At 38.4% G+C, this 71048-nt stretch overlaps 7 protein-coding genes across 8 annotated transcripts; 2 read left to right on the top strand and 5 right to left on the bottom strand.

The window, feature by feature from the left end:
- Positions 1-3916: 3916 nt before the first annotated feature.
- On the bottom strand, positions 3917-5946 carry LOC121747048 (NAC domain-containing protein 87-like). The gene is made up of 3 exons (XM_042141030.1): positions 5495-5946; positions 4863-5143; positions 3917-4709 (listed from the first exon to the last, which is right to left on the bottom strand). The coding sequence occupies exons 1-3, from the start codon at positions 5709-5711 to the stop codon at positions 4230-4232; spliced, it is 978 nt and encodes a 325-aa protein (XP_041996964.1). The 5' UTR covers positions 5712-5946; the 3' UTR covers positions 3917-4229.
- Positions 5947-34157: 28211 nt separating this feature from the next.
- Positions 34158-37884, top strand: LOC121749555 (homeobox protein knotted-1-like LET12). Its single transcript, XM_042144122.1, has 6 exons — positions 34158-34733; positions 35548-35668; positions 36751-36944; positions 37072-37203; positions 37295-37431; positions 37505-37884. Exons 1-6 carry the CDS (start codon positions 34314-34316, stop codon positions 37542-37544), a joined length of 1044 nt encoding a protein of 347 aa, XP_042000056.1. The 5' UTR covers positions 34158-34313; the 3' UTR covers positions 37545-37884.
- Positions 37885-38169: 285 nt separating this feature from the next.
- LOC121747155 lies at positions 38170-40197 on the top strand. The gene is made up of 5 exons (XM_042141149.1): positions 38170-38638; positions 38848-39579; positions 39655-39719; positions 39792-39872; positions 39948-40197. The coding sequence occupies exons 1-5, from the start codon at positions 38306-38308 to the stop codon at positions 40081-40083; spliced, it is 1347 nt and encodes a 448-aa protein (XP_041997083.1). The 5' UTR covers positions 38170-38305; the 3' UTR covers positions 40084-40197.
- A 111-nt stretch (positions 40198-40308) lies between these two features.
- Positions 40309-44496, bottom strand: LOC121748280. Of its 2 annotated transcripts, none has more exons than XM_042142524.1 (6): positions 44281-44496; positions 42620-43591; positions 42201-42374; positions 41600-41748; positions 40820-40930; positions 40309-40702 (listed from the first exon to the last, which is right to left on the bottom strand). In XM_042142524.1, exons 1-6 carry the CDS (start codon positions 44494-44496, stop codon positions 40651-40653), a joined length of 1674 nt encoding a protein of 557 aa, XP_041998458.1. In that variant the 3' UTR covers positions 40309-40650. The 2 variants fall into 2 exon arrangements, with proteins under 2 accessions (XP_041998458.1, XP_041998459.1); XM_042142525.1 differs by having other exon boundaries at positions 42620-43643; positions 44281-44459.
- A 13791-nt stretch (positions 44497-58287) lies between these two features.
- Positions 58288-58707, bottom strand: LOC121749135. Its single transcript, XM_042143733.1, has one exon. The coding sequence runs from the start codon at positions 58705-58707 to the stop codon at positions 58288-58290; it is 420 nt and encodes a 139-aa protein (XP_041999667.1).
- Positions 58708-60255: 1548 nt separating this feature from the next.
- Positions 60256-61474, bottom strand: LOC121747511. The gene is made up of 5 exons (XM_042141564.1): positions 61311-61474; positions 61164-61222; positions 61001-61067; positions 60789-60847; positions 60256-60652 (listed from the first exon to the last, which is right to left on the bottom strand). Exons 1-5 carry the CDS (start codon positions 61366-61368, stop codon positions 60494-60496), a joined length of 402 nt encoding a protein of 133 aa, XP_041997498.1. The 5' UTR covers positions 61369-61474; the 3' UTR covers positions 60256-60493.
- A 6994-nt stretch (positions 61475-68468) lies between these two features.
- On the bottom strand, positions 68469-70586 carry LOC121747669 (receptor-like protein kinase THESEUS 1). The gene is made up of 7 exons (XM_042141750.1): positions 70298-70586; positions 70018-70221; positions 69884-69952; positions 69733-69801; positions 69587-69649; positions 69191-69516; positions 68469-68867 (listed from the first exon to the last, which is right to left on the bottom strand). Exons 1-7 carry the CDS (start codon positions 70488-70490, stop codon positions 68469-68471), a joined length of 1323 nt encoding a protein of 440 aa, XP_041997684.1. The 5' UTR covers positions 70491-70586.
- Positions 70587-71048: the final 462 nt, after the last annotated feature.

Here is a 71048-nt window from a genome sequence, read left to right as displayed (position 1 = left end):
GAGTAGGAGTTTATTTTATTGGATAGAATTTGTTCTAAATTAAGAAATAATGGATTTGGTAAAATTGTAAATGAACAAAGGAAATGTGAACATAAAAGAAGGATTGTGATTTAGGCAGAACTAATTCCTAATACCGAACCATAGAAATAAAATATAGTAGTTCATTATTAGACAACACATAATTCAATTTAAGATCATTTTAGTTCGGTCTTTCTGCAATGAAGTAAAACGATGATTTTATAAATTACGCAAATCAGATGAAATATCATAAATAGTTCGAAAGTCAACTGCTACAGAAAAGTAGTTGGTTTGAATTTGTAGATTAACGTTTCAATTTAGTGGTTTTATTTTTTAATATAAAATGGGTAATTGGAATTATGGGTTTTCCATAGAGTGTAGATGGGTTCTCAAACTTTAATTATTTTCAGTGCCAACATGTACTAGTAATTAAATGTTAAACGAATTCTAAAATATTAGGTATAGTAGTACTAAAAAGTGAAATACTCGATGAATATTCATGAAGTCGCCGTCAACATCTAACTTTAGACCATCATAAATGTGAACTTTGTGCATCATTTTGATTATACTGGTATAATTTTATGGTAGCAATCTAGCATTAGTAACTGCAAGTTCACCGAAATCCGATTCCAATTTTGGTGGAATTTTAATTTTGGAAAATTATGAAAAGAATTAAAATTTATAAGTTAAATCAAATTGGACTGTAGCATACGAGTTTAAAGCCAATCAACTAGTCCATATAAAAAAATTAATGTACTTTCTTGAAACTTCTCAATAGTAATAAAAAATATTTTTATTGGGATGATTTAATGGTAACGTGGATATTTTAGAAGTAAAAAAATCGACGAATATTTATAATTACATCATCTGGTTTAAAGTTTAAACTAGTGATTCTATTACGTACTATAGTGTTTTGTGCAATCTAACTTAATACAAAAAATATTTATTTATCACATAAAAATATTTTTGTGATGAGAGAGGATAGAGCGTCATGCATTGGGCATTTTAGGCAAATAAAGGGGTAGAGTAGGAGTTACTTCATTAAACCTCCATATTTCCATGCAAAAAACTGGGAATCTTGATTAGGATATGCCATTTACAAAGATAATGTTTTTGGTTGAATGAAGCATCAATTTCCAAGTAATAGTTACCATACGTGCAAGCATGAACCATAGGCTACCTAAGCTTTCAATACTCAACAAGCAAGCTCTTATGTCACATTAATTAATTAATTAATAACCATTTTTATATACTCATATACACATATACAATCTCTCTCTCTTGAATTAACTTGAAGAAGGTTATACAAAATTTAATAAAGTCTTAGTAAGAGCACTGGTCCAACTGTGGTGGCGTACATGCATACAAATATACAATGTAGATGATAACTAATTAAGTTGCAGATTCATAAAGGAAACTGGGAATATTCCAACAGCTAAACTTTTCCCCTCTCACACTTTTGTGTTTAAGCTTGGCTAATTTAATTTCTTAGATTATGTTGTAATTTTGAAAGTCTAGTGTGTGTGTGTGCTAGAAGAGACCAATAATTGTGAAATGTTTGATGATAAAGTTATGGCATGTTACTGATAGCCTGGATTATTGAGAGTGTAACACTAATAACACCCTTGATTTGTGATGGACAGATAAATTTGATTAGACTCTAAGCAAGAATCTAATCAGTTGAAATCTCTTGAGGCATGTTTGAGCATTAATTGATTGCCTATATTATCCATTTCAAATGCATCTATCTAATCAACTAGAGATACTTCTTGATTACTCGATCGCTTGTTGATTTTCTTGATTCTTTCTATGAATTTACATGTGATTTTTTTTCGACATTTATAGATTTTGGTTCTCATCTTTGAGAAATTGTGGTATTGTTTTTGTTTTAATGTTGGTAGATTGTGTTTGTTGAATGAACTAATGCTATTATGCTATTACATGTTTTTGAATTCGCATAAGGATTCGCCGGTTTGATGGGGTAATTGAGTACAAAGTTTTAGGTTTGAATCCTAACAATGGCAATGTGGGAATTTTATCCATTATGATGGTGTTCGGTTTCCAAGATAAAATAATACTCCCCAAGATACAATTTAGGATTGAGTTGTGAGATTATTTCAGTCATAGGTGGTTAGCTATGACTAATTATCCAATTATTATTCATCTAGGATTGAGTTGTGGGGTTGAATCCTATGAACTAAACACACTACAAATTTAATCCTGGATACAATCTTGCAAACATGACTTTTTTACCCCTTCACTATTCTATCTAGTCGGGGTGTGAGGACCATAGAGACAGAGAGATTCATTTTTTTAGTAAAAAAGTGGAGTAATAACTAAACATGACATCCAATGTGATGGCCTTGATTTCGAACTCTAATTTGCATCTATGCTTTGTTTCAAGTCGCAACCAATGAGTTACTATCTTAAAAATCTAATTTCATATATAAAAATTAGTTGAATTTTACACTTCATATTTTAAAGTATTTTATGTTCCAAATACTAATATAATGCGCTCAACAAAAATATCATTAAAAATTATGGAAAAACGTTTTGTCAAGCCAGGAATTTAACGCTTGCGAAAATTTAATTAGGTTCTACAAAGTGTAGTATACTAGCACCATTTGTGTACATTTTATGCTAACAAGAAGTAAACAGAGGCAACTAATAGTGTTGTGCTTAAGAACTAAGAATAGGTATATTTTAAATACTATAAAGAAATTCAAAAAGTTGTGAAATTTTTACTCTGGAATTGTGACTTGTGAGGATGTTGGAAATAAATTACTACTACTAGGAATTAGGATGCATAGAAAAATCTATATATACTTGAATGGGGAACTGCCCCCACCCACCACTACACTCTATCAGATTGACTTATTAATTTTACGACATTAATAGGATAGAAACGAAATATCTCGACGTATAAATATATTTATAGAACCATAATTTTTTTTTATCATATCTCAGTATCTCATTAATCAATTTTCTAATTCAGTACAAATAAAATAGAAAAAAACTTTTGCGGGCATCTTTATAACTATATAGAAGATCGATGTGACGTCGCCCACCTTAAATCCATTTGATTTTGTAACAATATTAGAAAGTCCAGAGTTGGAAATTAATGTCTAACCACTTCCTTGAATACTATGGCAGCTGTTTACGATTAACAATATTGTTGACCAATACATATATTGCAAAACTCGATCCCCATTTAATTAATAAAAGTTTCAAACTTGGTTCACTACCTTCTTCACTAGCTTGAAACAATATACAATTAAAAAAACTGTGTAGGGGAGTGGAGGTGGCGAGGGCATGGACGGGGGCTAAGACACGTATATTTAGTTCAAACAAATTGCCAAACAAGTCACCAAATATTGTTGTCAATTGAAACTATACATCTCAAATCGATACCCATAGAGAACTGAAATCACTATATAAGTCTTATAGCTTATTCTTCTATCACCAGTTGATTTTAGGATGTAATTCATTCATTTTTATCGAATATATATGAGTAAAATTTTGGTCAGTTTACATTTTTCAAAAAAGTTGAAAATGAAATTATAAAAGATGAAAATTTCACAATTATCTACTAGTATCACCAAAAAACTAAGTTAATATAGTAATTACACTTCTACATGTTTAAAACTGGTTTCATTATTATTGCCTATTTTTCCATAGATGAGGCGGATTCACCTATCGTGATTTAATTTTTCAAATTTCAAAAGATGTAAGATTGACTAATTAAAATTTGACCATCGTGATTTATTGGCAATTTGTTTTAAGGTTCTAGTAAATGCTAATAGTAGTAGTTATTTGGGACTATAATGTTTCCAAAAGCAATCAAAATTCAAACGTGAAAAGAACCCAACCACACATGTATGACTGAAGACACACAAAATTAAGTCGAAACAAAGTGTTAAAATTCATTACTGAAAATGAAAGAATGATGATCAGGACAAATATAAATATTGTACATGGCTCACAATCTGTGTTAGCAATAGTAGCAAGGAGTAATCAGCAGAGCTACCTCTCTCTCTCTATATATATATAGATATCATTTCCTAAAATGAAAATGAACAAATCTAACGTTACAATAACAACATAATCAATAATTAAAACTAGAAGAAGTATGTACACGATGAAGCACCTTCTTGCATGACTAAAACACCGGCGTTAAGGGTCGGGTTGGGTTGGGTTGGGTCGGGTCGGGTCTAGTATCTCCAAAAGTTCTCCATATCTGATATATCTGGGCTAAAAGCAAGAGCATCCAGCCCTTGTTCATCATCCTCATTAAACGCTGCTGCATTCTTCGACGTTATCTCGTGATTCGCTGCGTTTTCGGTGCTAAGCCCAGTATCCTGTGAACGACTCATCACAGAAGCGTCGAAATGCTCCATTTTGGGGTGATTTCCATAGCCAGGCATAGATGGTGGCTTTGGAAGGGCATTTTGGGGAGCGTAAAACTGCGGCGCAGTTGAAAACTGATCATATTGCTGCTGAAACTTGTGATTTTCCCAAAATGCCCTTTGATCAGCCTGCTCATTGTATTCCGTGAGCGGCGGAAGCAGCCCCGTGGGGCTCTCCGCCGCCAGTAGATGATCCACCAACGAGTCCACCCTCGTTAGCTCCACACCGGGGCTCCTTCTGATCCCGCTGTTCTTGTGGAACACGCGGCACACCACAAACTCCTCCTACCAAATCACATAAGCAAATCATGACAAGGCAAAACATGATAAGAACCGTATATAGTACTCCATTTGAAGTCATTTTAGTTAGATAACTCCAAGAGATTGGACTTATCCACCTTATCAAACAGACCCTTACATAGATAGATAAATAGATACCTTAGCGGCTCTAGAGAAGTTGTAGGTGGAGAAGTTGCCCTCGAGGCGAAACTCGTGCATCACCCAATTAGTTTTCTCTCCTCTGGGAGCTCTACCTTTGTAGAAAACAAGAGTTTTCTTCATTCCCACCAGGCAGTTTCTGCCTCTGTGAATCTCCTTGTCTTTACCGGTCGCCTTCCAGTAACCGGACTCAGTCGCCCGGTTCGTTCTCATTCCGGTTGGATACTTCCGGTCTCGCTGGCAGAAGAAGAACCATTCCTTTTCTCCCATTTTAGCCTTTTCTGCAATCATCGTTAAACCACTAATTAATTTTAATTAAAACAAACGTGACTTAGATGTCTTGGATCTATTAAATGGAGTATTAACATCGGAATGTTCCTTGTCACGATAGAATACAAGAATATTACACGAAATACAAATTCCGTGATGTTTAAAATCATCTCTTTCTTACAAGCTACGTGTCTCAGTTATTACACTGAAATAGATGATCGATTACATCTTAGCTTAATTTCTTGATCTGATTAATACTCCTATAAACCCACCCATATATTTTATCAGAATATAATTAAGAGGTAATTAATTAACATTAAATATCTATGCATGAAATAATTATAGAGAGAAAAAAGAATTACTTGGTAAATCCCATGGTTCACACTTGTTAAGATCGGCTTCTCCGATGGCCTTGGCGACGAAGCGGCGGTCGACGACCTTGAGCAAGAGGTAGTGCATGATGATCTCTTCATCAGTGGGGTGGAATCTGAAGCCGGGAGGCAGCTCAACTAACTCCTCATCTTCTTCCTTACTGCTCTTCACCATTGATGGACCTGCTCCACCTAACCCTAGTTCCATTTTTGCCTCTCTCTATTTTTAAAAAAAGTAATATTATATTAGTAGCTAGAAGTTAACTAGTACAACAAACTATGTGTTCTAATGGGAAGGAGGCGAAAATGATGAGTAGCAAATGAGAAAGAGGAGAAATGGATAGAGGCTGCTTGTTTTATAGAGGAAGATTTCAAGGGGAGGTGTTGAAGTTTCTTGGGGAGAAAGGAAGGTGAGAGAGAAAGAGTGGTGGGAATGGAATTATATTGCTAATAATCGACGAAACCAGTTTATACTTTTTCATGTGTCCAAAATATAGAGGGAATCTGCTATAAGTTTATTTGCATTTAAGATTACTAAATAACCAACTCTTGAATGTTTCAAATTACTATCTAAGTTAATTTAATAGTGTTTTTTTAATTAATTTTGTAGTTCAAGTAGAGGTAAATGGTGATGCTGACGATGACGTCATGCTGATGGTGACGAGATAAGGGCTGGGGTGTGTGGGAGACGATACACGTTTCGCCAACGCGGAAAATGCCTGGATTTGTTGATGGTGAATATAAATAAATGAATGGATGTGATTTTAAGTGATAACGGTCAACATTAATTTGTAATTAAGTAGCTAATTGCATTTACTAATTCATACTATTACTACTTATTTTATTTTTCTAGAATTCATGTAAACTCAGCAATCATTATATTTGATGCGCACTATATAAATTCTTATTTCTATGAGGAGATTATTTCTACATTGGCCGTAATAATGATTTGGTAATTGTATGTGCACTTGGAATTTTTATTTTTCATGAATGTGTCTTGGTCAATAAATACGTTGATTAAATTAATCGGAAATTTGATGGAATAATGAATCATTCACATGTACAACGGTATTCAAAATTTTGCTATGCGTTTAATAATAGTGACTTTTTATTGTTAGGATAAAACCATTGAAGTTATTACATTCGCAATGAATTCATTAATTGCATTTCAAAAAAATGAATTAACTGCGTTATATTTATTTGACATACCATTTCCTCGAAATGACTATGTAATTTACAATGTTAACTAGTACTACTATTCTTAGTAATTAATGTTCAAATTATGAATTTTCCTCGCCTCCTTTAGAATTAAATAATACGGAGTACTATAACTTTTCAGTCCTTCAGAGTATTCGGATTAGAACGGAGTTATGATTTATCCATGGTATAATAATTTTAAAAATAGGGTAGTCAAATTCAAGATACGGAAATATAGGGATTCCGATAATTGAACAAATTAAATAGATCTGACAAAGAATTAATCAACTAATACTCATGTATATATTATTCCAACTCTGAATAAAATTAGTATTTAGATGATATATATAAATCAACAACTTCGATGGAAAGAACAAATTCCATTTTCTCATTGACTTTTAAAGTCTTGATGGAAGGGGAAGAACCATAACCAAACAAAATCGTTAGTTGACAAAGATCTAATTACACAGAAAAATGTTTGGACGGTGAAGGAATGAATGCAGTTCTGAAAAATGTTAGTGTATATATAAACGACGAATTGTATGATACAAAATCGTAATTAGTTGACAAATGTTATTATATATCAAAATAATAATACTCCCTCCGTCCCGCACTACTCGCACTTATTTCATTTTTGGGCGTCCCAAGTTACTTGCACTCTTTCCATTTTTAGTAAAAAAATTTCACATACAGCCGTCATTTTTGACTTTCCTATACACTCATTCCTTAATCTCCGAGCCGAAAAGGAAATGAGCGAGTAGCCCGGGACGGAGGGAGTACTTTGTAATGAATATAAAAATTGATTAAAAATATTAAATCAAATCAATGAGTTGAGGTTTTGAGTTTAGGAAGTTGTAAAAGCATAGCAAATTGAGGATTAAGCTTCAATCATCGTTTTCCTAGAACTCAACCGGGACACGCATGACGTCATCAACCCAGCTGTAAGTTTTATATTCAGAAATTGATTATTAAAACTTTAATGTATCAAGTTTTATTTCAAAATGATTTTTATAGCTTGTCTTAAAAGTTTTAGATGGGCTACGTAGAACAAGGAACTAGTCAGAACCATCGGCACTGCCAGAAAAGAGTTAGTTCTACAATAATTCAATTTACGAATTTTCAATTTTTTACAAATTACATTTCAATGTTTCTGTTGGTTTCTGATGCATAGGTTTTGGTTGAAAATTTTTCCCAGCAAGGAATTAGAAACCATGCTTGTTTTCGTATATAATAAAATTTTCTAGCTCCTACATATCGAGGATTTCTGTTTGATTCATTTGATATGCTAATTAAGACCAAACAATGTAAACCAAAGTTGTGTTTTATGTATTTATTGCATATATGGACTAAACAATGTAGCTCGATATTTGTGGGCCGACTCAAATAGCCCGTTGAAATTAAAGGGTTAGAGGTGAAAATCTCTAACGCAATAAAAATTACAACTTGATTAGCATCCACTTGATTAATCGGCAATTTGAATATGATTGATCCGAAACTGATGGGCTAACCATAAGTTATACTTCATCCGTCCCACAATAAGAGTCTTATTTTTCCATTTCTGCATGTCTCACAGTAAGAATTCTATTTCATTTTTACATAAATAATAAGTAGGCATCACATTGCACCAACTTATTCCACTAATATTTTATTATAAAACTAATATATATAAGTGAGACCACATCCACTAATTTATTCAAGCGATTTTTCTTCACATTTCTTAAAACTCATGTCCAAATCAAATATAACTCCTATTATGTGACGGAGAGAACACCGTTGTCTGTTATCCCACCTTATTTGGCAACTGATTTAATACATTCAACAATGATTCTGATCGATCACATAATAAAATAAACTCTGATATAGTAGTATATACGATAATGATTAATGAATAATTAAATCCTATTGCATACAATAAACTACTACTACTATCTTCGATTATAACTATATTATTTCATTTTTTTATTTGAATATATCCAAAAAAGAATCTATTTTAATGTTAATAATTTATATCTTACTTTATTAATTTTATATTAAAATTAATATTATCCATTATTATTACTATTGATTTCTATGATATTACCGAGAGAAAGTACTAGTACTATTGTGCTTGTGTTGGAAGGTCTGTGTTCTCACTTTGCATTCTACTTTGCGGCTATGGTCGTTAATTCTATCTTATTACTCTTTTTTTATATCCCCCAACTATTAGTACTACTTTTTTTTACTACTACTATAGTTCTTTTTCAAGTTCAAAGTGTTATATGTTGATTTAGTTTTATAATTATTAATTAGTTTGTTATATCCAATATTACAATACATGCTTAATTTTACAGCACTCAATTACTACTACTAGTTTCAATTTTTAATCCCTAATAATGAGTTTCCGGTCATTATATTTACAATTCGAATTATAGTTAAGATAATTTAATATAACTAACCCCAGATTTTTTTGTGTAGACTCTTATATTAATGAAGTATTACTAGTTTGGAAATGGCAACATGACGAAGAGTCATTAATGTGAAAATTCTTGGAAATTACTACTGCAAAGAGTCAAATTTATTGACTTCATACAATTATCAAATTTTTTTACTACCAAATTCCTTACTGGCTATAACTGCTCTCCAACTCTTTAACCGCCAAATTAAATATAATTACTTTTACCACCTTTTTATCAACATGTAAACCTTTTTAAAACTGGATATTCCTTGTGATCTATCATTATCATTGAATTTCTTTACTCCCTTGGTGAATTATTTTATTAGTTTATTTTCTTAGACCTTCTAGAATAACGTTATTTTTTAAGTTATGTTTATTCTCTTCATGGTATTGATAACGGCTCGTTACTAACTCTCAACTACTAATATATACATATATATTGAATTCTCGGCTACTATTATTTTTAACAATAATGTTAGACATATTTCCACCTATAATTTGTAAAAATATTAAATAAAATTATTTTATTATTTTTAATCCAATTATTTCTTCCACCGTCCATAAAAAAATATTCTTTTTTCCTTTTCAATCTATCCACAAAATATTTATTAAAACTCATGTCATTCACAAGTAGGCAAATTTTTCGTAGATAGAGAAATCACTTTATGTTTATGCAAATATTTTCTATTACTCAAAAGGATGGAGTATTAAATATAAAAAATATTGAATAAGATACAAGGTGATTAGGTGAAAGTGAAGGCATATTAAATCTCCAATATGAACAACACACATATTTGGGCTTGTTTCCTCTAATATAGAGAAATTTATGATGTAAGCCCAATAACATTTGATCCATTCAATTCCAGCATAAAAATAAATTTCATTTTATTTTTTTACAACATCCATATAGGATAGGAGTATTTATTACTAGTAAATTTTATTTAATAAAAACAGATTAGCCTACATGGTTTAATGAATGATTAATTCTAGGAATATGGTGAAAATAGTTTATTAGGTTGGAGAAAACGTATTGATTATAATATCATTTGTCATAATTGTAGAACGTTTTAAGAAAATGACTATCATATCATATGATATAATGCAGCACATTCCATTTAAAGGAGTTGTCTGCTTTACGAAGTTTTATATTCCAAAATATCGTAATCTCAAGATGTATTAATTCACATAACATGTACTCCATACAGAAGTTATTTTTAAGATCTTTTTCTTTATTTATTTCAGATTTCAACAATATTAATAATGAACTTTTAAATTTTGATACAAATCAGTGCACAACCCCCTAATTTCGAATACTTTAAATTTAAACTAATATTGCTATAAAATAGATAGGCCTGATTTGCTACAAATTCAAAAGTGGGTTTTAGTTGCAACAGTTCAAAATTTGGGGCAAATTTGCAATAACTCCCAAGATTATAATTTTAAAAGTACTGTTTGAAAGTGTGTTATTTTAGTATGAAAATATGACGTCCTAACTAACTAGGAATTGTGTTGGACCATTGTAGCTAGGAATTGTTTTAAGATGGGCCAATTAATAATTAATGTTATATAAGGCATAAGTACGTAGAGCTGCAACATAATTTAAAGATTATTAACATTTAATGGTTTATACAATCATAATAATTATTTAATCAGGTCACAAAATAAATAAAGATTGTACCATAGAGTTGAAGCCTTTTCAATATGGGGAAGTTTATTATTAAAGCGATACATTTAATAAAATGGTAAGCTATACAAGTCCTACTTACTAAACACGGTTTGTGTAACTTAAGCTAGTAAAAATGTGAAAGCTATAAATATTTTTTGAATTATCCATCAATGTACCTAATATTCGTTTACTCATAAGTAATCAATTTACTACTAATATATTCGTTCATATTCACATCTTAAAAAATTAAATGCACTCTAATAATTTTAGTACTACAATTACAGTACAGCAAAATTCAAACAAAATGAAGTTAATTTAATTTAACAATGAATTGCAATTTTATGTTAAGGAAACTATATTATTTGTTAAATGAAATTATTAACACCAATAAAAAATTGTATTTAAAAATGCTACATATGGATATTTCTAAAAATCCCAATGGGGCCCAATCCCATTCATGGTCGGACCAAAGGGATGTTTCATGAAATTGTGACAGATATAAAAATTCATTAGTGACACAGCTAATATTAACAAATTTGAAATATACTACATATTAATATAAACTCATCTTAACATGCATGTTGCATACTTCTTTTGTTGTAGTGGAAATGGTGAAAAGGGATTAGCTAGTTGGAGAAAAATAAATGCTAATAAATGTTAATAAAGGGATAGATAGGTAGGAATAAATCCATTGCACCAAAAAAATGGTCCCCCACATGAATTTTTACCAAACTTGTTTTCATTGCACACATCTCTACTCCCAACAAAAACAAGAGAAAATTAAATAAAAGCTCTCTTGTCACAGACAGGACCACTGATATCATGTAGTATTATTTGAAGAGATTCCATCATCTTTATTTTCATTTTTCTTTATCCTTTGAGGGTTGCTATCTTGAACACTCAAATTGCCAAATCATTACTTACAAGTAATTGATAAGTTTGAATTTTGGTCTGTCCAGATGCTGATAATTTGCTAATTGAATTGAAGCGAAGTTCAATTTATTGGGATGACGAGATTTCTTTTAATTATCATGTGTAGTTTTGTAAGTTTTATATTTTTATGCTTTAGATTTTAGGGAAGGAGTAATAGAATTTGAACACGCAACGAAACACAACTTTTTATTATAGTATATCTAAATGGGGATAAAGGTATTGAACTTACATAAATCATGATCTTGTATTCCTTTCTTGGCCTCTTATTCAGTTTCACTTTCAACATATCTATGCGTTAGTGTTACTAAACGAATTATAAGGACATGGAGTATATTTCTAGATTTAGTCAGAACTATGGCTAGCGATTTCAAAACAAAAATAAAATAAACATGTAAATCCCCTTACTCAGATTAATTAAAAACGTAATAAGTATCATGTTTTGATGTGTTCACCCAACTTATGGACATGTTTGATACGTGACACCACTTATTCGGTTTTAAATTGATCGAATAGGGCTTGTTACAATATTGATATACATCGAGTCAACTCAATATTGATTTTTGGATAGTTGTTAACTAGGCCAACCCGACCTATATCCCAACACGGCTCATGTCCATTCCATCAGTGACACAAATCAAGCTTGGATTGAACTCATTGGTTGAATCGAGCTCCAGTTGGACCATTTTAAAATCCAAGCTTAGCTTAGACCAAAGTCTATCAGAAGCCATGTCCAAATAGACCTATAGGCCGATCTAAACATAAGCCCAACCCAACTTAGACCCAGACATAGACTGGACTAGCCAAATTTATAGAAAGAGACTAGGGTCCACTCCCACCCGCTTCAGTTTCAGGTCTAGACTGAGGCGAGCATGTCCAACCCGTTTGACGACTACTATGTTATTGAATTATGGTTTGAGACGATATTATTTTATTGGTGGAAAATCAATACTCCCTCCGTCCTAAAAGAATATGCACTTTGGGTTCAGCATGAGTTTAAATGCAAAATTGGTAAAGTAAGAGAGAGGTAGAGAGAAAAAGTAATTGAAGTATTATTAGTAGAGAATGAGTCTAATCTCATAAAAGATAAAAGAGTTTCCAGAATTAGAAAGTGTATATTCTTATTGGACGGACTAAAAAGGAAAGAGTACATATTCTGAGGGAGTAGTACATAACCAAAACGATAAAATGTGTAAGATATACTCCCTCCGTCCCACTCAAGATGGTCATATTCTTAAGTGGCACGGGATTTTAGGAAGTATTGTTAGGTGGAATAAAGTAGAGAGGAAAAAAATAGTTGAATATTTTAATGTGGAGATGGGAGATAGGAGGTTACTTCCAACATTAAAAAGTAATCATCTTGATTGGGGCAAACAAAAAAGGAAATGTGGTCATCTTGAATGGGAATGAGGGAGTAGTATAATTTATAAACGTATGGCTTTTTCTAGTTATTTTAGGGCAAATATGTGAAGTATCATTTGACATTTTCATAAATTAAGTTACAAAAATCTTTTTTTTTTTGTATTTTTGATCTAACACATACTCTTACTTTTCAAAGGTTTTTGCATTTGTACTTTTCTTTTCCGGCTGAACTGGCCTCCGTCTCCACTTCAATCCCGCAATAGAGTCATGTCTAGGTCAGCCATCCAGATTGGATCTATCGTGAATGCTCTAACCTATATGTGTTATTCAAGTTGGCCTTTTGGTTTTAGGTTTTATTGACGTCTCTATACAATGGAGTTAGTTGAATGATTTGTTCTAAAGAGCTAGGCCTAAGAGCACCCACAACCGTGCTCTTACCAGCGAGCACGGTTGTGGGCTCGGCCCCACTTTTTCTGCCTACTCTTAGGCAATAGCGCAAGAGCACAACACCCACAGCTATACTCTTCCGCAAGGACGAACACAATTCAATTTAAATAAAAACATTTCCATAATATTAAAATTCATTAAAAAAACTGAAATAATATTATAAATTACAAATAAAATAAAAAAGACATAATTAAAATCCTAAAAATAAAAAATTACATAATTAAAATCCTAAAAATTAAAAAATACATAATTAAATATGTAAAATAAAAAAAACCCACTACGCGTTGCCGAATTTCGCCCACATGTGTTTGATTAGGTCTTCTTGTAGCTCAGCGTGGGTTCGGGTATCACGTATTGTGTGCCTTGTTTCGATCCTCTCACCCACCGTCGTATGCACACCTCGGCGTGGGGGAGACCTCGCGCGTGAGCTTCCGGTTTTGAGTGAGAGATGAATGTGTAGATAAGTTGTATGAAAAATATGAATGGGAGTTGAATGAGAGATGATTTGATGTGAAAAATGGATGATGAATGTGTGTATTTACAGATGATTTTGGGGAAAAAATAAAAAAAATAGAAAAACGGGCAAAAAAACGGCCATTTTTTTGGGATTGGGAAAATATATATTATTTTGGTATTATTTTCGATTAAAAAAAAATCCAACGGATATGCCGTTGGCCAATCATACGCTGCCACGTCGCCTGCTCGCTGGCACGGACGTGCTCGATGCATCGAGTAGCGGCGTGCCAGCGGCGGACGACGTCTTCCGTGCCGCTGGCACGAACGGACGGACGTGCGTCCACCGTTGCAGATGCTCTAAGATTCTATAAAACCCCACAAATTGTTATACTCCAAATTAAGAGATGTGACAATACTATATATTGTCACATCTCTTAATTTGGATATATATATATATTACACTATAATGATGCATTATTAGTCGTTGTGCATTATTCAACTGAAAATCTGCATTATTAAATGACACGTGACATCAATTTAACCGTTGGATGACAAAATCGTGGGGGTGAGATTAAAAAGAACAATAGAACAAAAGATACAAAAATAAAATGAATACATCTATATATATATATATATATATAAATAAATAACATTTCTAAACATGCTCAATGTTGGACACTCTGCTCTTGTATTTGCAACTGCAATGTGTTGTTGGTTGGTAATGGTTGGTAATGGACTATTCATGTTGTTGTATATAGGAGTACTTTTTTGTAACTATTACAATAATTTATACCCAGTTTAAAAGGTGAGCCACGTAAATGTTTAGTCCAAAGGTTCCATAATACGTGGAACATAGGGCATCACTACAAAAACAAATACTAGTACTACACTTGTTTTTTTGAAATTAATTCTAATTATTAATTAATTAGCTATATATGAATCCATGATTGTGCTACCATTTAGTACTATTGGATACTGTGGTATAGTGATTCCATAGACGTTATTGATGAACATTTCTAATTTTTTTAGAGGCAACATCTTTTTAGGTCCATGAACTTTGCCGAAGTATCATTTTAAGTCCGTGAACTTTGAAAATATCATTTTAGGTCCGTCAACTATAAGTTAATATTATTTGAGGTATTTTGAACTTTTTCTGGACGAAAATGCCCTTAAGGCCTTCAAAGGGCAATTTGGACAATTCTTTCGCCACTCATCTTGCGCCAGAGACCTATAATCCAACAATTTTTAACGGCAAATTTTTATATTTAAATTTAATTTGGATGGTAATTGATCTCATTCTGAAATTCATATAAATAATACTCCGAATGACAATCCAAATTAATAGCTATCAAATTTCAAAATAAATAAACTAAATATAATTCACAAATCACCTATAGTAAGTTCTTAAAATGCAGTTTAGATTAAAAAATAAAATAAAGTATCTAACTCCCAATTCACTATCCCTATATAATTGGTCATCTAATAATTGAAAAATGTTCTATTTTTTACGACAACTTTTAATTATATTTAAATTCAATTTGGATGGTAATTGAATTAAACAGTAGGAAAAAAAATTGTTGGACTCTAGGTGTTTGACGCAAAATGAGTGGCGAAAGAATTGTTCAAATTGCCCTTTGAAGGCCTTAAGGGCATTTTCATCCGAAAAAAGTTCAAAATACCTCAAATGATATGAACTTATAGTTGACGGACCTAAAATGATATTTTCAAAGTTGACGGACCTAAAATAATATTTCGGCAAAGTTCGTGGACCTAAAAAGATGTTCCCTCTTTTTCTTATAAGAATAGAAAGCAAGAGGAATAGTGGGAGGCCGAGGGAGAATATATCACTCAATTACAATATAGTCAAAACGTTGCCTAATACTACTACTACTATTACTATTACTATTACTATTACTATTGTATGAGTGACAAAATTCGTCACACAAATAAAATTTAAATGATATACTCCAGTATATACTACTGTAATTTTCATTTTTGTCATAAGACCACAAAAATTTATGGTGAAGATATCACCTTGATGAATAAATGCAGATCATGAGTTTGAATTCGAGAGGTGGCAAAAGTTTCATAGTACAGTTGTTTTTTGGTGCAATTAAAATTAATGGCAAATGTAGTAATTCTATATATTTAGTATAATGTTCTTATATTTGGTTAACAAAAAAGTTGTATTGTTTTTGTTATTGAAATTATTGATTAAGAAACGTTATTGAAAATATTGATTAGGATTTTTCTTCTTGTTCTTATTGTTAAAAACATGTATTTAAGAGTATATACTAAAATCAACAAATATGAGTATAAATTATGAGCAAAATGGATGATTCATATCGCCAACTAGGGCTGGCAAATCGTGCGGATTGGGTCGTTATCGGGTCAACCTGATAATGACCCAACCCAATAAGGCCTAACCTGAACCCAACCTGTTAAGGAAACTGTAAATCCGAACACGAACCCGACCTGCTACCTTCAAATCCGAACACGACCCGCACCCGACACGAACCCGTTATCGACACGATATAATATGGGTTGACACGACACGATAACAACCCGAACCTGATATTACACGATTAAAACCTAATATTACACGATTAAACTTAATTTTAAACCTTATTTACACAATTAAAATTCGTTTTATACTATTTAAACTTAATTTATAAGAAATAAAAAAATTAAGGTAATATATATTTTTTTAAATAATAATAAAAATAATAATATTATTTCTTAATGGGTTACCCGTATCCGACCCGCATCCGACCCGAACCCAACCCGAAATTATCGGGTTCTTAATGGGTCAACCCGATAAGGACACGGATCCAATAAGACTTGACCCCAACCCAATAATTTCGTGCGGATTCGTGTCAGATTATCGTGTCGTGTCGAAAATTGCCTGCCCTATCGCCAACAACTAGATTAAGAATTTAATGGACAAATATTTCTCGTTTGTTTGCGGGGTTAAAGTCAAATGACAGGTAATTAACATATTAAAATATCCTAATCATGGCCACACCTAACATTAATTAATTTTTCATAAAAAATTAAAGAATTGTAAAGATCTTCATATACTATACAGATTGTATGTAAAAATATTATATTCGTGATTAGAAATCCGTGTTGGTGGCTTGAACCTATTGGCCAAGTGATAAAGATGACAAATGTAATCAATTTTTTGACTAAAAAACCTTATCTCCAAACACAATTAATTTATTTGTAGACCTAAATATCTCCAGCTTTCATATGATGTCTCAACATTAGTAATAAAAACTACTTTAATATAAGAGTGCACAATCAGCTCTCTGTCAGAACCTTAGAATTATTGTCACCTTTATGATCTTTGTGATTAAAGTAATGTTTGTTTAGTGAAAAATATGTTTTAGAGTTACACTAATAATGATTTGGCACCAAAAACATAGGACGGGGGACAATGTTGTCACTTGGTTGTCTGATTCCAAACACATCATATACCCTTTTTTAAATTATTATTAGGGTTAATTAATATCAGATTATCCCTTTTGTATTCTTTCGTGTATATTACCTTTGGGATGCTAAATCGTCTAACTTTATTCATTAGTATTAATTGTTATTTAGTAGTACTATTTTGTTTAAAAAAGATCGTGGTTCATAGTGTAATTCAAATCAATTAACTAATATATTCAATCAACGAATCTAATTCCGACATAATTAGATTTCTAATTATTTACAAAATTTACTGTGTTCTGTTTATTTTTCGTACATTCAGCTATAAAAATTACTGTTTATCACAAACAATATCCTATCCAAGAAACATGATAGTATTGCTAGCTCCCATGGCACATCCATCAATTTCCATTTAAATATATTACAAAATCCAAAATCACATACAGATAAAACATTTAGAACTGAATTTTGAAATGAAGGAATATATATAGTCATTGAAATGGAACTTCGTCAGCATGTTTCATGGAAAATAACACACTGCCACCAAACTCATGGCTATTTTCACCCTTTGCAACTATTATTTACCTCTAAAATTTGCAAGTTGATGCACACCTTGAAATTTTTAACTTTTTATTCTACCCAATATACGCGCTTTATTTTTCATTTTTTTAATCAGCAATCCACAATAAAATGTTAACGTTTAAACAATGTAAATCCTAAAAATTACTAAAGTATTATAAATACATACAAGCAAGAAATCTAAGTTGTAGGTAACATTAGATTTATTAGACAATACTCCTTCCATCCACAATTAAACTCACTTTCACTCGCCACAGAATTTTAAAAAAAATATTTGACTATGTAAAAAAAGGTGGATGAGAAAACATAATAGAAGTGTGAATCATTTTTATACATAATTTCTCCGTTCCCTCATAGTTTAGTCATTTCCATATATAGTAACTTTTTTCTATCTCTTACTTTCCTTCCTCTTACTTTATTCTCTCTACTTTTATCTCTCTTACTTTTTTATCTATTTATTTAACACTCAACGTCTCTTTCTTAAACTCCGTGCCGAAAATTTTCTCTCAACTATGAGGGAACGGAGGGAGTACTAATTTATAATAAAAGATGGCAAAAATGATTTAGTGGACTGAGGAGTCTACCTACTAAAAAAAATAAAAAAAAAATAGTAAATGTGTAATTTAATTGTGAACACCGAAAATGAGAAAACGAGTCATTTAATGGTGGACAACGTGAGTATATTAATAAGATTTTATATATTTAAATTAATAATAAGAATGATGAGATAGATAATGGCGAGTACAATATAATCTTGCTCATTGTGTAAACGGAGCATGATATGGAGTATTAGAGCATCTCCAATAAGAATAGCCCAGCCATAGCCTAGCCATAAACTCCTCCTGCCACATCATCAGCACTAAAAACTCCTCTTGCTACATCATCAGGACAAGCAACTGGACAAGTAATAGGCCAGCCATAACCTAGCCACAATAAACAAAATTATAAAAAATAAATAATTAACAATCACACAAAATACGGAATTAAATTTACGACACAGATACGGGAAAATTCAATAATAATATTAAAAATTAAAAAAAGTACATTAATTAAAAAAAATTACATTAATTTAAAAAAAATCTAACGACGTGCAGTCCTCTGCGTCCACAACTATTCAATTAAATCCTTTTGGAGTCGAATATGAGCATTCACTTGGCGCATGTCGGCATGTGCCTTGAGGCGCCCGACTTCATCGTGAGGTACCCCCTTCGTACGTTAGGGGCGGCCACACCGTGGCTTGGGCCGGCTTCATTAGCATCGTCATTGGCCCAACTAGTCAATTGTACACCTTCATCTTCGACAATCATGTTGTGCAGGCGTACATTAAAACAAGTGGTGCGAATGAAAATGACGTGCAAAATGTTGGATATTTTAGTGTAATTGGATTAACTTGATTGATCAATATGATCATAATGAGACATCAAATAAGTTGGAAGTGCGGAGTGTACACTTATTTGAATTCGTTATGATTAGACGTGGGTTTGGGGGCAGCGCCCCCGAGTAGCGGGGTCCAAGGGGCGGCAGCCCCTGGGTGGGGTTGAAAATTTTAATTTCCATTAAAGTTGATGTACAGAAAATTCATCCGAAAACGTAATTTCCGAAAGTTGAAGGACTAATTTGCAATAATTTGAAAATGAAGGGACGCGACTCTTCGTCTTCAGCATGTTCTTATGATCGATTTCTGGTTCAAAGTTGAGATCGAAATATAGACATACAGATCGCGTATATATAGTGTTTTGAAAAATTAAAAAAAAATTGAACTGGCCGATTGCTTGCCGATCGGCGAGCGCATCGGCCAGCTCCCGAAAATCGGCGTGCGCTCGCCGATTTGCCGCTCGCCGCTTGCAATGGTTCGACGAACGGACCTGCCAGAGCCGGGAAACAGCTAGCCGGTTCGCTAGCCGCCATTGTGGAGGCTCTTATAAAAAATGAAATTGTGACTAGATGAAATTAATACTAGAATGTGAGAGATGTGGGGCCCCACCGAAACATATCATCGTCGATAATTGCGCTAAATAGACATTGGTTTTTGAGTGGTGGGAGTCTGCTACTGTTACGTTCTCCTTGGGGCGAAAATTGGAAAAAGCTGGGAAAATTCGCAGGAGGGGACCAACCAACTACTTCCTAACTCACACTGGGCCCCACCCACTCTGGCCTTGCACATCTCTTGGGCCCCACCGTTTATCAACCCCCTGTCCGCCGCCGGCGCTGCTACGACATGTTTAATCCATGGCAACAATCACCGCTCCTATTCAGAGAATTTTGCCAGAAACAATTCTCTATTAATTTCATTTGTAATTATACTTCATTAATTTAAATTTGAATACATACACGACGCGTGGCCGTTGCTCTGCCGGCTTCTGCCAACACTAAAAATTGCACATGTCCCAAAAAATAAATCCCCAAAGCCATTTACAATTTTAAAATTGATAGTCACAAAGTTCATAATTTATACTCCCTCCGTCCCGCACTACTCGCACCTTTCCTTTTGGGCACAGAGATTAAGGAATAAGTGATAGACAAAGTCAATAATTACAGCTGTAGGTATAAATTGTTACCAAAAATGGAAAGAGTGCAAATAACTTGGGACGTTTAGAAAGGAAATAAGTGCAAGTAGTGCGGGACGGAGGGAACATTAAATTACGTTCTCGTTATAACAGGTTTTCTGTAGCAAATTAAAATCCTTTCCATAAAAATCCATGTAAAATTTCCTACTCTTCAAAATTATTTTCGCAATTTGCAATAATAAATCTATTGTGATGCCTTTTGCATTTTTCCAACATTTTTTGGTAAAAAATGCCGTTTAATTTTCAAAGGCTATTTTAGTCAAACTCCTTTAAGTTTTATCATTCCTAACCTCTCTTGCCTATTTTTTTTACTTAAAAAAATAATGGGTAGGGACATTTATGAAATATTAATTCGTAGTAGTATAATTTATTTTTACTAAAAGAGTTCCACTTCATATTTTGGCTAGATGAATCAGTTTTTCGTCGATGTTTGGATTTTGGCCGCATAATTTTTTGCATGTCTATAGATCTCGTGAAAGGGGAGCCTCATGCAAAACGATTTGAGGGTTCAAAATCTTCAAACAAGCTATGGCAACATCTCAAATTTATAAATATAGTATATGACTTTCCACAATTATTTTTTATTTTTTGTGCTTTGGATAAACGGTGACATAATTCAATGCCAGTTTTCTAGACTGAATTATAGGGGGAAAATAGTACTGTGACAGTGGTTGTAGATAAAAAACAAAGGTAAATCTAGACTTTTAGCTATTAATAAAAAAATAAAAATAATACATGTTGTATTAAGTAGTATAGTACTGCAGTAAAATTAAGGAGGAGTAATAGAAATTGACTATAACTTGACATGGGGGAGTAGGAGTACTATTCTTTTTAAACAATTTTATTTCAAATGTTTTTTAGGCCATGTTCGAAATGTTTATAAAAGTCCATGTGGTGCATCACAACTGAATAACTAGTGAATTATTTATTTTTATTATAGAAAATTAACAAAATCAACGGGCCTTAACGAGCCATTTGAAATTAAATTAGTCATAGATTATCATGCTAATCGTATGTTGTCTTCTTCTAATTGTTGTTATCTATTGTTTTGTTTGAATCATTAATTCAATTTGGAGCACAAAAAGCAACACTCTAAAGAAATAGTATATTGTAGGTGACTATAGCAGCACAGCATTACCTACCTAAAAAATCGCAGGATGTCGGAGCTAAGAAATGTGGTAGGTTTCGACACAAGAGTAATTGGGATATGATTTAAGTAGTTATTCATGTTTGAATTTGAAGGCCAATGGGGCCAAAATTAACACTACCATATTTATTGCCAGATGTGAAAGTCAATCAATTAAGATCAACTTAACAATGCGAATTACTACTCTTTAGGATGCGAAATCATATAATCATCCGAATTCTGTAAATTAAACCATAACTTTACTATATAATTCACAATTAGATCATGAATGAGATCGACGGAGTTGGTAGTGGAGCCGAAGTTAGTTTTTTCTGACATGGACAAAAAGCTAGTTCTTCACAACATTATACTTAAACCTGAACCCACATTAATTTCATTATTTAATCAATTTTAGGATTTTGTTTTTTCATCATGTCTAAATTTCAAGGCTTTGCTATTTGGGGTTTACAAAACTAGTTTTAATTCATGACTCCAGTTAGCAACTCACCGTTGTGTCGAAGTCGGATTGGGTTTGCAACTCCAGAACTAGGCTTAGCGTTTGGACTTTCCCTTAGGATAACTGCGAATTGTGATGTAGTATAGTTTTAAGATAATATGCAAGCAGACAGATATATTTATATAACCACACATTAATTTTACAAATATATTATTACATACTTATAACAGTGCCTTCATGGATATCCTAACGAAGAAAATGTTTTACAAACATAAAAATTATAAGTTTTTTTCATGTACAAAAGTAAATGAAAGAAAAAACAATCAAGATAACACGATGTGCTCATATGCCTTATATGACATTTAATGACACAATTGATGGGGTACGGACTAAACAAGCCCAACAGCAGTGACGGCCCATCGGCCCAAAGCCAAGAGTATCAGTTCGGCATTACCAAAGAGTTCGGCCCCAGCCTACAGCTCGGTAAAAGCCGACCAGTCAAGCTCTACTCTCAGATCGGCTAAAGCTGCTCGGCAATAGTTCAGCAGTTCGGTCTCAGTATTCGACCGAACTGGAAGATAGTCAACTCATGCAGGATAGTGGACCAAGTACAGAGATAGTGGACTCATGCAGGATCTCATGCAAGATAGTGGACCCATGCAGGATCTCCATGACCTCCACGACATCCACAACCATCATTAGTGGTGATGCAAGCCACGATCTTAGTTCAATGTATAAATAGAACTTAGATCAGATAGAAAAGGGTTAAGTTCTAAAGAAGTTCTCTAGAGATCAAATATCAAATAGCAAGTCTGTATTGTAAGCTGTAGAAAACAGATCAAGCAATACAACTCTGCCCTCTTTTCTTCCCGTGGACGTAGATTTACCTCAGTAAATCGAACCACGTAAATCTCTGTGTCGTGATCTGTATTTTCCAGCATTCATCACCATCAAAAATTCGCCCAACCATCACTGGCGCCGTCTGTGGGAAACAGAGAATCAAATTTGTGATAAAGCGAATTTTTGACCCTTTTTCCACCCAAAAAAAAAAAAAATGCATACCAGATCACATAACACCCATAATACCGTTCGTGATAACCGTGAGGAAGCTAGTCCAGCTCGCAGGTCTGAAAAACGGCCTCGGGAGACATCTACCTCCGGTTCTCACGAAGAAGGAACAAGCCACTCCAGGAGAGATCGCACCGAGTCTTCCCAGCAGCCCGATTTAAATGAAGCTGTCAAGCTGTTCTTGGCCGAGAAGCAGGAGGAGTTCTTAACCTTCCTGCAGAAGAGCCAACAGCCGGAGAAGACAACGGCGGATTCTCCCTCCTCATCCAGACATGAAAGTCACTACCGCAGTAGTGACGTGTCTTCCAGGAGAAAGAATCCTCAACCCCGACATATTCCTGTTCCTCCTCGGTACCGGAACCACAGGAGAACTCCATCTCCTCCGTACCGAAGAGATGTCGGGTTCGCCATGTACGGAGCATTAAAGACTCCGTTCTCGGACGATATCACCCGAACTCCTTTGCCGCGGAACTACCGGACACCGTCAATGACTTATGACGGGCTAGTGGATCCTCATGACTTCTTGGGATGCTATCAATATAATATGGCGAACCAGGGTCTCAATGAGGTCCATATGTGCAAGCTGTTCCCCGAGCTGCTCATCGGGAACGCCAGAAGGTGGTTCGACAGCCTTCCTCAAGGCAGCATTAGATCCTACCGAGATCTAATGGATGCTTTCCACAGGAGGTTCTTTCAGAAAGCGGAAGCCCGAATTACTTCGGCTCAGCTGCTTTCTATACGTCAAGGTCGCGACGAAAAGATCAGCGACTTCCTGACGAGATTCCATAAGGAATGCCTACAAGTAGATAATCTCAATGATCTACTTGTCATTTCGGCATTCCAAAATGGAATCCTGCCCGGAGCTCTCTACAGAAAGCTCGTGGAGTGCGGTCCGCAAACAGCTCAAGAAATGTGGGACATTGCGGACCAGTTTTCCCGTGCGGATGAGGCAGACCGTCGAAAACGGTCTTTAGACAGCTCATCCCGAGAAGAGAAAAAGAAGCCCGATCAAAGCGGCCAGGTGCTTCCTCGCCGAACTCCTTTTGAAAGAATTCAAAGGGCACCGGTACAAGGCAGATTGGGGCCACGTCTCAATCCTGAGAAGCCGCCCGCTCAGTTCGTACCATTAAACAAGTCAAGAGCGGAAATTTTCGAACTACATTCCGATATGTTCGAAAAACCAAAGCGGATGACGAAATCAGCCGCGCGGCGACCTCAGGATCAATATTGCTCCTTCCATCAAGCCCACGGTCACGATACCGAGGAGTGCCGAAATTTGGCTGCAGGTATTGATGTTCTTGTGAAAACAGGAACGTTAAAAAAATACCAAAGCAAGCAGCCGAAAAAGAACAAAAGGCAGAGAGGTGCGAACTGCAATCCTCAGGATCCGAAAAGGCATGAGGATCCCGAAGACGACGACGAGCCGCAATATGATGGAGTAATCCAGACTATTGATGCTCTCCCTGCCGGGAAGACTAAGTCGTCCCTAAAAGCAGAACGCAGAGGTTCCAATCAAGAGGAGCCAACACATAAAAGGCTGAAGAAAGACGAAGTGATTACATTTTCAGATGCCGATCCCGTCCCAGCCATCTCTCCTCACCAAGACGCTATTGTCATTCAAGCCGGAGTGGCAAACAAACTGATCCACAGAGTATTTGTGGATACAGGAGCGTCAGTCAGCATTCTTTTTAAAGAATGTTTCGATAAAATGGAAGTGGATCCAGCTCGGCTCAGTCCGGCTCCACTTCCTCTGAAAAGTTTCGCCCAGGAGGACACCCGCCCTGAAGGTATTATCAGCCTTCCGATCACGGTGGGAAAAGCGCCTACAAGCTCCAATACGATGATCGAGTTCTTTGTGGTGAAAGCTCGGTCCCCGTACAACATCATCCTGGGGAGAGACTGGCTCAACACAGTTCGGGCCGTTTGCTCTACTTATCACCTCACCATCAAGATCCCCACTAAAGGTGGGATAGCGGTCATCCGAGGTGATCAAAAGAGAGCAAAAGAATGTCTACAGATTGCGCTTAAAAGTGCCGAGCAATCAGTTCGGCACCATCAAGCATAGCAATCACAGCAACCGGAGTCAGAGGCAAGCGAGATGACCGAAGTCACTTCAGAGCCGAACTCAATGACCGTTCAGTTATACGAAGATGATCCATCCAGAACGGTCAAGATCGGCTTCGCAGGAACGCCTCTACTCCGGGAAAAGACCATTCAGCTCCTCAAGGAGTACAAAGATGTCTTTGCATGGTCTCCGTTGGACATGACCGGAGTGCCCCCCGAGGTAATCACTCATCGGTTAAATATTGATCCTTCAATCCGGCCAGTAAAACAGAAGCAAAGACTCTTTGCGGCAGAAAGAAGCCAAGTCATCCATGACGAAGTCCGCCAATTACTAAAAGCGGATGTACTATTCGAGGTGAAATATCCTTCTTGGGTGGCCAATCCTGTGATGATCAAGAAAAAAGAAGGACGATGGCGGATGTGCATAGATTTTACCGATCTAAACAAGCACTGTCCTAAAGATTGCTATCCCCTTCCGAATATAGATAAAAAAGTAGAAGCTTTGATCGGCTTCGAAATTTTCTGTTTTCTTGATTTATACAAAGGATATCACCAAGTGTTGATGGATGAGAGTGACGCTCCGAAAACAGCTTTCATTACCGATTTCGGCATTTTCGCTTATAAAAAGATGCCATTCGGTTTAAAGAATGCCGGAGCCACTTATCAAAGGATGGTAGACAAGCTTTTTCGGCACCTAATCGGAAAACATGTTGAAGTGTATGTCGACGACATAGTTGTCAAAAGCAAAAGCACTTCGGAGTACGAAGACAACCTCAAATCCACTCTCGACGTGCTCCGAAAAGCCAACCTCAAACTCAACCCCCAAAAATGTACCTTTTTGGTAGATTCGGGAAAATTTCTGGGTTGTTGGGTTTCAAAGGACGGACTCAAGGCAAATCCCTCAAAAGTTCAAGTTATTCAGAACATGGCGATGCCGAAGTCCATACACGATGTGCAAAGACTAACTGGATGTCTAGCCGCATTGAATAGATTCCTTTCCCAAGCAGCCGAAAAGCAACTGCCGTTCTTCAAAGTGTTAAAAAAGGCACCAAAGTTTGAGTGGGGAGCCGAGCAGAAAAAGGCTTTTGACGAGCTCAAAAGTTATTTAGCCGAGCTTCCAATTCTCTCTGCTCCAACAGATGCCGAAGTGATTTTCTTATACTTAGCGGCATCCGATCAAACCATTAGCGCGGTGCTTGTACGAGAAGAAGGCCTAAAGCAGTTTCCCATCTACTTTACAAGCCGAGCATTAAGAGGTCCAGAAACAAGGTATCAACCTCTGGAAAAAATTGCTCTGGCGTTAGTAAATGCAGCAAGGAGACTGCGGCCATACTTCTATGCTCACAAGGTATGCGTCTTAACCGATCTGCCTCTTCGGCAAGTTTTGACCAAGCCAGAAGCATCAGGCAGAATCGCCAAATGGGCCATAGAGCTGGGAGAACACTCAATCGAGTACCTACCTCGAAAAGCCATCAAGGGACAAGCCTTGGCAGATTTTCTTGCAGAGGCCAAGTTCGATCAAGCAATCCCTGTCATTGCCGAACAGAAAAATTCTGCCAATGCCGAACTAGCACAGCCCTTGGAATCCGAAGAAGAGCCGCCGGACTGCTGGAGCGGATTCGTAGATGGAGCTTCGAATAAAACGGGAAGTGGAGCTGGTATTCTGCTTATCGCTCCCGATGGACACGAGGTAACCTATTCACTTCGGTTCTCATTCCCAACCACTAATAACGAAGCCGAATACGAAGCCCTCCTTGCCGGACTCCAGCTAGCGCAAAGTCTATGTATCAAGTCTCTCAAAATCCATTGTGATTCACAAGTCATAGTGAATCACATGTTGGGTACAAGTGAAGCCCGTGATGAGAGGATGAGGAAATATTTAGACAAAGCGCAAAGCATTAGCCGAAGTTTCTCTTATTTTCGGATAATCCGCATTCCCAGAGCAGAAAACAGCCGAGCAGATGCTTTAAGTAAGTTAGCCGCATGTCCAAGCTCAAAGGTGGAGGAATTGATGCATCGAAGCATTGATGAAGCTGAGGTACATTCAGTAACCAGCTCGCCGAACTGGATGACGCCGATCTTACAGTATCTAGGTCAAGGACAACTGCCCGAGGGTAAGAGAGAAGCTCGGAAAATCACATGCCGAGCACTTCGGTACGAACTTCATGAAGGAGTCTTATACAGAAAGTCCTACCTTCAGCCGTTATTACGATGTATAGGGCCAGAAGAGACGGACTACATCCTCAGAGAAGTTCATGAAGGATCGTGCGGCAGCCACATCGGAGCTAGAGCTTTAGCTAAAAAAGTTCTAAGATGGGGATATTATTGGCCAACCTTGGTACAAGAAGCAGTGCAGCTCGTCAAGACATGCCCGAAGTGCCAAATCCATGCAAATATCCCAAGGATGCCGCAGACCGATCTATCCACTATGCAAAGCCCTTGGCCTTTTATGCAATGGGGTATAGACATAGTAGGACCACTACCACAAGCTCCTCGGCAAATAAAATTCCTAATCGTTGCCGTGGACTACTTTACGAAGTGGGTGGAAGCTGAACCATTAGCTACGATAACGAGCTCGAAGGCATTGGATTTCGTCTGGAAGAACATAGTGTGCCGATTTGGCATACCCCACATCCTCATCTCGGATAACGGGACTCAGTTCACCGACAAGACGTTCAAGAATTGGTGCCAAGAGCTGAATATTCAACAGCGGTTCACTTCGGTCTCTCATCCACAAGCAAACGGACAAACGGAGGTAACAAATCGTATCCTGGTGAAAGGGTTAAAAGCTCGGTTAGAACAAGCCAAAGGACAATGGGTAGAAAATCTCCCTCAAGTCCTATGGTCCTACCGAACTACACCCACAACCTCCAACGGTGAAACTCCGTACAGTCTTGTGTACGGCACTGAAGCCGTGATTCCGGTGGAGATCGGCATACCCAGTCCCCGAACTCTAAATTTCTCAGCAGAAATGAATGACGACGGACTGAGAGCCGAGCTAGATCTTGCCGAAGAAAGAAGAGAATTGGCATGCATAAAAGCAGCCAAGTACAAGGAGCAAGTAGCCCGGTATTACAACCAAAGGGTGAAGAAGCTGCAATTTCAAGTGGGAGATCTCGTCTTGAGAAACAACGAAGTAAGCCGAGCAGAAAAGCTGGGCAAGCTCAAACCCACATGGGAAGGTCCGTATCGGGTGTCAGAAGTCCTCGGCAAAGGGTCTTACAAATTGGCTCACATGTCAGGAGAACAGGTACCCCGAACATGGCACATTTCCAACCTCAGGAAGTTCCATTTGTAAGAGACAGTCCGGTCAGTCAGTCTTGAGTCCTGTTCGGTCAATGTGCTTTCTTTGGTTTGCTTGGTCTTTGTTTGTCTCTGTGCGTTTTGTCTGTGTGTTTTGTCTGTCTCTGTGCGTGTCGTCTCTTACAAATGTTACTGAGGTATCTTGTTCTTCGAAGGCTGATCCCCTTCTTAGAACATATACAAGCCAACGATTGTGAGTCAAAGCTTCTAAAGAGGATACAAGACCACAATTCAGCTTAAACAAGCAGTTCGTCTGAAACGAACTGCAATAAGCTAACGATTGTGAAGTCCAAGCTTCTAAAGAGGATACAAGACCACAATTCAGCTTAAGAATCAAGCACTTCGTCTGAAACGAACTGCAACAAAAGTCCGATTCACGCGATAAAACTTGCCTGAATTAGGACAAGGGAAAGTCCGATCCACGCGATAAAACTCGCCGAATTAGGACAAGGGAAAGTCCGATCCCCAAATTAGGACAACGGAAAGTCCGATCCAAGCGATAAAACTCGCCAAATTAGGACACAAGCTTAGTCCGGTCAAAGATGTTTATTTCATCAGACCAAAGACGAGTCCGGTCAAAGATGTTTATTTCATCAGACCAAAGACGAGTCCGGTCAAAGATGTTTATTTCATTAGACCAAAGACGAGTCCGGTCAAAGATGTTTATTTCATCAGACCAAAGACGAGTCCGGTCAAAGAAGTTTATTTCATAAGACCAAGGACCAAGTCCGGTCAAAGAAGTTTACTTCATAAGACCGAGGACAAGTACGATGAAATTTTTTCGCTAAGCTGTAAATACACAGTGTTAGAAGCGAAAACAAAATTTCATTTTTCAAATCTTGTTCGGCACACAACTCCGCTACCCTACGAGATGGCGTTACGCTATTACAAAGGACTATTCTACTGTCCAGAGTTGCTAAAGTTGAGCCATCTATTCACAAAATCCTCGTGAAGCTGAGTTCGGGCGTTCCAGGCAGCTGCAGAATAAGCAGGTCGACGAGATGCTCTAATCGACCTGCCACCTCTTCTCTGAGCCCGGGAAGCCCTAGCACCTCGGCGGCGAAGAGTCTCTTCACGAAGCATTTGTTGATCTTGCTCACTCATAATCACAGCTCCTCTACGAACTTCAGTCCGTCCTTGTCTTGACGTTTCCGGCTGTTCCTGAGTTCGTTACTGACTTGGAGTAAGGTTTTGAGCAAGTGAATCAGGGGTTTGAGCTGGAGTGTGACCATCTGTTGACGGGAAATGCCTAAGGAATCTCTCGATTGAGGGACGCCGGGAAAGAATGATGTCGTACCGAGAAGCCCAGCGCCGCAATGATTTCACGACTTGTTGGCAAGCCGAGCTCTCCAGCGCATTGTTCCTCCGGAGTACATGATATTCCTCCCACAGTTCGTCAACTCGTTCCTGAACTTCAGAGATGGTCATTCCCCCACGCCTGCAGATGAAATCCTCATACGCAGTCCTCTCAGCGACGACAGTGTTCAGCTCGGCCTCCAGATCCTTCTTTTCGGACTCTAAGTCCTTATTATCGGCCTCCAGCTTCATTGAACGAGCCAAGAGTTCGTCATTCTTCATCTGGTCAGCTATAGCTCTTTTCTCAGCTTCGTCTAAAGCCGAAGAGTACAGCCGCTTCCAGTGAAGTACCTCCAGCTCCTTGAGAGTTAAGAATACAAAGCAGCTACGTCAGTTCGGCATTTCAGCTTACCGAGCAGGTAGTAAACCACAACAGGAGTAAGAGAGTACGAAAGGCTATACGAAGACACAAGAGCAGAAAGAAGATTTTTTTTCATTCATAAGAAAAAAAATTTTCTACACAAGGGCTTCAAGGCCGTTTTACAAGAAGGAAGAAACTAAACTAAGAGAAGGAAGATGAAATCATACTCCGCTAGCTTCGTCTCCGCCTTCTCGGTGAGGTTCAGCTTCCTTCTCCTTGTCTGCTTCAGCTTCAGCCTCGGCCTCCCTGCTCTCCCCAGCCTGCTCGGCGCCACCGTAGCCGATCTGCTGCGCCTCCTGCTCGGCCTGCTCATCGCCGGTCTGCCGCTCATGCTGCTCGGTCTCACCCTCTCCATGGAAAATTGGAGCGGGTGAAACTGACCCTATGGAGGCAAAGATAGCCTCCATGTTCTCATCGCGGTCAGCTCGGCAACTACGAACTTGGTCTGCAGAAAGCAGGACCGAGGACGAAGCAAGCTCCTCAAGCACCGGCAGACTCTGAAGCCGAGCTGCTATCTCTCGGCCGTACAGCGGCAGGATGACTTCGGGACCCTGCTCGGCTTTATCGGTCATCAGTTTCAGCAGATCACCGACAAAGGCTGAAAATTGGTTGCTCAGAAAGAGTTTCTCCGCGAAAGCACGGAGAACCTCCCCTTGGGCAACCACGGCAGCAACATCCCTCCGTTTCGTCTGCTCTCGCTGGATGACGAGCTGGTTTTTGGCAAACTGAGCTTCATCCTGGGCCGAAATCCTAGCAGCTCTGGCCTTCTCAAAGTTGGCCTCAGCCTGTTCGGCCCGATGACAAGCAGCCGCCAACTTCCTCTGCATCTCAGCATAGTCATTGGACGCTTTGGAGAGTTCGACGGCGACGAGCTTGGAGAGCATATCGTTCCTCTGAAAATGGATAAAGAAAAAAGTCAAACAAAGGGGCCACAAAAAATACAGGAAAAAAGCAAGGCCAGAAAATCAAGAAGAGAATTCACCTCGGCGAAGTCCGTGGGCCATAAAAACGGCTCACAGATATGTTCCGAAGGAGGCGCCAAGACCACGTCTTTCTCTGGCGCTCTCGGGGGCTTCTGGGCCTTCCCCTTCCCCTTTGCCGAAGTCGACTCCGGCTTCTTCGGATCCGAAGAGGTTTTTTGCCTCTTCGGAGTCCTCTCGGCATCAGACGCCGAGCTGGTGGTTTTCGGCCTCTCCGGCTCCTTGGACTCCGAAGATTTGCGGCTCAGCTTATTCAATATGTTCACTACCGAAAAACAAGGAAACAAGGTTAGTTTTCGCCGCTAAAGCAGTAAGGCATAAAAAAGAAATCCTCACCCTCAGTCTCTTCGTCCGAAGACGAGATATTGAACACGAGGTCGCCCTTGACGAGCTCAGTTTCCGAGTATTGTTTCCTAATCATAGGAATCTTATTGAGCTCGCCCTCGAGCTCGGCCAACGGTTCTAACCGAGGATGGGGAATCACGGACTTCGGCCCTCTCCAAGGAAAGCCCGGAGCTGAAGTCCTATTATAAAAAAAGAAACGGTTTTGCCATTTCGGCCACTTGGTTTTGCAGAAGGCCCTAAAAGGCTGTAAGGGGATCAAGTAAAACCAAGATCCCTTCCTTTTAAACTGGAAAAAATTAAGGATTGCCCGCAGAGACAGATCCTTATCTAGCCTACGGAGTTCGGCAGCAAAAGCCGACAAGTGCCTCCAAGAATTCGGAGTCACCTGACCTAAAGGGAGTTGAAAAAAATCAAGAAGCTCTACAAAAGGTGGGGGAAGAGGGAAACGAAGCCCGCATTCTAAGCAGGCTTCGTAAACGGTGGCATAACCCTCCGGCGGGTCGTTAGCCCTATGATCATCGTCGGGAACCACCGCCTTCCCCCCGGGAAGAAGATATTTTTCGTGTAGAGATATCACGGTGTCCTTACTCAAGACGCTGTGAAAGTATTCTACAGTCTTCTCCCCGGACTCTTTCCGGCTAGAAGACCCCTTGCCCCCTTTCCTACCGCTACCTAACTCAGAAGAAGAAGAAGAAGACATGGTTCTTACTCTTTGCAAAATCTGAAGAAATTCTGAAGAAATTCTTGAAAGCGGAAGGAAATTTTTACGCAAAAGAGACAGAGTGCAGAAGAAGCAATAGCAAGAGTATTCAAAGGATGAAGAAAGGGCGTATTTATCAGATTCGGAGAAGATTTCAAAATCATCGCACCGTTTCGAATCCCACCTTTTCAGGATTCAACGGCCGGATTTTACTGTCGCATTTAATGCGGTCACGCGCAAGGCACGTCCCCTGACGTCAGCCTCCCCCGTACCTTTATCCAGAATGCCGAAGTGACTCGCTTCGCCGAAGTGATTCACTTCGCCTTTCGGGGGGGGTAGTGATGGGGTACGGACTAAACAAGCCCAACAGCAGTGACGGCCCATCGGCCCAAAGCCAAGAGTATCAGTTCGGCATTACCAAAGAGTTCGGCCCCAGCCTACAGCTCGGTAAAAGCCGACCAGTCAAGCTCTACTCTCAGATCGGCTAAAGCTGCTCGGCAATAGTTCAGCAGTTCGGTCTCAGTATTCGACCGAACTGAAAGATAGTCAACTCATGCAGGATAGTGGACCAAGTACAGAGATAGTGGACTCATGCAGGATCTCATGCAAGATAGTGGACCCATGCAGGATCTCCATGACCTCCACGACATCCACAACCATCATTAGTGGTGATGCAAGCCACGATCTTAGTTCAATGTATAAATAGAACTTAGATCAGATAGAAAAGGGTTAAGTTCTAAAGAAGTTCTCTAGAGATCAAATATCAAATAGCAAGTCTGTATTGTAAGCTGTAGAAAACAGATCAAGCAATACAACTCTGCCCTCTTTTCTTCCCGTGGACGTAGATTTACCTCAGTAAATCGAACCACGTAAATCTCTGTGTCGTGATCTGTATTTTCCAGCATTCATCACCATCAAAAATTCGCCCAACCATCAACAATCAAATGAAAGACAAGAATGATTATATAATCATGCCAATATGAATTGTGTTGCATATACATATACTTATGATGACTATACATATATACATTATTGAATGCGACCACATAATTCTTAAAACAAGCCCTAAGTAAGAGGGCGAAGAAAGTAGAACAACGATAACAAGAAAGAGATATAAATTGACCTTATACAAAATTACAAGTATGAGAAAACGAAGGGATAAAATAAGACAAATAGGATTAACAAATATGAAAAGAAAAAAACCTTTTCAAAAATGAAGGAAAAAAAGACAATGAAGGAAAAATAAGGATCTATTTGCTACGCGAAATTAGAATTGAATCGAAATTAAAATTCAATAGAATTGAATTTGCATAAATTATATACTAGTAGTTCGTTTGAGTGTGCATGTATAGTGTTTGTTTGTGCAAGTGTGTGTTGTGTGTAAAAGTGCCAAATTTTATAAAGTACACATTATTTAGAATTTCAACTATCCACTTTTAATATGAAATTTAAATTGTAGAATTGAAATGAATTGAAATTGGAATTCAATTCTAAATTTAAATATTTTTACACTACCAATCTTCATTTCTAATTTTACAAGTCCAATTCCATGATACGAAACAATCTAAAGGAATTAATAAATGAACATACTACCAATTACCATCCAACTTTTCATTTTTTTAATTATAAAAGTATTCAATATAATGGTTGTGTGCGAGAGTTTGGTGTGTCGTTTGAGTTCAATTATAAATGAATTGTTCCAAACTAGAAATAGAAAAAAGAAAGAAAGAGGAAGACATCAATCATATTATAGGAATTGACGAATGTACCCCTAGGCGAAGCTAGAAAAATTTGTCAAGATTTTTGTTTTAAGCAAAGCAAAGCAAAGAAAAAAAGCACCCTCAACTTCATCGTCCATACTCCATTCAACACTTGGAACTCCATTTCTCTCTCTCTCTAGAAATGGAGTACTCCTATTAATAGCTGGGACTGGGAGAGAAACAAAAGAGTCTCATCATAATTCATTGACGCAGCACAGGCATGGCCTTTGAGCAGCAGGACCACCACCACCTCTCCCAAGATATGCCCCTCCACTACTCCGACCACCCCTCCGCCACCTCCACCTGGCTCAACCACCACCACTGGCTCCCCACCCACAGCCAACCCAGCCCCACCGCCACCAGCGATCACAGCGGAGGAGGAGGAGGAGACAAGAGCAACTCCAACTCCAACGCCAACACCAACTGGGAGAGGGAGAAGTGCAAGGCAGACATCCTCTCCCACCCCCTCTACGATCAGCTTCTGTCGGCGCACGTCTCCTGCCTCCGGATTGCTACTCCCGTCGACCAGCTCCCCAGAATCGACGCCCAGCTCGCCCTTTCCCAGCAGGTCGTCGCCAAATACTCCGTCCTCGGCCACTCCCATCACCCTCTCGATGACAAAGACCTCGACAATTTCATGGTAATTGAATCAATTTGTTCCATCTCAAATTTACACATGCCCTCCCTCAAGTCTGTTTTCAGAATCAATTATTATCAGATAATTCAATTCATCTTCTATAGTCAACTCTGAAGAATTGGAATTTGTTGGTTAGGTTTTGGGATGGTTTCAATCCTTAATTAGCTTGAATAACATAGGCGTTGTCGATGAAGTCGTCGTAAAATGAGGATTGGAGAGAATAGTTTAGGGGAATAGTATCATTCAATTTTCAGCACCTCGATCTGATGATATTTGTGGAAGTAGTGATTCCTAAAGGAATATAGCTGGAGTTCCAACTCTTGTAATGTGTGTAGGTATATCTGTTTGTCACATCAAACTCGGAATCTCTTACTATCTCTACTCTAATTATTGGAACTCTATATTTTAGTGCTTTTGAGAATCTTATTCTTGATGTAGCTCCACTTGTGACATGCTCTGCAATCTGCATGCTTCTATATGGCTTCTCCACTCAATGAAGAAAACTCTTTCAACTACAGCTTAGGAGATGGAAGGGTCCATTTTGTCTAATTTCATCTGTGTTGACAATTGACATTGATTTGACTAAAATTGGAGTAATACTCATTCATACTTTGGTCATTGGCATTCAAAATTGTTTTGGTGATAAATATTGGTGGCCCTAAGATGTGCTTTTGAAGCCCTCCAAAGTTTAACGAACTAACTCCAGCTGAGATGTTCCAAAATGTTATCATTATATTTGGGAGAAGTGGAAATCATAGTATTATCAATTAGTATGATGTTGCAGAATCCCTATTTCTTAAAATTTAACTTTTTGCAGACACATTATGTTCTATTGCTATCCTCCTTTAAAGAACAACTGCAGCAACATGTCCGAGTTCATGCCATGGAAGCAGTCATGGCATGTTGGGAGCTTGAGCAATCTCTGCAAAGCCTGACAGGTTATCATCTGATTCCATGTTTCCAATTCTAGTTTAAAATTGCAACCATTTTCAGTTTATGATCTGGTTTTCATACCCAAAACTCCAAATCTTAGTCACAGACCATCTTTCTTCGTTCAGTCATTTCCAAAAATTTGTGGATGACTAGAAATTACTCCATTATCAGTTCAAGGGAGTATGGTTTTAAAACTACACTCACTTCAATTTTCAAAATTCTTGTGCAGGGCAGACCCATTTCCCTGATTTTTTTTTTCATGTAGAATTATTGTGTTATGCTTTTTGCTCCGTGCTTGATCTTTTATATTTTTAAAGTCATTCTTTTGGTTGGTTTCCTGCTTTGGAGGATACGCAGCTTAGTTGTAGAAGTATCATTTCCTCCCAATTCTGCTGAATCTTCCTGCTTAGCTCGCTGATAATTGAATTTGGCATAAATGTTATTCATTATTCATCTTGATTTGCACCCACCTTCCTGTTAGATGTGTATCTTTATACGCGTGGAATTACCTTATTGGTTTTCGAAGTGACAAAGGACTAAAGTAAGTAGCAGGTCTCCTATATAGACCTATATCACATAAGTGACAACTCAATACTCCCTCCGTCCACGAAAGATTTCCCACGTTGTGGATAACATGACTAATAAAATAGTTGGTAGTGTGAGGGAAGTAAGGGTCCAACTCTAAGTACGTGGTGATATTGTGAGTTGTGTGGATCCTATTACTATAAATGGAAAGTGACAATATTTTGTGGACGGATTGAAAAGGAAATTGTGGCAATTATTCTTGGACGGATGGAGTAGTTGGATTAACTTGAATGCTATTGAAGTGAAAAGATCAAACTTTCTGAAGACTGTTACTGAATTCCAGCTGTTGATATGAAACCACTATTTGATTCTCTTCTATTTGTTGCCCAATTACAAGCTAAAGTTAAATTTCTATATAACCCTTTCCTGTTCTGTTAGAGCATCATACATGGCAGATGCTACTTTATTGACTTTGTCTAAATCATTCTTCACATTTCCCTTTGCACCGTCATGAATCAGACCTGAACTTTTTGAATTAATGTATTGGGTATATTCGCTACAGGTGTAGCACCAGGAGAAGGTTCAGGAGCAACCATGTCTGATGATGATGAGGACCAGGCCGATAGTGAGACCAACTTATTTGATGAAAGCCTCGATGGAGGAGACAATATGGGATTTGGTCCTCTGGTACCAAGTGAAACCGAGAGATCTTTGATGGAACGTGTGAGGCAAGAGTTAAAGCACGAGCTCAAACAGGTGAACATAAATCTTCAAACACACTGCTTCTCCCTTGAGCCCTGCCCTGTTTTGAGTTTAAATTTATCTTTTTCTAAAAAAAGAGAAGTTTGAATTAATCTTAAGAAGATGAGCTTTCACTTTCTAGGATTATAAGGAGAAGATTGTGGATATCAGAGAAGAAATACTACGAAAAAGAAGAGCAGGAAAACTGCCTGGTGATACCACGTCAGTATTGAAAGCATGGTGGCAGTCACATTCTAAATGGCCGTATCCTACAGTAAGCTCTTCTGGACCTCAAACAACTTCTTTGTGTCGAACTGATCCTTTATTCGTCTCAACTCTTGATATCATATAATATGCTCTGCCAGGAGGAAGACAAGGCGAGGCTGGTGCAGGAAACTGGTTTGCAACTAAAGCAGATAAACAACTGGTTCATCAATCAACGGAAAAGGAATTGGCACAGCAACCCCTCTTCTTCATCTACTCCAAAAAGCAAACGAAAGAGGTAAAGTTAGTCTCCCGTTTTCCCAGGTCTGAAACTTTTACACATCCAGCTGCTTGATTCTTCGATCATACAGTGGCACAGGTGCTAAACCTACTAATGAGCGATTCTCGTGAAGAAGCTACAGACAGATATATTCTTGGTCTTGTTGATCAGAAGCCACCCCCACATCAATAGCTATGCACAGTGAAGAACGGGAGAGGGGAACTACTGCTGTAGCTGTATCGTGGTATTTTTTGGCATCGGACGAGAGGCCGAATCCCATAATGGATTATATATTGCTTGAAACCAATATGAATTATAGGCTTCTATATCATCTGTGGTGTTAAATACCTAGTCTATACGAGTAGAATCCTTGCAAACGTTTTGTCTTGTTATTTGTTTTGTATGATTTCCCACGACTCAGTCATTCTCTGTTTTTTGTTTATAAAATGTTGTGGTGCTTATTAGTTATTAGTATAAGTTCGTTTCGATCATTTTCTTGAATCGCAAAACATAAAATGAAGTTTAGGATTAATATAAAGTTTCCAGTTTCCACATAATAAACTATTCTTCAAAATTTGAAGTTTTCATTAAAATTGATAAACACCATTTGGGCCGATAAATCCAGCAGCCCACGTATATGAAGAATATGGCCCATTTAATGGAGTTACCGAAACGCCGTCGTTCAGCTCAAACCTAGAGTTAAAAGCCCTAACGGCTAGTTTCCAACTTTACATTCAAAAACTCTTTCAGCAAAAAATTACCAGAAACAAAACCACTTCTTCCTGTCTCAAAATAGAAAGTAAAAATCAGATTGTGAAAATTCCATAAATCCGAGCAGCTTCGATCTCAATAGAGTTAGAACGAAAATCCCACAAAATTATTTACAAGAAAAATGGTGTACACATACACTCCCACCTACTACACCTCATTGCAAGACTCCATCACTTCGATTTGCAAGACAATCCTCCCCTTCTCCTTGAAGAAGAGGCCGCATCCGGCCATCGCGGCGGCCGAGCAACGCCTGTCCAAGCAGCAGTCAGATAATCTCAAGTGGCAGCAGGATTCATTCCACCAGATACTCAACTTGATAGGACTTTCTAAAGAAGGCATTGTTCCTGCAAATGAGGTCTCTGCTTTTAGAACACACCTTCTCGACACCCTCGTTGCCTCGCCAGCTGATCACGAGCCGCCATCGATCTTGAGGGATAAGTTGATCTTCTTACAGGTCAGTCATTTACCTGCTTTCTGATGGATTTGCTAATCACAATTATGATTTAACTAGGTTAGTAATTTGTGAGTTCTTAGCTGAGATTATGCAATTTGGAGGTGGGCTTAAAGATGAAATCTTGATTTCACATTGTTACTATAGATGTCTCAAATTAGAGAAGATATGAGGAAGAAATCATGTTGTTGATATGGATTTTGTCCTAATAGGAGTTGCTCTATGCAAAATGCATATCAGAAGAAGAGTATCATGCATCAAAGAGGCCTTTGCTGCAGAGGCTTGCAGTTCAAGGAGCTGAGATCGAGGCACGGGCTGTGATAGTTGGGGTGCTGCACAAGGAGACTACAAATGACGAATGGTCCGAAATAGATCTCAAGGATGACAAAGGCTCTGCCAATCAACCAGTTATCTCAGCTTCTAAAGGAGGCTTGAGAGTGAAAAGAATGAAAGGAGTTGCATCAGTTTTAGGTCTTGCATCTTTGGATAAACATGGGAAGTTGAAGGAGAACGGCGCAGTTAATGCAGGCTGCAGCAGTAGATCGGACGAGAGAGGAGATGGTTTTAAGTCTATTCTCATGGAGGAGAGCTCGCCATCGCCGGTGATTGATGAGAGGAAGAGGAGTGTTAGTGGCAAGGTGAAGAAGGCGACGTTGAGGGCCGCCCTTCAGAGAGAGGAAGAGGGAAGCGATAGCTGTGACCTACACGAGGCTGAGGGCAAAGAGAAAGTGAAACTGGGGAAGAGGGTGTGGGGATTTGATGGATTGAAGAAATGGAGGAGGAATGAACCCAAGCACAAAATAGCTCAGTTTTCATCCGTGGATGAGGAAGAAGGTTATGGCGGGAAACTCGTTCCGAATCCAGTCGGAGAGGGACCAGACACTAGGCAGATCAAGAAAAAGTTGCATCCGAATGGGGCGCCAGCTGATTTCTTCGTGGATAAGGTCTGTGATTTATACACCATTTCTGTAGAAAATGTAGGCGATGCTGAGCTTGTTTGCTTGAGAATGTGGTTGTAGGTTGTAGCAAAGAATATAAAGAAGCAGCTATCGCGAATCAGAAGAGACACAGACGCTCATCTAACGTAAGAATCCCACTCTCAGAATCGATACACCATTGTTGTTTGTTGTCTTAACAAGCATTTTGTCTATTCTAGTATGCTCAGAGATGATGAAATTGAAGCCATCTCAACGAGGCTTCCTGCCGACAAGGCGGACTTGAACAAGTTATTTCCCAAGTAAGGCTATCTAGTTTCATTTTTTCAGCTAATGAGAAGCGTCTTTATAGTTCAATTCTTTTCTGGATGATTCAGATCATGGTGTGATCAACATGGCGAAGTGGTTTTAGCCGTGGTGAGGAAAGAATTCAAGGAGCACATGAGAGAGATGGGAAATCAACGACACAACAAAATTGATGAGGAGAATTCACATCCAAATCTTAAATATTAGCAGTAGCAGCATCAATATGTAGACATAGCTGAAATACCTTAATCAGCCCAGAAATGTCACTTCTTGTAGAATGTGGATGCTACGTTCCATTCTTTGGATTTCGATTTATATGCACTCTCACCAAATCTATTATACACAACAACTTAACAAACCATAGAGAATAGAAAATGAAGCGAAATTGCAAAATGGTTAGATCTCATATGATTTCAGTACAAGGATCGCGCGTCTTACCACAAACGGTGCAACTAGACAATGGTCGTCTTGGCTAAACGACACCATCCTAGTACAAAGATCACACAATCTACTATTTAATATACAGGACTGGGAAACTGTGACTCCCAGTGTAAGAACGAAAAAATTTAGTACAAGCACTAACATAGGATGCTCAACTCATATTTCGATTAATTGAGGTATCCTAATATAAAGGCTGTTAAGAGCACAAGATTTTGCTATTGGGTCAGCAATGATCCCAGAGTATAAATGGAAAATAGTTCCATCAAGATGCATGGTCTTCAAGACCCATCTTCTCAAACAAATATGTACAAAACTAACCACCTCAAACGAATCTTAGCCCTCTGTGGAACCCAAACTCACATCTCCCCTGCAGAGTGGGCACACACTGGTGCACCAGAGATGAATCAGGCATTACAGTTGAAAAATGCAGCGACACACAGAAAACAGGAAACGACAGGATAAAAACAGGTGAATATGTCCACACTCTGTAATAATCACATACCCGTGTATTTCTTTAAGCCATTTGTCCACACAGGACGCATGATACTCATGATGGCATGGCAGAACTCGTATTTTGTCTCCTTCCTCATACTCAGCCAGGCATATATTACACCTGCATAGCAATTTCATCATACACAAGAACAATCAGAAGCAAAGCTCATATCAACGAAAATAACCATTTGTCATGTCGGCCTAGAACATACTATCTGGACACTCTACAAATAAGGCCATTCTCTAATTCTTCACATGAGTTTTGACTTTTGACCCCATTAGTTATGGTTCCTGCATTCTGAAATCTATTACTTTATAACTGCAGTAGTATCTATCCAACTTTAAACTGTATTACAAGTGGGGTGAGTGCAATGATTCATTTTAGGAAAGCTATTCCATTGGAGTCTAATATAAATAAGAGTGATATGTGTGGTTATATATCCAAATTTAGGATTCTTCCCGTTACCATATAGTCTCGGCTAAATTTGAACGATAAAATGAAAGGAGAATGAGAATGTACTTGGATGTTTAATTTACAGTTTTAGCATTCTCAACTAAAGATACAATAGATGAAAACCAAATATCTCTCCATCTTGTGAAAGAAAACACCAAAGGCTAGGTATTTCATTCTTTTAGCTTTTCAACTCTCTCTATCATATTATGAGCATAGTAATAATTTTCCATTCATAAATTGATAAGGAATTATTAAGAAAGAAACAAGCCACCCAGTTCTAGAAAATTTTCCATTTCTACATTAGAGGAACATTGCAAAAGGCAGGACAAAACTTACTGTGATACATCGTCTGCACATTCCAATTTTTCTGACTTCCCATGTGTCTTTACCAGAAAAGAATCAACAACTGATTCTGGAGCAGGAACTGAGGTCACTGACAAGGAAAGCGACAGCGACAGCGGCTGTTGATGAATTTGATCAAGTACCTGTTTGACAAAGTAACCATTGTGATGTCAATTAATACTTATGATAAATCAGAATGATGTGAACCAAATAAGGATATACACATCAATTGAGCCCTGTTGCTTTTTGTAACATCTTAAACATAAGTTTTTACTAACATGTTTGCATAAAAAACAGTCTAGAAAATTCGGGAAACATACAACATAAACTAATCAACTGGATCAGTTATTTCAGATCAATATAGCTATGCCTGATTTCAATTGGAGGCTTAGGTGCAGAGAATGTGGTAGTTCATTAAATTTGCAATATGAGACGGTCTATTTATCATCCTTTAACATGGCTGATTGGCTTCCAACTCCATCTATCCAATGTCACATAATCAACAATTCCCTCTGCTTACACATGTATAAATATTTATGCACCATAAGAGCATGCATACAAGTTTGAAGATTATAAGAACGATGACGAAGATTACCTCAAATAATGCTTCAGCCAGCATAACTATGCGAGAAATGCCAGTGCGTGGACCAGATTCCTCAGCTAATGAATTGGACTGGCACAAGCATGAACCATCAGCATGTACTCGTCGAGGACAAGCTGGGGGTGGATAATCAGTTGAATCAAGAGGACCACCAAGTCTATCCCAGAGCTGTACAGAAAATTAATTTATAACTGGCCTACTCACATACTGAACCAAAAGACATTATGATATTCTCAGAGGCCCCACATGAACAGGAACGACACATTGATCCTGAAGTTTTCTAAGAACTGGAAACAAAATGAATGAACAAAAAGATACGATAAAAGAAGAATAAATCGATAAACCACCCATCGCTCAGTATATTTTCAAATTATCCCCAAAAATGCAAATTTACGAAAGAGTTGTATGTGTACCTCATGTCTGGGCATCAAATGTTGATCATTACTGCCTGGAGATCTACTTCTATGAGAACCTAAATCTCCTAAAAACTCATCATCACTAAATCCACCACTAAAATCAAGGAGCTGTCTGTCAGGAAATCTCAAATGATCAGAGCCAGCAGACGAAAACAAATATGTTCTGGAATTTGTACGCCTCCTAGAACCGCGCCTTGAAAACGCATCCCAAAATAATCTTCTGTTATTCCTTCTAGCCTCATGGCTGTTTATTTCAGCAGAATTAGCAGTCAAAGTATCTGATGTACTCACCACGTCAACATGATGTGGATTCTCATCTTGTCTATTTTGTTCCCTTTCTGATACCAGAAAATCCAAATCTGAAGGTGCTGCTTCCTGAGGAATATTGCCTCTCGATAAATGGAATTCCAAAGGTGAATCAGAAACAAAAGAAGAGTCAAAGTTTGAATTAGAGTAATCTATTTCCCCAGAGACATTATTTTCAACTGAAACTTCACCCTGAAAAGATTCTCTAAGAACATCACAATACACTCTGCTTGTGTTATCGAACCCTTGACCAGTTTGAGATGCATCACCTTTCAGGTTGCAATATATGCCATTGATATGATCAACACTGGACATTTCATTTCCAGACAAAAAAATAGAAGATGGTTGACCTCCATATGAACTACAAGCAGTTCCATCACATCTTGAGGTGCCTGTGGACTGATGAGAAGGAACCAACTCCCTACTTTCATGGAGCCATTTCCCTCTATCACTAGTATCATCATGGCTTGAACCAACTTCAAGAATAGAATTATCATATGCACCCAAAAGTCTTCTAGATGAGACCACACTTTCACTTTTGACGCTGATCAGGTCGTCTCCCTTTCCCTCTGACAAATCAGAATTTCTTCTTGGCACTTTCAACTTCTTTCTACGATCATGTTCTGCTGAATTTACCACAAATTCAGCTGGATAATCTTCCATCTACAGAAAAAAAATGGCCAGCCATATAATTAACACCTAATATACCCCCCTCCTGTCAATAGATGCATAAAAAAACATTAAGTGAAGAAACAAGCTATACGCATTCCCCAATAGAATATGAAAGAACAAAACGTTAAATGACCATTTAACTGAAGCTCCGAAGAGATTATCATACTAACAAGTAGCTCATTCTTGGATACCAGAACCAAATCCGGTTGAAAACGGACAAATGTTGCTTACCAGAACTTGCATAGTCCTGATAATAAATATAATGATCCTAATACAAGTTTAATCATTTAAAATGAATGGATTTCCAGTGCATTAATTGACATAATGAATTTCTAATTGTTCAAACACCTTTATATCAACCATTGGTGCTTTTATTGGAGACACATAAAAACTTTAGTAGCGTTCGTTGATCATCAATCTTGTTCGAATTTGAATATTCTAAAATCCACAATTTCTGGTTTTCTAGCTTTAGACACCACGCAGATAAAAGGTAAACTAAATGATCCATGTTAACATTTTCTAATCAGAATCCTTGAAAAAGGGCTTTCCCCCAATTGTAAATTTAATTTAACCTTATACAACTACATTTCAGGTGTGAGGGCAATTGAAGGAAACACAGATAGTAAAAAAGGGGTAAATCTAAATTCAATCAGCGTCCTTTTGGAATTCACATTTCATACCACGGTGGGCGAGGATGAGGATGCGCCGCAGATGAGAAGTGAGGAGATAGAGCGCCTGATGGTGGGGCGAGGGAATTTCCGGGGGGCGGGGCGAGAGTGGGAGGCCGAGCACGTTCGGCTGATGCCCGATCCCATCTGGTGATGATGATTCTTCTCCGTTTCTGTTCCTCTCCAACAAAAGAAAAGAAAAGGCGAGTGTGTTGCATGCATGATCATTCATGCGTAAAATGCATGCAACACAAGATAGCGAGCTATAAAGGAAATCGTTGGAAGTTGGGAGTTAAATAGGAGTTAGTTGCTGTGTAACTAACTCAAGCCAGCTGGCAATCACCAAGTGAGATATGACGTGTTGCAGCCAATGAGAGTCGAGCACGTGGATGTTAGTTAGTTAAGTGAGCTAAGATGAAGAGTATAAGTAGAGGAGATGCTTATTTCTTTCGGTTATGTTGAGTATAGTGTTGAATTGTAAATCGGAGCTTAGATCGTGGATCTAGTTCCTCCTCTTCGTTTGATTGTTCTATCGTGTAAACTTCTTGTCGATTCAATAATACGATCTCAATTGTTCATTCAAGAGTTGTTTTGCGTATTATCGCTGAGTTCGGCAATGCCGAACTAAGAGAGGAAGATCGAGAAGAAGTCACTGAGTTCGGCAGTGACGATCTAAGATAAGGAGACCGCGAAGACGTCGCTGAGTTCGGCAGTGACGAGACCGCGAAGAAGTCGCTGAGTTCGGCAGTGGCGAACTAAAATAAGGAGACCGCGAAGAAGTCGCTGAGTTCGAAGTCACTGAGTTCGGCAGTGACGAGCTAAGATAGGGAAGCTACGAGCTCGGATCGTAACAAGTGGTAGCCAGAGCAGTCGATCTCCGGAAACTGGAACGGTGACGAGAGGCGCCGAAATGGAGAAGAAAATGGCGGAATTGATGGATCAGAAGTTAAGTGAACGTGATCAAGTCATTCATGAGCAGGAAATCCAAATTTTGGAATTGAGGCAAGCAATAGCTACGATTAATTTGCAGAATCAGAAAAACAACGCAGCAATGGATAATGGTGAAGGAAGTAGCGAAGGAAAATCAGATTGGGGAAGATCTACTCGATATGAGTTTCCTAAATTTGATGGTGAAGGATTTGAAGGTTGGGTGATGAGAGCTGAGTATTTTTTTCAAGTAGCAAGGGTACCAGAGGCGGAGAAAGTAAAGGTAGCAGCAATTCATATGGAAGGAAAAGCTCTCCAATGGCATAGAGGATTTTTGACTCTACATGGAAATGAGGCGTATGTTGATTGGAGATATTACATCTCATGTGTAGCAGCTCGCTTTGGAGCTCATGCTTTTGAGGATCCGCTTGCAGATCTGAGGAATCTCAAACAAAAAGGTACGCTACAATCATACATGGATACTTTTGATGAGTTGTATCCGAGAGCTAATATAAGAGAGGATCAAGCACTTAGTTTTTTCTTATCTGGACTTATTGATGAACTACAAATGCCAGTGAGAATGTTTAAACCTAAGAGCTTGGCTGAGGCTTACTCATTAGCTAAATTGCAAGAACTAACGGTGAAGGCTTTAGGAATTAAGCCTAAGGCGATACAGAGTAATGTGTATTCTAATAGCAGTTATTACTCGAGTAGTAAGCCTCTGGCAGTCACCACTAATAGTAAACCTGTGGTGAATACTAACAATTGGAGTGGAGGTAATAAGGAGCCTAATCGTTTGGGTGGTGTTAGAGCTAGCACTAATCTATCACCCAAAGAAATGGATGAAAAAAGAGCTAGGAAGGAGTGTTTTTGGTGCACTGAAAAATTCACTCCTAATCATCAATGTTCTAAGAGGAAATTTTATGTTATACAACTGATTGAGCTGGGAGACACAGCAGAAAGTGAGGAACAAGCAGAATGGGCAGATGAAACAAGGGATGGTGAAGAACCGGATCTCCAGCTGTCTTTACATGCTGTTTGGGGTAAGAACGGGCCTCAACTGATGAGGATTAGGGGAATCTGTCAGAAAAAGGCTTTAAAGATCTTAATTGATACTGGGAGTACTCATAACTTCTTGAGTTCCAGAGTAGCTAAAAAGATTAAGTGTGAACTCACTGCAGTGACCTCTAAGGCTGTAGAGGTTGCTAATGGACAACTACTGCAATGCAATCAGAAATGTAGTAACCTTGAGTGGGAAATGCAGGGAGTAACATTTCAAGCTGAGGTCTATCTTATTCATTTAGAAACTTATGATTTGATATTGGGTGGTGCTTGGTTGTCTACCTTGGGTGAGATTACATGGGATTTCAACAAGCTGACTATGCAATTCAAATTATCTGGTGCGGTTGTGAAGTTGCAAGGAGAGCTATGGTCACCAAAATCTGATCAATTACATTGTTTACATATCTGCAACCTGCAAGAAAAAGATGAAAATGAAAGAAAGATCAGCCAGCTGATGCCTTCAATAGAAGAGGAAATTTCCTTCTGTTATGAGATCAGTACAGAGGAAATATGGCCAGAACTTAAACTGATATTGGATGAGAATGAAGCCATATTTGCAGAGCCAAGTTCATTACCACCACCGAGGGAGCAAGATCACAAAATCATTTTGAAAGAGGGGTCTAATGCTGTCCACATAAGGCCCTATAAATATGCTTCCAAACAGAAAGATATCATTGAAACTATGATTGATGAAATGCTGAAATCTGGAATTATAAGGCATAGTGAGAGTTCCTTTGCTAGCCCTATTGTTTTAGTCAAGAAGAAGGACTCATCATGGCGCATGTGTGTGGATTATAGAGCTTTAAATGCTATCACGGTTAAGGATAAATATCCTATACCGGTTATTGAGGAGCTTTTGGATGAGTTGGGTGGGGCTACTTGGTTTTCTAAAATTGATCTACGGTCTGGCTATTGGCAAGTTCGAATGAGGCTGGAGGACATCCATAAAACAGCCTTCAAAACTCACTCCGGTCACTATGAATTTTTAGTGATGCCATTTGGATTAACAAATGCTCCGGCCACCTTTCAAAACTTGATGAATTCTGTCTTCAGAGAGCATTTGAGGAAATTTATTCTGGTTTTCTTTGACGACATCTTGATCTATAGCAAAAGTAAGGAAGACCATGAGTTTCACTTGACGGCTGTGATGAACTTAATGAAGCAGCACAGCCTTCTAGCTAAGAAGTCTAAATGTAGTTTTGGGTGTAGAAGGGTGGAATACTTGGGCCATGTCATTTCTGCTGATGGTGTTGCTACTGATGAAGCCAAGATAGCAGCGGTTAAGAATTGGCCAAGACCAAAAACGATTAAACATGTTAGAAGCTTCTTGGGTTTAACTGGATATTATAGGCGATTTGTATACAATTATGGAGTCATTGCTAAACCATTGATAGAAGTGACAAAAGGTGCTGCATTTAGTTGGCCTGAGGAAGCACAAGAGGCTTTTGATAAATTAAAAAGTGCTATGATATCTGCACCAGTTTTAGCTTTACCCGATTTCTCCAAGGAGTTTGTAGTTGAAACAGACGCATCTGGGGTGGGTATTGGTGCTGTACTAATGCAGGAGAAACATCCTATAGCTTTTATCAGCAAAGCCTTAACTCCTAAACATCAAGCCCTGTCTGTGTATGAAAAAGAACTCTTGGCTATCTTGATGGCAGTAAAAAAATGGTATTACTACCTGCAATGTAGGCGGTTTATAATCCTAACTGATCATCAGAGCCTCAAATATTTGGTTGAGCAGAAGTTGACAACTCCAACTCAACAAGCTTGGATGACAAAACTGATGCAATTCGATTATGAGATAAGGTACAAGAAAGGATGTGATAATGCCGTGGCTGATGCCTTATCTAGGGTGCCAGAACCTATGATATTTGCTCTAACTTCTCTTATAATTCCCTTGGAATTAATTGAGCAGATTAAGGAATCTTGGAAAGCAGATCAACAAATTCAATTAATTTTGAATGCAAAACAGACTGATACTACTTCTCACCCTAAATTTAGCTGGAAAAATGATGAGTTAAGGAGAAATGGCAGACTTGTAGTTGGAAATGATGTATTCTTGAAGGCCAAAATTCTGACTATATTCCATGAGTCTGCAACAGCTGGCCATTCGGGTGTGTTGGGAACTTACAAGAGGATCTCTGCCTTGTGTTATTGGCCTAAAATGATGAAGGATGTTAAAGAATTTGTGAGGATGTGTGTGACTTACCAAAGATATAAACCAAGCACTACTTCCCCGGCTGGATTACTTCAACCCCTGCCTATGCCTGCTGCAATTTTTACTGATATCACTATGGATTTCATAGAGGCTTTACCTACTTCGCATGGAAAAGACACTATATTTGTGGTGGTAGACCGGTTGAGTAAGTATGCTCATTTTATGGCTTTGTCCCATCCTTTTACAGCCAAGAAAGTAGCAGAAATATTCATGGATTTTGTTTTCAAATTACATGGCATGCCTGCTAAAATTGTGAGTGATCGAGGTGCTGTGTTTGTGGGAGCTTTCTGGAAGGAGTTTATGACTTTATTGGGTGTGGAATTGCTATATTCTACAGCCTATCACCCTGAGACCGATGGACAATCTGAGGTTGTTAATAGATGTTTACAATGTTATTTGAGATGCTCTATGGGAGAGAAACCACATTCTTGGGTTCAATGGCTGGGATTAGCCGAATATTGGTACAACACTACTTATCACTCGAGTATTCGGATGACTCCCTTTGAAGCATTATATGGATTTCCACCTCCTTTACATGTCCCATACCTACCTGGGGACTCAGATATTGAAGCTATAGACATTGCTTTGAGAGATAGAGAGGAGATGATTGTCATACTAAAGAAAAATATTGAGAAAGCTGCAGCAAGAATGAAGAAACAAGCTGATCTTCATCGTTTTGACAGAGAGTTTCAGATTGGTGATTGGGTTTGGCTGAAGCTTCAAGACTATAGGCAGAAATCTATTCGGGGCAAACACCACAAGTTCGAAGCTAAGTTTTTTGGACCATATCAGGTCGTGGATAGAATGGGGAAGGTAGCTTATAAGCTGAACTTACCCTCATCAGCTGCTATACATGATGTCTTTCATGTTTCATTACTGAAGCCCGCTGCACCCCCTCTCGGGCCTATTTCAGATCTACCATCTACATCTCATATCAATGATGCTATACCACAAGCGATTCTGGATAGAAAAATGGTGAAGCGACACAATCAAGCGGCTACAAAATGGCTGATCCATTGGAAAGATAGATCCCCTGCCGATGCTTCTTGGGAATTCGCGGACGTGATCACCGAGCGTTTCCCTTGGTTCCTTGAGGACAAGGAACCTTAAGTCGGGGGTATTGTTGCATGCATGATCATTCATGCGTAAAATGCATGCAACACAAGATAGCGAGCTATAAAGGAAATCGTTGGAAGTTGGGAGTTAAATAGGAGTTAGTTGCTGTGTAACTAACTCAAGCCAGCTGGCAATCACCAAGTGAGATATGACGTGTTGCAGCCAATGAGAGTCGAGCACGTGGATGTTAGTTAGTTAAGTGAGCTAAGATGAAGAGTATAAGTAGAGGAGATGCTTATTTCTTTCGGTTATGTTGAGTATAGTGTTGAATTGTAAATCGGAGCTTAGATCGTGGATCTAGTTCCTCCTCTTCGTTTGATTGTTCTATCGTGTAAACTTCTTGTCGATTCAATAATACGATCTCAATTGTTCATTCAAGAGTTGTTTTGCGTATTATCGCTGAGTTCGGCAATGCCGAACTAAGAGAGGAAGATCGAGAAGAAGTCACTGAGTTCGGCAGTGACGATCTAAGATAAGGAGACCGCGAAGACGTCGCTGAGTTCGGCAGTGACGAGACCGCGAAGAAGTCGCTGAGTTCGGCAGTGGCGAACTAAAATAAGGAGACCGCGAAGAAGTCGCTGAGTTCGAAGTCACTGAGTTCGGCAGTGACGAGCTAAGATAGGGAAGCTACGAGCTCGGATCGTAACAGAGTGAGAGAGAAAGGTTTGTGGGGATTGTAAAGAATCTACATATATCGATGATCGAAAGAAATGGCGAGAGGAATGAATGAGCGCTTAATCGCAATAATGCTGAAGGCCTCTCTGTATCTCTGTTTGTGCGACTGCGCGCGCATCTGCGCTTCATTTGTTTCTTATTTTTGTTTTCATTTAAGCCATTCTTAAATTTCAATATTTACATTTGGAGGAAGAATGAATTTATTTTCCTACGAGTCCCTCCATTCTTTATCTTTCGTTTCTTTTTCTCTACAATTTAGTTCGTTTTTGAATGAATAACAATTTCAATAATAATTGTATGCAGTCTACGTCTATTATAATGGTACATCGCTATCCATGGATCAGTAAATTAAAAGGCCTTCCAAGTAAAGATAAGTGAAGATGAAATTTCTTTTAACGTCGTTATCATTTAAATTAGATGGAAGTAATGACGGCTCCCGTCCTGGATGTGCTTTTAGAGTGTCCACAATGGTTAGTGTTGCCCACGGTTCAAAAACCGCCGGTTCCGGTTCGGAACCGCCGGTTCCGGTTTTGTCGAAGGTGGAACCGGAACCGAACCGTGAGGCTATTTCACGGTTCCGGTTCCGGTTCGAAAACCGGCGGTTCCGGTTCCGGTTCGGAACCGCCGGTTTTTTCGGCGGTTTAGGCGGTCCGGTTCGGAACCGGCGGTTTCGCGGTTCGGTTTTTTTTTTTTTTTTTTTTGAATTTGAAATTTGGATTTATATAACAAATTGGAACAAGACAATGTATAATTCAAATAGAAATACGACGAATAAGGAGAAAATGATATCAATTTTATTGAGTTTGAGTTGTAACGGACAACGATACATTACAATTTACAATACATATACATAATACATCTACAAGACTACAACTACAAGTATACAAGTATACAACATACAACAATGTAATATAATAAGAGTAGCACTTGCGTAATTAAATGGAAGCACGATAGCACAAATGAGAAATTGGAGACAAAGAGAGAGAATTGGGAGATTGAAGAGAGAAACTCTTATGGAAGAATTCGAATTTGAAAAAAAAAATTTGAATATTCGGAAAACCGGCGGTTTTGGCGGAAAACCGCCGGAACCGCCGGTTTCCGGGCAAAACCGCCGGTTTTCACGGTTAACCGCCAAAAAACCGCCGAAACCGGCCGGTTTTGCAGCTGAAAAGCTGCCGCCGTCGGCCCCATCCCCGATGCCTTGATATACGCGCCCGAACCGGCGGTTTCGCCGGTTAACCGCCGGTTCCGAACCGTCCCGAACCGCCGGTTCGGTGACGGTTCCGGTTCGGAATATCTTGAACCTGAACCGGACCGCGACCCGAATTGCGACGGTTCCGGTTCGGGAAAATTGCGACGGTTCCGGTTCGGAACCGGAACCGCCGATTCCGGTTCGGCGGTTAACCGCCGGAACCGGAACCGGTGGGCATCTTTAACAATGGTGGCCCTCGAAGGCCACCAAATGTGGCCCGGCCACTATTCGTGGCTCTCATGTGGCCCTCCGCAATGGTAAAGTAACAAAATTAACAAGGGCCACAAAATGTGGCCCTCTATAAAAAAATTAATTAATTTTTTTTAATGTTATTTTTAATTTAACTATATTAAATTTTATTAGACTTTAAATTTATGATATTTATAAATTTAATTAAAATAAAATAATTTGGATTGTAAATAAAAAAATTTACAACCTAAAACCAAAATGTAACAAGAACTTCGTTGTATTATATTAAAATAGGAAAATTATACAACGAAAGTTTTCTAATTTAAAAATTTTAAAAATAACAACCCGAAAACCCATATCACTCTGCGGTGCCCCTTCTACGGTTCCAGATCTCTTCAACCATATCAGCCTGCAGTGATGTATGCGATATTTGGCTCCGCATATCGGTGTACCGCTGGATCAAGTATTCATTACTACGTAGTACACCCATTTGCAGGGGCTCCATGGCAATACCCGAGCTCGAACTAGCACCATCTTCCGGTGTCCATCGCTATGCAGCAACTCCTTCGTCATCTATTATCATATTGTGCAATATGATACATGCAGTCATGATGTCTGCGACATCATTTTCGTGCCATTGTCGAGCCGGGCACCGTATAATGGCCCATCGCGCTTGGAGTACACCAAAAGCTCGCTCAACATCCTTCCTAGCACCCTCTTGTTTTTTCGCGAAGTAGGTTTGCTTCGGCCCAACGGGTTGTCGGATCGTCTTCACAAACAACGGATTGGAGGAAAATGGAAGTAAAATGGAGTTGAAAAAATGGAATGGAAGTGTACTATTTTATAAATAATTTTTGAAATTTAAAAAAAAAATTAAATTCCGCGGCCCAGCCGCGAATGGCGGCCCGCTGCAGTGGAGGGCCGCGGCTCACACGGCTCAGCCGCGTGAAGGCCGCGGCTCGCCCTCGGCTCTCGGCCCTGCGCCTCGCCTCTCGGCTCTCTGCAATGGGGGGCCGCGCATCGAGCCGCGGGCCGCAGCTCCCCATTGTGGACACTCTTAAGAAAGTTTTGCAATCAAATTATCGAACCTTTTAATATGTTTTTAAGATGTTGAGATATTGACAGTATGTTTGGGCAAAATCGATTCACTTTCATCCAACCCAAACCACAATAAATTAACTGCATGTGATTCAAGTACAATTCAATGGACACTATTTCAATTGCAATTTAAAGGACAGTATATGACACATTTTTTTAGTTCTATAATGAAATACTGCTTTTAATTAGGAGAAAACATAAAATATAATTACGGGGAATGAATTTAAGAGCATTATAGCATACAGCACATTATGTAAAAATCCATTCCCTTTTTATATTTGCCACAATTAAATATATAATGTAAGGTTCAATAATGGCGACATTGATGTATACACAAAATTTGAGCGGTAAAAGTTATATGCGTATCAAAAATATTCTTGTAAAAAAGACAAATTCTTAGAAGTCAAGCTTATTGGTTGAAATGTCTACAAAAAAAATGAAGTAATTACCAAATTATAGTGACATGTTGCTTCAAAAAAAAGAAAGAAAAAAAAAGCACAACATTTATTGTGCACAAAAAATTATATTCTATTTTATCTTATGTTCAAAAAAATAGTCTTATCTTTTCATTTTTTTTGTCCATCCATCAAAATTAGCTTCATTCTAAAATGGAAAGTTACTCTAATTTGTTATTCACTTTTTATCCTTTTCTCTTCTATTTTATCTATATTTTCTATTTTTCTTTCTCTCGTATTTTACTCACTTATCCCTTTCTTTTTTAAAACTCGTGTTAGTCCATAAAAGTATTTAAGTGGATGAAGGAAGTATTATTTATTCCAACTTAAATCTTTATTTTAGTAAGTGTATAGTAAGAGATTATATAAAAAGAGTTAGTATGATAGATAAAGCCCTCTCAATCAAAATCGATGGGCCAAACCAAACCGGGCCGAATCCCCTCCCAAATTAAGAGGAGGCAAACACCATTATAAATACATGGGAGTTCAAATAGGATGATTTTTATAGGTTATTAATAGAAAAATCCATAAATATAACTAATATCTAATTAATGATTTTTATATTAATTGATCCAGTTTCATTTATTTACCGATTTCGCAACAACAAATGATAACGTGTTGAAAGGCCTTTTTTCTTATTCAACTTGTTTAATTCCATGATTTACAGTCCTTTATATAGGATGTACTCTATACATAATGAAGGTAAGATTTACCCTAATTCCTAATTGCCTATTACATGGAAAGTATTAATCACAATATCAATCTCATATTTCTTTGATTTGTTCCCTTATAATTTGATTTCTTTCCAACACTCCCCCTCAAGTTAAGTAAGGGGATCGTCCATGCTTAACTTGCCCAATACTTCATGAAAGCTTCTCGAGTCCACTGCCTTGGTCAGAATATCTGGCAGTTGATCTTCGGATCTGACAAATGGTAGTTCCACGACCTTTGCTTCTATGTTGTCTTTGATGAAGTGTCGGTCTATCTCAACATGTTTCGTCTGATCATGTTGTACTGGGTTTTCGGATATACTGATGGCTGCCTTATTATCGCAGAACAGTTTGCAAGGTCCCAAGGGCATCAACTCCAACTCGGTCATTAACCGTTTTAGCCACAGAATCTCCGTCAATCCACTTTTAATTCCCCGAAATTCCGCCTCTGCACTTGACAATGCTACCAACTTTTGTTTCTTGCTTCGCCAAGTAACCAGGTTGCCTCCAACAAATGTAAAGTACCTTGCGGTTGACTTTCGATCATTTGGGTTTCCTGCCCAATCTGCATCTGTGTACCCACATATGTCCATATGTCCATGTTTCTCGAACATTACTCCATGTCCTGGTGTTCCCTTCAAGTACCGGACGATTCGTATTGCCGCCTCCCAATGGGCTGCCTGAGGCTTATGCATGAACTGACTCACTACTCCGACTGCATATGCTATATCGGGTCTAGTGTGGGATAGGTAGATCAGCTTTCCGACTAAGCGTTGGTACCTTGTACGATGAGTGGGTTCTGCTCCTTCTACTATTTGCAAACCATGGTTCTGGACCATAGGGTGTCTGCCGGCTTGCAGTCCAACATTCCAGTCTCTGCTAACAAGTCAAGGACATACTTCCTCTGATTTATGAAGATTCCCTGTAGAGACCTTAGTACTTCTATCCCAAAAAAAATATTTCAGTAATTCAAGGTCCTTCATCTCGAATTCCGAGAAAAGATTCTGTCTCAACCGTTTGATTTCCTCTTCATCATCACCAGTGAGGATCATATCATCAACATAGATGATAAGACATGTGATCTTCCCTTCCCTTTTCTTCAAAAACAGAGTGTGTCTGAGTTACTCTGTTTGTACCCGTACTTCTTCATCACCTCGGTAAACCTCCCAAACCAGGCCCAGGGCGACTGCTTCAAGCCATATAACGTTTTCTTAAGTTTGCATACTCTTCCACCTTCAAACTCCGCAGAGAAACCTGGTGGAGCCTCCATATAGATCGGTTTTGAGAGTTCACCATGTAGGAAATCATTAGTGACATCGAATTGGTGTAGGGGCCAATCCTTATTTGCCGCAATAGAGAAAAGGACCCTGATTGTGTTCATCTTGGCAACTGGAGAGAACGTCTCGGCATAATCAACTCCATAGGTTTGAGTGTACCCTTTTGCTACTAGTCTGGCCTTATATCGCTCAATTGTCCCATCTGGTCTCCTCTTAATGGTGAAGACCCATCTGCACCCCACAGCTCGCACGCCTTCTGGTCTGGTACATACTTCCCAATGTTTAGCTTTTCATCAGTGCCTTCATTTCCACCATCATCGTCTTTCTCCAATGAGGTATTTGTATTGCTTCTTCAGCTGTTTGAGGGATCTCTTTTTTTTCTTCTTCTTCTTCATACAGGGCTGTTGTGAATGCTTTAGCCATTTCTACAAGATTGGCTTTGGCTAGGTTTGCCATCGAGTATCTGCTTTTGCCCCCAATCTTTTCTGGGCTGTATCTTTTAGGTGGAACCCCTCGAGTGCTTCTGGGGGAAGAATGTATCGGCCAGTGTCCCCGTCAATAGCCGTGACCTCATCTGTCTCAGCAAGGTCAGAAGTAACAACTGTATTTTCAGGAGTAGCTTCAGAGTTTACCTCGGATATCACTGGAGAAAGATTGGTCTGAGGCATGGCTGGTTGAGGGGGATCCACAGTGGATGTAACGTGCTCGGCGGTGGCGCTAGCTTGTTCTGTTAGTTCCGCGTCGGAGTTGCTTGATTGGGGCACCAACCAACTTGGAGGTCCACTCATATCCCTTAGGGTATTCCTACTCTCCCCTTGACCGCTAAGTTGGGTTTGATAGAAGTATTCGCACTCAAGGAAGTTACAATACATGGTAGTGATTATTTTCCTAGAGGACGGATCATAGCATCTATACCCCTTTTGATTAATCCCATATCCCAAGAAGACACATTTTACGGCGCATGCAGAGAATTTAGTACGCTCATGTTTTGGAATATGCACATAGACAGAACATCCAAAATTTTTTAGTGGAAGGCTAAATGGTTCAGGCACTTTTTCTAGTTTCGAGAGAACTTGAAGAGGTGTGGCCATATCAAGAATTTTTGAAGGAAGACGATTAACTAGGTACACCGAGGTAGCCACTGCTTCAGGCCAAAGGAATTTTGGAACTTTTGAATCAAAAAACAAGGCTCGAGTTATTTCAAGAAGGATCCTATTTTTCCTCTCGGCTACCCCATTTTGTTCTGGTGTATATGGGCAGGTGGTTTGGTGAATTAACCCATTCTTCTTGAAAAATTCTTCCATGTCTTTATTAACAAATTCCCTCCCATTATATGACCTAAGAACCGGGATAGTTTTATGAAACTGTGTCTGAATCATTTTGAAAAAAATTGTAAATTTTTCGAAAACTTCGGATTTATGCCTCAAAAAATATACCCACGTCATCCAGTGCAATCATCAACAAATAGAAGAAAATATTTAAAACCATGATCACCAGTAATAGGCGCAGGGCCCCACACATCAGCATGAACAATGAAAAAAATATCTTTAACACGTGTATTACTGGATTTAAAGGATTGTCTTTGATTCTTAGCCAAAACACATGACTCACAAGAAATATCTTTAAGATGCGAAAATTTTGGAAAAAGTAATTTGAAATAACCCGCGGAAGGATGACCCATTCGACGGTGCCACAACCAAGCTTCTCTATCGGCAGATCCGTGAGCAAGCATCGCGACGCCCCCTTGGTGAGCTATCTCATCCACATAATAGAGTCCCTGACGCTCAGTGCCACGCCCAATTATCCTCCTCGTCTTGATATCCTGTAAAACACAGAAATTTGGATGCATCAATAAAGTACAATTCAATTCCTTCGTCACGTGACTAATAGACATTAGTTTGTGAGACAGTTTGGGCACATAGAGACAATTCTTAAGTTTCAGACTCGGGGATATTTCAATAGTCCCACTCCCATTCACAGATGTCAACTCCCCATCAGCGGTTTGAATTTGGCTTTTCGTTGCATCATTAAAGGTAGTAAAATCTCTCTTATCATAAGTCATAGTATCTGTAGCTCCATAATTAAATATCCACTCACTACTAGTATTACCCTGTAATTTTTTTGCCATGCACGCAGTATGGGTGTTTTCAAGAGGTGCAAAATAATTTGGGTCAATAAATGATTTTTCTGAAGCTGAGTGGTTTTTTTTCACATTTTTAACACCTCGGGGACTCAATTGCACAATTATCCTATCATGGGGTATCTTATGCAATAAATGAGAGTAGAGGGTAAAAACGGGATTTAGTATTTTTGAAGGATTTAGTGGCAGGGACTAAAATAGGGTTAGGGTTTTGAGGCCCCAACCCTTTATCTCCATACGACCCGCCGTCTCCAGCAAATCCGCCTTCTCATCGTCTGAAATCGGCGATCGCCGCCGCCGCTTCTCCGATTGCGCCACCCCTGTTCTCTTGTTGGCCGTGGGTGTTGGCGGCCTCATGGTTGCCCGCTCCGGTCGCCGGGAACAACCCTCCCCCATTCTTTGTTACTCCAATCGCCAATTTCGCCTTGGCTTTCTGGTTCTCGTCCCACCACTCCGGGAAGCCGACGAGAAGGAAGCATGTTTCTTTGGTGTGTTTGTGCTTCCCACAATGTGAGCACCACAGTTTGAATTTGTCCGGTTTAAATGGTCGGCGATTCGAGGGGTTCGGTGCTGATTTCGAGTCGCGAATCCAAGTCCGATACCGCCCGATGATGTGTTGTCGTTGGTTGCGCCGGCTGATTCAGAGGAGATTGCCGGCATGATTTTAAGCCAGGCGGTCTCTCTCTTTATCCAGCCGTATATGACCTCGGCTGAGGGCCATGGTTTTTCCTTGAGCACTTCCCTCTTCATCTGATCGTATCTCGGGTTGAGTCCGGTTAGGAACTTGAATAACCGACGGGTTTCGATATATTTCCGGAATCGGCTAACTCCCTTGTCACAACATGTGACCGGCTGTTCTTGGCACCGGTCTACGTCTATCCACGTCCCATGTAAGTGTCACCAATAAGTCTCCAAGGTTTGTTCTCCTTGCTTGACATTCTCTGCCTTTTCCTCCAGGTCGAAGAGTAAGAATGGGTCGGATGTGCTTTCGAACGTTACGGCTAGGCTTTTCCACAACGCCTCTGCCGTTTGGTGATGAGCAAAATCGATGACGATGCCGGTCTCGATGTTGTCTAGGATCCACGAGAAGACGATTAGATCGGTCTCCTCCCACTCCGTGTAGTCTGCCGCCCCTGGTTCGGGTGGTGGCGGATTGCCGTTGATGTGGCGGAGTACCCTTCTACTCCCAATCTGGATCTTCATTAGCCGTGCCCATATCGAATAGTTTGATCCGTTGAGCTTTGCGACAACTGTTACATTCTTGCTGACCCTTAGCTTGTTGTCGTTTGAGATTTTGGGTTTGTCGTCGTCGACCATGGCTTAATTCTGCCTTAGGTCGAGAGAGGTATATTTAGACTGTGATGAACTTGTTTCTGAGCCTTTGCTCTGATGCCATGTTGAAAGGCCTTTTTTCTTATTTAGCTTGTTTAATTCCATGATTTACAGTCCTTTATATAGGATGTACTCTATACATAATTAAGGTAAAGATTTACCCTAATTCCTAATTGCCTATTACATGGAAAGTATTAATCACAATATCAATCTCATATTTCCTTGATTTGTTCCCTTGTAATTTGATTTCTTTCCAACATAACGTTATCGTGTAAATGATTCAATACACATATCTAAGAATTTTTTTATGTATATATTATGCTGTACTATTATTTATTGTAATATAGTTAAAAAACATGCATACTATGTATATTTTGCTGACGTGTTAACATGTTTATCGATGATTAGCCCCACAATTGTTTATAAAAGGGGTTGTTTTTTTCTACATTTAATTTAAAAATGACTGAAAAACACATTTGCATCAATGTGGTGAGAAATGATACATACGGCGCACTGTAGTTGGAATTGTAGCTTCACTTCTCAAATCAACCCAATTCATATAGAAATGATGAACCTTCAAATTTCTAGACAGTCAATGCATCATATGCATTTAATACTCTTATCCATTTAATACAAGGACAACACATGGCCAATTGATACATACATTATCATTTAATTTATCTATATTTATTATTTACACACATATACACCTTGCATTCATTATGTGCAGAAGAAAGCACCTATATTTATTGCACATGACACATACACATCTTTTATCGTTTTGATCACTTCATGTCTTCTACAGTGTATGCCTATGTGCACGCAATATGGTCCTAATTTAATGCAAGAATCTTAATCATAGAAATAGATTCACTTCATTTTTATTTTTTCACCAATTAATATTACTAGTATTGTACCAATGTAGACTCTTCATAACTAGCAATTGATTTCTCATGTTTCTTTTACATTAATATAGATAATGTATACGAGTCAGTACGACTTATAATTAAAAAAAAAAATTAGTAGGAGTACTTCTTATTTTACAATAAGAAATACAAATAATGAAATCAGCTCGGTATACTCAAATAAACACGATATACCGAATATTCAGTGTTTTTACGGTACAATAAGTCTGATATATCAATATTTTTGTATTTTTCATATTCAGTATTCTAACACATGAAGATCATTATTTTGTTTTCTTATACTAGTTGAATGACGTTCATCACACATACATAGTTAATTGAATTTTGACATGTACATATGCAAACACTAGTTAGTTGACTTTAAAATTCATAATATTTGGTTCTACTCTGGACCTGGGACAGGATGGTCCTATTAATCTCTTTAGTCTGATTGTGCCCTTAATTTGCTTTATGTCATTGTATGTGGACTGCGCATAATTAATTATACAACTTCTACATATTCTTTATACAAAAAAACCGATGTTTATCTATTTAATTTGCCTATTCTTCATTACAATAGCTAAATTTATTTTGATTCAACGGGGATTAAAATATGATACTATATGAATATGAGACACATACAAGATTTCATGTAAAAAGATTGTGGCGGCTACAATAAGCACATCATGAATTACATATACAATTTAGCATTAAATTAAAGTTATGAACTACAAAGACTTAGTTTATCTAACCCAAAACAAAAGTGGCAATTAACATAGTATTTAATTTCTACTTGTACACAATATAGGATTGCTCTAGCTAATTTACATATGAATAGTTTAATTATTCCATAAAATTGATGAAGCTTAGTTGTGAATCGGAGGTTTTCTTCTTGCCTGAGAATAGTCCATTCCGGCTATGTCTAGTATACCCGGATATGTCTCGTCTGTCGCCAGCCGTTGCTCAGCCATGGATGATGAATTCACTTTTGTAGCTGATTTTTCTCTGTTGGTGTTTTTCTCATTCTGTGCATGAGCCACAAAAATCATGTATAGATAAGGAAGAGAACACAAACATCTAAGGTCATTTTTCTCCCATTAAATCATGTATGGATAATTGAGTAGTATATTTCATGTGTTTAAGATTGAGAAACTAACCAACCTTAGCAATGGTTGCGGTTGTTGGAATCGGAGATGTGATCATTAGTTTTCTAGCTCTTCCTGCAAACAAGATTGGGTTAAATTAACCCATTAATAATAGTAGTAACAAGGCTAAAATGTTATCTTGGTAACTGTACAAAATAACAGACATTCTAAGGCTCAGAAATCTTGATAACTATTGCTCAAGATAAGCTTTATTTTCTTCTTTTCTACCTGAGAAATTCTTGCTTTCCCACACGCTGTTATCGACATCTTTGTCAGTCTTTTCCTCGAGAGTTTTCTGTAGCACAAGAGAGCAAGATTTTCTTTATTAATCAGTATGAAACCCAATCAAATCTATTAAGTGACTCAAAGTAGAAGAGAATTAAATACTTACATGGCTCATGAATTGCTGACTACTATGAGTTATACTTCCTTTTCTGATCACTCCCATACCTTCACAGTATATAACAGCAACAAATTTCAAATATATTAACACGAAACGAAACTCGAGAAGATGATTAAAATTAGTGACATAACATACCATGAGCTTGATGAATGATGAGAAGCAATAGGAGTAGCAGAGATATGGCAGTCTTCATAATTGCTTGTTTAGGAGAGAACAATAATTTTATAGGACAGTGTTCAGATTTAGAACTATCTTAAATGAATCAAGATTTGGAATGTGGAGGAAGAATATGTCTTACACCTTCGACATATATGACAACAAGCCAGTCTCAGATCTTTTGTTTATATACACAAACATGTTACATCGCCAAATCCAAAATGTGCAAGACCACAATGGTCCCATTCTAGTTCCTCAATGATATGACATGATTTTAATGCTATTTGGACACGTATATATCATATTTTTTTTTATTAATGTTGTTAGATTTATTGTTCAGTTGATTAGTCTTACTTTGAAAAGTGACACTAAATTAGCGAGTTGAAAATTCCTGATAAGGTATAGTTAACAACTTAATGTTGCTTCAAAGTCGTTTTCTTATGTGGACAAAACTGAGATTGAGGGCTCCATTCCCTTTGAATTTGCAAATATTTCATTAAAAATTCCAAACAAGAATGCTTGGTGTGAAGTGAAAAGATGGTACCAGCAATAATGCCTGAAATATACCTCAATTTCATAAGAGTTACTTTCTATTACCAACCGCATATTGGTTGAGATGGTTCATGCAATTGGATTTGAGTCTTGACCCACAGGGCTTCGTCTAGAATATATGCACCATTGGACTTCCAAGCGCACAAACAAAGAGATCCACATCAACTTGGGTCTGCTCTAATACCATGTAGAAATCGGTTATTCACTACCTTAAAATGCCTAACAATGGGGATGGTTAATAAAGAAAATATAGATGAGACAAAGATCATCATCAAATCGATGCGGGACAAGAATGAGAATTTTCAATAACGCGTGTACATGTAGGAGAATCTTATGTCAGATTGTTTGACATGTATACAAAACTAGGGCATGCAAGCCGATATGAATTTGGATTGAAATATGAGTATAGTAAGACGATCCGACAAAAGCCACCATCATGTAAAGCTATAATGGCATCATTCATCTCCCTCTCATTTTCTCTCTCGTGAGCTAGGGCACAGGGTAATTTGCTTGTCTGTTCAACGTAGCTGGCAAACAGGAATGGGCAATGGGTAGGACCCCCACAACAACAACATGTTTGAATTCAATGGTGAAGCAGTAGCACAATTTGGCTTACTTCGTATTGAGATTTCTTATTTACTTTTGGAATAATGAACATTTCCTTTAGCCGTGATACTATATGAAAATTATTAAAAAAAGTGGAGTTTACCGATCGATTTATTTCAACTATAATCTCAAAGGTAATACCCTATATCAAGAACAAACGTCGTAACAAATATCTTCCGTACAGACAGATTCAAGATAGTCGGTACTCTCTCCGTCCGCTATTAGCATTTACACGGCGACACGAGTTTTAAAAAATGTTAAAAAAAATAGGTGAGAAAAAGTTAGTGGAATATGGGTTCCGTTTGTATATAGTTTTAAATGAAATGTGAGTAGGATGAGTTAGTGGAACGAAAGACTATTACAATTTATAATAAAAATGAACCGAGACTCATTTTCGCGGAGGGACTAAAATGAGAAAACTTCTATTCGCGGACGGAGGTTGTATATATATTACCGAATGGTGGCTTCCGTTGGTAAGCTGTCATCCGAAGCTGTCATTACAACGATGAAGTAGTAAGTCGGTAAATAATAAACATTTATTGAAGTCGTTTACCGACAGATTAGAATTCATCGATAACTTAGCTCTACATTTTTTTTACTATTTTTCATCGATGATTGTAGGTAGGGATGTCAATCGGGCCGGCCTGTCGGGTTTCGGGCCAATCCTACTCGGGTTGCGGGTCAATCGTGTGCGGGCTAATCATGTTGGGATTTCTTTTGGGTTATAAAAGTTCAACCACAACCCTAAATGGTGGGGTTTCGGGCTAGCCCAGTGGGTTAATCGAGTTGCCACCAATAAGATTAACATGCGATCAATCCAATAAATAATGATGAAAATTAGCTATATTCATAAAATATAAAATATTTAATTATGTTAAATTTGAAATATATGCTTAAACTCAATCATAAACATGATCAAATACTAATATCTGAGATATTTTAATGCATGTTTTAGAAATTTAAATATTTTTTTTAGTGAATTTGAAGTTTATAATTTATTTGTCAATTATTATATTAATAAAAATTCAATATATTATTTGTATATCTAATATAAAATTGATAGTTAATTTTTTAGTTATCTATATTATAAAATTAATCAATGAAGTGTCGAATTAGGAGTAAAAAAAATAGAATAATAGAAATTTTACCAGGTTTTCGGGTCTGGCCCTGCGGGCTAATCGGGTTTTGATTTTATCAGAATAGAAATTTTCAGCCCTAACCCTATAAATTTGGCTGGCTATTCGGGCCAATCGACGGGTTTCGGGCTACACTGACATCTCTAATTATAGGTTTCACTTTTATGTTCATTTTTTTATTTTGTTATTACCTAGTACTCCCTCCGTCTCTTGATTCCAGTCACACTTTGACTGGACACAGGGTTTAAGAAATGCAATGGAAGACGAGTTGAAAAAGTTAGTGGAGAGTGGATTCTACATTTATATACGTTTTATAATAAAATATGAGTTGAAATGAGTAAATAGAATATGTGATCCGCTATAAAAAATGGTAAAAAGTGAAATGTGACAAATTTTATGAAACAGACGGAAATGACAAAATTTAAGGAACTGATTATTTTCTACAAACCAATAACAAAAAATAAACAAAGTAAACATAAAAAATCGACAAAACAACAATAACAGTAGTTCAAACAAAATGTATCACTTGATGATAGATATGCAATTCAATTGGTAAAAACTTTTTCCACTTATGTCAAGGGTTTGAATCTTGACGAGATAGATGACAAACCATTTTTAATTGTATAAAAAAAATGCTTCATACTCCACTACATAAAGAAGATGGTGTTGATGGAAATGCGGAACTCAGCGGCAGTAGTGACAACGTAATAAATGCGACGATGACGTGTTGGGTGTGGCATCCCATCTTCCACGTGGATGTCCACGTCTTGGTCCCACATCTGCCACGTGGCCAACTGATAACATGGTATAACTGCGCTGTCCCAAGGGAGCACAAAAACACCCCCACGTCACCTTGCCCACTTAATACTTTTATTATCTTAATTTATACTCCCTCCTCCATCCTATAAAAAATATTACAGTGTTGTTTTTTTTTATCTCACAATAAAATTTAAAATTTTTAATTTTTATAAAAAAATTCTCTCCCACTTTAGTATATACTTATATTTTCTCTTTCCACTTATAATACAAAATAAAATCTTCTAAAATCTGGTACATCACAAATATGTAAATTTTTTATGCAATGGTGGGATACTATATTTTAAAATATCGGTAATAATTAACTCGCCCTTAATATCATTTTACTATAATATTTCGTACTGTACTATTTAGGCCATCCACATCTCTGTCTCAATATCGTCTCATCCCTTAATTATTTATGGGTCCCACTGCACTTCTTACCTCATCTCTTAGCTAAGAGACAACACCTGCAACGCTCCATCTCTTAACCATCTCATCCATTAACTATTCATTCAATTTCATTTTTTATTTTTATTTCCAACAAATTCAATTAATAAAAACACACTTCATTAAATAAAAAAATTACAATTTAAAATCCTAAAAAAATAAAAAAACACATAATTAAAATCTTAAAAAAAATAAAAAAAAACACATAATTTAAAATACTAGAAATTAAAAATTGCACACTTAAATTATAAAAACTACTCCGCCGGCGAATCATCCCCCGAAGGCGGTGGCGGTGCACCCGTTTGAGGTGGAATACCAAGTTGTCTTGCCAGATACGCAATGCCGGCAAGATGGGCTTGATATTGGTCAGGCGTCATGCGGGAAGTGTCAATCATCATCCCGGTAAAGTACATGGACATTAGGGAGAGCGACGGCCCTTGGGAGCCCGCCTGGCTTAATTCGCCTCGGCCCCTCCCTGCGCGAGCTCTAGCCGTCTTCGTCGCCTTGTTCCCTTGCGGCCGACATTGTAACACCCCTTACTCGGTTAGTTTTAATCGAATAGGTGACGTTACCTTTCGGTACAATCGATAAACAAAACATGCCTATTTTTTTCCCCACTTTGCAAACACTTAACATACAACACTGGCGCTCCTCAAGGTGATACACTAGGCCGTATAAACCCTCGATCAAGTAATTCTTGAAGTTGAGCTTTCAACTCTTTCAATTCTGTCGGAGCCATTCTATAAGGAGCCATTGATATCGGTGTGGTGCCTGGTATAACCTCAATAGCAAATTCAACCTCGCGTTCTGGTGGCAAACCTGGTAACTCTTTAGGAAACACATCAGGATATTCTGACACTATAGGTATATCAGTTAACCTCGGATCCTCTGCTCGTGTATCTAGAATATAGGCTAAATATGCCTCATAACCTTTTCTCACCAGCTTACGAGTCGTAGTAGCAGAAATCACATTATCAAGGTAGTCTGATCTCTCACCAACCACTATCACCTCATGGCCATCTAGTGTGTACAATATTATTCTCTTCTTACCGCAATCAACTAGAGCAAGGTGAACATACAACCAATCCATTCCCAGAATAATGTCAAATTTGCGAATCGGTAACTCCACCAGGTTGGCTAAAAAGAGGCATCCTTGAACATTTAGAGGACAATTTCTATAAACTCGATTCACTACCACACTCATACCCAGGGGATTTGACACTAAGATATCATATTTAGTCTTTTCTAAGGGCGGACAATAAGCAGTTGTATGCAAAACTCAGTAAATGTGAATTTTGGCTGTCAGAAGTTGCATTTTTGGGTCATGTTATATCAACAGAAGGAATTCGAGTGGATCCGAAGAAGATCGAAGCAGTGGTATAGTAGAAACCTCCGAAAAATGTTTCAGAAGTTCACAGTTTTCTAGGCTTAGCCGGTTATTATCGCAGGTTTGTGAAGGGATTTTCTATTATAACGAAGCCAATAACTACTTTACTTCAGAAGAATGTATCATTTAACTGGAGTGATAAATGTCAAGTAAGTTTTGAAAAACTATACGCGATTTTGACGGAGGCACCTGTACTAATTCAACCTGAACCGGGAAAGGAGTACATTATATTTAGTGATGCATCACATAATGGTTTAGGCTGTGTATTGATGCAAGAAGGCAAGGTAGTTGCTTATGCTTCCCGGCAATTGAAAACACATGAGAGAAATTATCCGACATATGATTTGGAGTTGGCAGCTATTGTGTTTGCTTTGAAGATTTGGAGACATTATTTATATGGTGAAAGATGTTACAAACGTCGTGTACTGGAGGAGCCCCCTGCACTGAATGTCGGGAACTCAACCTCTTGTGAGACATTGCCTTCCTCGCCATCATTAGACGAGTATTGGCCACCCGCCGTGTGCTACGTGCGTTTCGAGCTCGAGCTCATGCTGAACTGAACACCGCCAGCCCACCTATCAAGCTCTTTGACCGACTGCCAAACATCAGCATGTTTGAAATCTTTTTTGGTGTCGGATTTAAAGACTCGCAAAGCCGCTCTCAGAATGTCGGCTCAACTGCCTCCGCTTTGGTAATTCTCCGCTTCATGCTTGTAGATCCAACAAAATAGTTTGATATCTTTGTCGGTTCGCTCACTGCGAAGCATCTTCATGTTGCGGCAGAAGGCCCCTTCGGCTTTTGCTTGTTGTATACGTCGGTGACCTTATTCCAAAAACACTTGTGGGTTTGTTGATTCCCGACGATGGGATCGTACGACGTGTTGATCTAAGCGTCGAACAGAGCCATCGTCTCCGCAGAGCTGTATGGATGACGGCCTAGGTCTGCTCGTCCTCCTCCTCGTTTCCGGGTCCGTGAGTGGCGGAGCTTCCACCGCCTCGTCCTCCTCCCCGGCTGGCTCGTCCTCCTCCTTCTCCTCCTCTTCTAGCTCCGGTCGGAAGGTTTTCCGGAGTGTGTTCCTCCAGAATATTCTCTCTTATTTGGGATAATCCATGCGTTTGTCCATACCTCGGGGCGGAGGGACGATAGTATGCATCAATTGGAAAAGATGGTGTTTGGTACGCCGACGTCGACGAGCCTTGGGTGCCCGGCGATGAACCGGAACCGGAAGCACCCAAAACATTGTACATGCCCCCAGTCGACAAACGCGTTCAAGTCGAAGCCGCCCTCGTCGCCGGAGTTTCCTTCACCGGACATATTTGCAGAAATTGGAGAGGAAAGAGAGATGATATGATAGTGATGAGCAGAAAAAAAGATGAGAGAAAATATGAGAGATAGTGTGTTTGTGTGTAAAATGAAAGAGGTAATGAGAGTATTTATAAAATAAAAAAAGAAAAAATATATTTTTTTACTGTTTCAAACAGTAATATTACCATTTAAAATTTAAATTTTTAAAATTTTTTTTCTTTCGGAAAATCGATTTTTTTACAAAAAAAAATTATTTATTTCGTCAGCATGACGACGCCCACTCGCAGGCCGGCGAGTGGGCGTCACGCTTCGCGCCAGAGCTCGCCAGCTTCATCGAGGCGGAGGGCCACGGAACGCGACGGGAGTGCCGTATCGCCATCTCGACGTAGGCTCGTCTCGCCGAGACGAGTCCGAACTCCCATCGAGACAGCGATGCGGATGCTCTTAGTAGCTACCGCCTACGGCCTACCGATTGCAGATTTAGATTCTTAATATACATTGATGTTATTAACTACTACATCTTTCTCAATTCTCATCATGGAATACAACTCTTTTTCCCCTCTTATAGTAGGAGACTATCAAAGTGTTATTGAATTATGAACAATGCTTGTACTTGATTAATTACTGATCCTATTTAATTTGGATATCGTATTTGTAGGAAGATTAATTACTGATCCTAAATTAAGGTTAAAGAGTGATATAAGTATTACAATCAATTTTCAAAAACTAGCATATGGGCAACTAAACAGAAAATTACACAAACAAAATTACATGCTCAGATCATATAATTATTTGTCGGATAAACATTCGGTTAGAATTCGATATCTAAATAAGAAAACATAAGACATTGATAAACAACATACTACAAGTGGTATATATGCAGACTGTAGTGATCCTAAAATACTACTAATCCATGCTAATACTTGTTTCTAAACATCTCAAATTCACACTCTGAAAAGACACACTATCCATGTCTACATGAAATCTCTCAAGCCCAATCCCATCAACACTCACAACGCTATGAGATGAGCGATGAGTCATACCACTTTCCCACCCATATCCACCCACTGATACCGCGGGATCGTCTCGCGGAGTGTGGTCCGGGGACGCCTCCTCGGCCACCTTCAATGCTGCTTCCAGCTCTTGCCTCACTTGGGTCATTGTAGGCCTTTCCTTGGGCACTTTCACCACACATCTTAGACCAATCTCTCCCATTTTTAGCATCATTTCCATGTTGCAACCTTGCACTAGAAGATTTGTGTCCAAGATATCCATAATCTTGCCCCCCTCAATACTCAATCTTGCCTGCATACAATCATAATCATTAATGATGTCACTATAAGAGATGGTTGATCAGAACACAGAACTATCTCAGTTTGCAAATGTACATTAATATCAGTTGACATCCAAAAACATATCAATTTTGACTCAATATCAGTTTGTTGATTCATGAATATCACTTTGTGACTCAATATAAGGAACTGATATGTTTTGTGATACCAAGTGATATTAATGTATCAAAGAACTAATATGATTTTCAGTTCTCAAAGTTCCTAACATATAAGTAAATTGCTACCTAAATAGACATATATTTGCATAGTAGCTAGGATATCGAAAGTGTGACATACCCAATCAATGATGTGAGAAGTAGAATTAGTAGCCCTAGCAGAGTCAAGTGCAGGTCTAGCAGTGAGAAGCTGCAGAAGTATGACTCCAAAGCTATACACATCAGTGAATGGAGAGAGATGAAAGCTTGTGCAATATGCAGGGTCAAGGTACCCTAGTGTCCCTTTAACCTTGCTGGTCACATGTGATTCATCACCATCTGGCCCTGTTCTGACAAGCCCGAAATCCGACACCTTCGCCTCAAATCCCTCTCCGACTAGGATGTTGCTCGGCTTCAGGTCGCGGTGGATGATGCTCGGGCTAACCCCTTCGTGCAGATGGCCTATTCCTGGTATCACCAACAACAAACATGTACAGATTTGCTGCACACAAAATGTTGTAGGGGATTGTGGGCGTACCTTTAGCTACTCCAATGGCTATTTTCACTCTCTCCCTCCATGTTAAACTCCCCCCTCCCCTCCCTAACAAACACATTTTGTCAAGATCAACTAAAAAGTTTGGATATTTGTGGCTGATTAAGGTATTTCTTGGCTAAATAAAGTACCAATGATGTAGTCTAGTAATGAGCCATTAGTCACATATTCATAGACCAAGATTTTTGCTTCCTTTGGCCCTGTAGGAATTAATCATCAAGTAAATTATTGTGTTAATTAATGACCTCAACTATATACCAACATTTATTCATCTTTTCTTGCCTGTTTCTTCACAGAATCCCACCAATGCAACCAGATTGTCATGCTTCACTTTTGACAGCAATCTCACTTCTGCCTCCAACAAAAATAATCGAAAATCAGTGACTATAGATACTCAAATAAATGAATAATTCTACCATTTCTGAAATCTTCAATGCTTGTGTATGCTTCAGAATGAGGCTTCTTGATTGCTAGAGTTCCCTCCACAGGAAATGTACCACGATAGACGTTAGCAAACGATCCACGACCAATCAAGAATTCTTGGCTGAAATTCTCTGTAGCCTTCTGCAGTTCCTCCAAACGAAATCGCCTCAACTTCATCTTCTTTGCATCTTGTTTCCCTGCTTGCTCACAAAGACTAGAGTGACCTACTTTGTTTAATAAAAAAACTGAAGATTAATTTATGCATAAACAAACCTTTCTGCTTCCTGTATAGCCTGAGATTGGTATACAGCTTCCTTTTGAAACAAAAATATAACCAGCCTGCAACAAATACTAGTATAATGGCAATCAAAATTCCACCTAATATTGGTTTCTTGCTTGATCCATTTCCATTGTTGAGAGCTACTAAAGGTGCTGAAGCTGGTGAAAAATATTGTCTATTTGCCATGTTTTATCTTCTAAGTACAAGTGCTTTGAATACCAACTGCTTAATCATCTCCCTCTTTTTTGCATGGAATTGCCTATAGTTGGAGTATGAGAAAGAAGAAATGTGGTTGGTGTTGTTTGAAATGAGAGAAAAATTGGAGAAAAATGGTCAATTTACTTTTGTATAGCCGGCCAACTGCATGTTAATAATTACTACCATTTTATTAAATTTTGATTAATATGTTACATAGACTTAGTCCTTAATTAGTCTAGCGGCACAAAAAGCCAAAAAAAGACATGTTAATCAACATATATATTATACACAAGACACAACATTTTATGTTATTTTTTTTGCACATAAAGATAATTGATTGACATGTCCACACTTTTGCTGCAATGTGGCCATAACAAAATCTGGATTTGTTACCAAACAATAGAACAAAGAATGGAACAAAAAATTCAGAAGAAATATTTTTGGGTGTCTTTGACCAAGTTTTCAGCATTAAGTGATCATGAATTGATAGGTACCACTACCATTTGTTGTGTGATTATTTAATCGCATATTAACTACCTAATAATA

This window comes from Salvia splendens, chromosome 9 (assembly GCF_004379255.2).
Source record: "Salvia splendens isolate huo1 chromosome 9, SspV2, whole genome shotgun sequence".
Taxonomy (NCBI): Eukaryota; Viridiplantae; Streptophyta; class Magnoliopsida; order Lamiales; family Lamiaceae; genus Salvia; species Salvia splendens.
This window is presented reverse-complemented; position numbering and strand designations above follow the sequence as displayed.

What these genes read in the sequence shown, in the direction of transcription:
- LOC121749555 (XM_042144122.1), top strand. Translation starts at nt 34,314, where the DNA reads ATGGCCTTTGAGCAGCAGGACCACCACCACCTCTCCCAAGATATGCCC. An exon ending in AAGACCTCGACAATTTCATG is followed by an intron (nt 34,734 to 35,547) that starts GTAATTGAATCA and finishes AACTTTTTGCAG; the next exon opens with ACACATTATGTTCTATTGCT. An exon ending in CCAAAAAGCAAACGAAAGAG is followed by an intron (nt 37,432 to 37,504) that starts GTAAAGTTAGTC and finishes TCGATCATACAG; the next exon opens with TGGCACAGGTGCTAAACCTA.
- LOC121749135 (XM_042143733.1), bottom strand. Translation starts at nt 58,707, where the DNA reads ATGGTCGACGACGACAAACCCAAAATCTCAAACGACAACAAGCTAAGG.
- LOC121747155 (XM_042141149.1), top strand. Translation starts at nt 38,306, where the DNA reads ATGGTGTACACATACACTCCCACCTACTACACCTCATTGCAAGACTCC. An exon ending in ATAAGTTGATCTTCTTACAG is followed by an intron (nt 38,639 to 38,847) that starts GTCAGTCATTTA and finishes TTGTCCTAATAG; the next exon opens with GAGTTGCTCTATGCAAAATG. An exon ending in TTGAACAAGTTATTTCCCAA is followed by an intron (nt 39,873 to 39,947) that starts GTAAGGCTATCT and finishes TGGATGATTCAG; the next exon opens with ATCATGGTGTGATCAACATG.
- LOC121747669 (XM_042141750.1), bottom strand. Translation starts at nt 70,490, where the DNA reads ATGGCAAATAGACAATATTTTTCACCAGCTTCAGCACCTTTAGTAGCT. An exon ending in CATTGAAGATTTCAGAAATG is followed by an intron (nt 69,953 to 70,017) that starts GTAGAATTATTC and finishes TGTTGGAGGCAG; the next exon opens with AAGTGAGATTGCTGTCAAAA. An exon ending in GGGATTCTGTGAAGAAACAG is followed by an intron (nt 69,802 to 69,883) that starts GCAAGAAAAGAT and finishes TAATTCCTACAG; the next exon opens with GGCCAAAGGAAGCAAAAATC.
- LOC121747048 (XM_042141030.1), bottom strand. Translation starts at nt 5,711, where the DNA reads ATGGAACTAGGGTTAGGTGGAGCAGGTCCATCAATGGTGAAGAGCAGT. An exon ending in TGAACCATGGGATTTACCAA is followed by an intron (nt 5,144 to 5,494) that starts GTAATTCTTTTT and finishes CGATGATTGCAG; the next exon opens with AAAAGGCTAAAATGGGAGAA. An exon ending in ACTTCTCTAGAGCCGCTAAG is followed by an intron (nt 4,710 to 4,862) that starts GTATCTATTTAT and finishes GTGATTTGGTAG; the next exon opens with GAGGAGTTTGTGGTGTGCCG.
- LOC121747511 (XM_042141564.1), bottom strand. Translation starts at nt 61,368, where the DNA reads ATGAAGACTGCCATATCTCTGCTACTCCTATTGCTTCTCATCATTCAT. An exon ending in GGAAAGCAAGAATTTCTCAG is followed by an intron (nt 60,848 to 61,000) that starts GTAGAAAAGAAG and finishes TCTTGTTTGCAG; the next exon opens with GAAGAGCTAGAAAACTAATG. An exon ending in CAACCGCAACCATTGCTAAG is followed by an intron (nt 60,653 to 60,788) that starts GTTGGTTAGTTT and finishes GCTCATGCACAG; the next exon opens with AATGAGAAAAACACCAACAG.
- LOC121748280 (XM_042142524.1), bottom strand. Translation starts at nt 44,496, where the DNA reads ATGATCATGCATGCAACACACTCGCCTTTTCTTTTCTTTTGTTGGAGA. An exon ending in CCTCATCCTCGCCCACCGTG is followed by an intron (nt 43,592 to 44,280) that starts GTATGAAATGTG and finishes TTTTTTCTGTAG; the next exon opens with ATGGAAGATTATCCAGCTGA. An exon ending in TGTGCAGACGATGTATCACA is followed by an intron (nt 40,931 to 41,599) that starts GTAAGTTTTGTC and finishes ATTGCTATGCAG; the next exon opens with GTGTAATATATGCCTGGCTG.